At 39.7% G+C, this 72,089-nt stretch overlaps 3 protein-coding genes and 1 pseudogene across 6 annotated transcripts in view; 2 read left to right on the top strand and 2 right to left on the bottom strand.

Moving 5' to 3' along the window:
* Positions 1-25,288: 25,288 nt before the first annotated feature.
* Positions 25,289-25,661, bottom strand: LOC308641899 (protein kish-A-like; annotated as a pseudogene). The gene has a single exon. The product of its transcript is annotated as a protein kish-A-like (transcript).
* Positions 25,662-26,490: 829 nt separating this feature from the next.
* Positions 26,491-48,894, top strand: LOC308642616 (membrane-spanning 4-domains subfamily A member 4A-like). The gene is made up of 7 exons (XM_081281744.1): positions 26,491-26,647; positions 33,026-33,185; positions 40,286-40,405; positions 42,791-42,847; positions 45,080-45,235; positions 45,892-45,993; positions 48,605-48,894. The coding sequence occupies exons 1-7, from the start codon at positions 26,628-26,630 to the stop codon at positions 48,674-48,676; spliced, it is 687 nt and encodes a 228-aa protein (XP_081137870.1). The 5' UTR covers positions 26,491-26,627; the 3' UTR covers positions 48,677-48,894.
* A 5,678-nt stretch (positions 48,895-54,572) lies between these two features.
* Positions 54,573-55,598, bottom strand: LOC308641898 (C-terminal-binding protein 2-like; the record flags this gene model as incomplete). Its single annotated transcript, XM_081280476.1, has 1 exon — positions 54,573-55,598. The coding sequence occupies one exon, from the start codon at positions 55,596-55,598 to the stop codon at positions 54,573-54,575; it is 1,026 nt and encodes a 341-aa protein (XP_081136602.1).
* Positions 55,599-61,613: 6,015 nt separating this feature from the next.
* LOC308638451 (membrane-spanning 4-domains subfamily A member 6B-like) overlaps positions 61,614-72,089 on the top strand; it is a 12,346-nt gene continuing 1,870 nt past the window's right edge. Inside the window, exons 1-5 of one of the 3 annotated variants that reach the window (XM_081275899.1) lie at positions 61,614-61,786; positions 62,414-62,561; positions 64,273-64,407; positions 66,340-66,396; positions 69,293-69,502. In XM_081275899.1, coding sequence (XP_081132025.1) covers positions 62,430-62,561; positions 64,273-64,407; positions 66,340-66,396; positions 69,293-69,502 — 534 coding nt within the window. In that variant the 5' untranslated portion in view covers positions 61,614-61,786; positions 62,414-62,429. Of the gene's footprint in view, positions 61,787-62,413; positions 62,577-64,272; positions 64,408-66,339; positions 66,397-69,292; positions 69,503-72,089 lie in introns of all 3 variants that reach the window. The other 2 variants (XM_081275900.1, XM_081275898.1) reach the window with 2 other exon arrangements.

Raw genomic sequence — 72,089 nt, 5'->3', positions numbered from 1 at the left:
AAAGGACAAAGAAGGTTTATTGCTTTGCTAACAAAAGAGAAACACAGGGGACTCCTGTCCCAAAGGCGGTGATTCTTGCCATCAGGAGGGGCAGGAATTGGGGTTTAAAGGAACTCTTCAAGGGTTATATTCCAGGTGTGCTCTGGTAGGGGGTCCCAGGGCGCCCAGATGGCCTGTTAGGTTCACTTGTTAATTTGGGAGATGCTCACTTCCCAGATCCTTAGCAGGCCTCTCCTTCCTATAGAGGGTGTGTTCAAGGGCAATTAACTAGGGGAAGAAAAAAATAACACTGTCTCCCTAATCTTGCTCGGGAGGGGGATGGGGAGAAGAGAGAGAAAGAAAAAAAAACTTTAAAAAAATAAGCCTTAGAGCAAGGAAGGCTATATTCAGAAGGTGAAGGGATTATAGATAGATGGATGGATAGATAGATAGATAGATAGATAGATAGATAGATAGATAGTGAAAGACTCCAGCCCCATAACCTGAGGCCTTGTTGCGAAAGTAAAAGTATGCAATAAATAGGCACAAGTACCGGATGAGCTTACCATATAACCGGTTGAGAAAGAGCACTGCACCCATATCTCAGGACATGCTTGAGAATGGAATGTAACCCTGTAGGTTTTCCAAGAACGTATAGTGAAAAGCAAGTTTACCCTAATGCTGGATTCAAAAGAACCAATGAGATACCTGTTAGTGTGCTAGGCGGGAAACAGCTCCCCTCTCCCTATAAAAGAACTGTACCCCAAAGCCCGGTGTGCCAGTACACCAAAGCTTCGGCTGAGGTTTGGCTGTGCACCCTCAGGCGCCTGTGTATTAATAAACTTGCCTCTTGCTTTTGCAGCCAGTGTGACACGTAGTTCTCCTTTGGATGGGGGATTTGAGGGTCTGAGGGTCTTTCAATAGACAGATAAAGTACATAATCTATAAAGTACTATTATAGATAGATAGAGTACATGATCAGACATTTTCAACAAAAGAAATAGAAATGTGTATGTATTTATAAATAAAATGCTTCTAAAACCAAATTATTTATAAGAGAAAATAAATGAAAAAAAATGATGCACCTTAAAATGCAAAAGTGGGTTGCTGGTAGAGTAAAGCCCCAGGAAGAGTCTAGATGTAGAAGTTCTAGAACAGAGGAAGCTGAGACAGGAGACACAACATTGGAACTTTTGCAAAATGAGCACAAAGAAGTTGGAGTCCACATTCCCAGGAAGACTCAGTGAGAATCAATATACAGAGAGAAATATGGCAGTTTTTTGATTTGTTTTCTTGGCAGCCTGGGAAGTAATAAATTTGAGTCAAATTCTGAAAGCCTGGGTTGGGGGTGGGGGAATGAGGCCCATCCAGTTTGCTTTCCCTGGTGGACTCTCAGGAGAACCATGGAATGTTCTGTCTGTCCATTGGCTCTCACCTGGGGTTCTCCTTTTAGAAGGAAACCCCATGAACTGGAGGTACTTGGCCCAGATGGCACAAAGGTACTTTGGAGGCACAAAGGTACTTCAGTCTCACATATCCAGATGTGGCCCAACCTCCTGCCATGAAACACCAGAGCCAAGCTTCTCAACCTGCTAGGGAGAGATGATCTAGCTAATGTCCCTTCCATTAGACTCTGAAACCTATCTCTATGCTGAAGATTGTTCAAGAATCTGGGAATAAAAAGTGAGTCAACCTTATCTCCCTGACTCTCTGAGTAGCTAAGTGTCTCCTGCAGTTTTCTGAGCAGGGAGCAAAGAGTCTACTACCACAGGTTCATCTGGCCTTGCTCTTGACCTGAACATACCTATCTCCTGACATGAACGTATCTTTTCCAAAAATAGTTTTACGGGCATAGAGTATGCCCTGTTAATATTTAAGAAACTTGATATAGTTCCTGGTATAGATGTTCCAGCTGGATTATGGTAGTGCAGGAATGACCCAGACTAGCTATATCTTCTTGAATAGGAGCCAGACAGACATTCTTAGAAGGATCTATAAAATAGGTTAGGTTGCCAGTTTAATTGTCTAAAATCTACTCTTGGACTCCATAGAATCGTTTTCAGGCATATTTACCCTGATTTAGATTTTTGTTCAGTTATTTTTCAAGTTCAGATACTCTCTCCTTATCTTTAGCTCCTGAAAATATTTTAATCCTTTATTAATAACTACTTTCTTTTTTTCTGGTGAGTCAGTCGCCTGCCTGGCACAGGCTGTGGGCTAGTCTTATGTATTTATTTAGTTAATAACTATTCATTACCAATAAGTAGCAATAAGTCATAGCTCTGTGCTCATTTCTAGGGAATCATTGATGTACTAGTTGGTTCTCATGGTCCTTATCCCTCACAGGATTTGTGTCTGGGGAGATAGAGAAGAGAAAAAAGAAACAATGTAATGTGCCCCGTGTAATGTAGTTATGAGAACTATGAAAAAAATATAAGAGAAAGGTGCTATGAAATCACAAAAGAGGAATATCAACCCCAATTATGATAGCTGGGAACAGTGTCTCTAAGGAACAGCTCTTTGCTGAGATCCAGGAAAAGTAGGTCACTCAGGTGGTGGTTTTCACACGAGTATGTGGAATTTAAGTCAATGGCCAGAATTTCCAAAATGGATCATTCATTTTGCTTGCTATAACATTTGAAAGTGATTTTAAAGGAAAGAGAGAAGAAATTCAGGGAATCATTGTTTCGATTGCAAACATCCGTGTCATTTCATCCAAAAGGGAGGGATGAATCAGAAATGAGAAGGTATCGGGTAGCTACAAAGAAAGAGGTGGGGGATGGGAGGAGAGTTAAGGTGAACTAAGGAGAGAGGGGAGCCAAGTGAAAACTCCATTTCTTCTTCTTCCCAGAAGGACGAGGGCAGAAGAGTTTCTTCAAGTAGAAGAACGACTGAGGCCCTTTGATCCCAAATCTATAGGGCTATCTTAGGAGATAGTGCAAACTGCGTGTGTTTTGTTCAGGTTTCTATACATCAATGGTGACAAAAAAAAAATGGTGGTAGGTAACAGAAATGGCCATGTCTTCCATTCTCTCCCGCATGCTTGTGGTTCCATTGGATGCAGCGTTTCCATCAATAGGTGGGCATCTTTTTCCCCTCCCCTTGAATGTGCCTAGCCCTGTCACCTGCTCTAGACCACAGAATGCAGCAGAGATGGCAGTATGTGTCAGGTTTGATAAGAGGTGTCTCCAAGAGCTCCGTGTTACTGCAGGAATATTCAGAGGCAAAACGATTAGGTTATGAGATCTATAACCCAATCAGTCCGTCCCATCTTGAATGAATTGATGGGATAGTGACTGTAGCAGGCAGGGCATGGCTGGAGGAGGTGGGTCACTGAGGATGTGCCCTGGAAGGGTTCATCTTCCCTCTGGCCCCTTTCTTTCTCTGGTCCCTTCCCCTTCCTCTGATTCTGGGCAGCCGTGAAGGCAGCAGCTGCCTTCCCCCATGCCCTTCTGCCATGAAGTTCTGCTTTATCTTGGGCCCACAGCAATAGATTCAGTTGACCATGTACTAAACCTCTGGAACCATGAGCCAAGGTAAACTTTTTTCCTCTAAGTCTTTCTTATTGGGTATTTTGGTCATAGCAAAATAGTGTAGTGTGCTAAATATGCTAAGTTCAAGTCTAAGCCTCTCAGAAACTGCTCAGCTACCTTGTGAAGAATCCTGAGTTCATGTGATAGAGGACCTTATTCAAGTTGGCCAGTTTCCACATCTATCTCTCAGATAGACGAGAGAGCCAGGCCAAACTCAGAAAAGCTGCCTACCTTATCCACGCTTCGCCCCCAATGTTTCCTTCTCTCCTGAGTACACAGCAACATCACAAGGACCAGTTTACTCTAAAGACCACCGAGAGAGTGCAGAAATTCACTCCATTCCTCTAAGTCATATGAATGAGAAGTGGAAACCGTTTTAGGAGGACAAGGTTGAGCTTCCTGACAAAACCTACTGATAGAACATTGGTAGAGTTGCCGAATCATTTACCAAGTGGTTTCCCACTCCTACATCCTGTGAGCCTCACGGGAACCTAGAAGGAATGGCTATCAAGTGTTTTGGATCCCATTTTCTATATGGTTAGACATATAGTGGGATTAGTTGACATACCTTGGGTAGTATAAGTGGTCAATGGTGGAGCCATACTCAGAATTCCTGTTTCAAACCTCCCCTACTATTTTCTTTCTCTTTCTTGCCTTTTATTACTCTTCAACCAAGTATGATTTCTTTGCAAAATTTCAAAGAGATTAATAATTAGCACATTCTATCCCAGTTATCAAAAGAGTAAAAAATATTGACATTGAGGATATCCTTTACAACATATTTAGCAAGTAATTTGTGGACACTTGAAAATAAATGAATGGCATGAGACAAATATAAGGTGTTCTTTAACATTAGTCACTTAAAAATAAAAGGAATAATTGTATGTACACAGAGACGTTCTTGAGACGATGAATTAATCTTCTGCAATGGTGGAAATAGTAAGTGGACAGGAAGATTTCCTACACAGAGCCTGCCTTGATTTCAGCAAAAGAATTTTAGTTACAGCTAGAGTAAGATGTTTGAGAGTAAGATGGAGAAGTGAGGGTTCAAATATAACTCAGCCGTGTGGATTGTATCTGGCAAAAATTCCACACAGGAAGTATTTATATTAAACTATATGGAGTTATGGGTTTGAAGCTTCAGCTTCTAAGTTAAGTTCTTTTCATCAAAAACTTAACTGCTGATCTAATTTGCAAAGGATCCAAAAGTGGGAAGTGTAATGGTAGAATCAGATTGGAAAGAGAGAAAGAGAGAAAGAGAGAAAGAGAGAAAGAAAGAAAGAAAGAAAGAAAGAAAGAAAGAAAGAAAGAAAGAAAGAAAGAAAGAAAGAGAGAAAGAAAGAAAGAAAGAAAGAAAGAAAGAGAGAAAGAAAGACTCTAAAGACTTGGTACAATGAGAATTGACCTGCAGATCCAATTCAATCTGATAAAACTAAAGTTCCAAACTTAGGTTTAAAAGCCAGCTTACCTGCACAAACATGGGGTGGGACTATAATTTAACTTAACAGAGGTGAACGTGAAAAAAGTCCTGGGGTTCTTTCCTTGTTAATTGAAATGGCGGAGAAAGAAGAAAAGGGCACTCCAAGAAATGTACCTTCACCTCCGCAGCAATGTTTCTTGTTCTTGTCTAAATAGTGGAACCGTTTGAGAAAACTAAAATGTCCTAATGCATGGGACCCATCATCAGATATTCTGATTTAATTAATCCAGATTGTGACTGGGGAGACAAAATACATTCAATTAATTTGTTAATTAATTAAATTTTATTGGTTCTTTTTAGCTTTTTCTACATGACAGTAGAGTCCATCTGAGTAAAATTAGACATGCATGGAACATATGTGATTCTCATTAGGGCCCCATTCTTGCGGATGTTACATAGGTCCCTAGCTGATTCTACCCTGTATTCAGACTTGCTAGATAGATATTAAACTTCACTGTTCCTCAGACTCACTTGCAAGGGCTTATTAAAGCATGGATTGTAGCCCCAGAGTTTCTGACACAATAGATATAGGGTAGGTCCCAGTATTTCATCCATTCTGGGTGATACCAATGCTACTAGTGTGGGGACCACACTTTGAGAACCACTGTTCTAGGTGAACCTGGATCCTCCCAATACAACGAAAGACTTTGGATTCTACTATCAGTAATGAATCATGAGGCACAGGGCCTGCCCCTGCACCTGCCTTCTCTCCTGAGCAGGATTTGTGCCAAAAGCTTTGGCATTCTCTTTATAACTTCATATTTGTTGCCAATGGGTGGGGCCAGGTTGCACAATAGGCTACTGAAGTTACACCCTTTACCGTTAGGACAGGGAAGAGGTTGTGATGTCATGAGGCAGCTTCACGTTGCTAGAGGAGGCAACAATCTCAGTTCAGAACCTAGCTTGAAGTCATAAATCCTCAGGAACAAGTTGTCCCAGGAATGCAAGTCAGATGTTTTCCCAGCAAGAATAAAAAGGGTGCCATGTCTATGGGAATAAATTAGGATAGAGGAACAATGGACACAGGAATCCATCCATGAGCCACCATCATCGAACTGAGCAATGTTGGAGCCATAAGTGGTCTCAGGCACTCCCAGTGGGAACCAACTGGTTGGAGAACACCTGATTCACGTGGCGCCCTGCCCTAGCTACTTGCCCTAGCTCCCTGCTCAAGGTCTAGCATAGCACAGGAGATGGGAGTGACCTTTTAAGAGCCAAACAGCCTGCTTACACCCACTCCTACCTCTCCCTTTGGATCTGTACCACTGTAAAATAAACGTGGGCTTTTTCTCTTGTTAGACAACTACACCTCTGGTTGGCTTAACCCATCACTGCCCCTGTTCTGAAAAATATATTTCTAGGCTTTCGTGTTTATTTGGTGGCTCGACTTTCATAGTTTTTTTTTTGCAGCCCGCCCATCCCTCCGATTGAAACACCTTCCCTTGCCCCCACAGGAAGTGAGCAAGAAATGGAAATCTCAAACCCTGGCTTCAGGGGGTTTCTCCTGGCGCTTATACCATGACCTGTGCAATATCAGGGGCAAACATACGAAAAGAATGCATGGCCTTCACGTGCCCAGAAAGACGAGCACATCTTTAGCAGATATTATTAGGTAGATTGAGAGGTGTTTGTAAAGAGACCTGAGATCGACAAGCACTTGGAGACAGAACCTACTGTTTGCTCAGCACTCCTAACTGTTGTCATCTACTAGGGTTTTAAGATATTCTTGACCTACCTGCAAACTGCTGGCACAGTTTCTCTGAACTCTCTCTGGCACATCCCCTGAACTACCCCTTATGTCCCATCCTTTCGTGCCCTTTTAGTGTCTTTGGTGATGCTCATTATGTTAAGTTTATTCAATCTGGTAGAGACACGAGTGGAAGAATGCATCTGGGCTTGGAACCAGAAAATCTAAACCCAAATCCTGGTTCCTGCACTTGTTGGAATTTTTAACCAGGTTCCTGAGATTGGGCAATGCCTCAGATGGCCCTGGTTCGCCTTCTGTGAATGCATGATAAACCAGATGCACTCAACCATGACACATCAGCTTCTTTTCCATGCTAGAGGCAAGGGTAAAGTCATAGAGATGCTCCTCTGAGAAGTTGGTTAAGTAAATACACACACACACACACACACACACACACACACACACGAATCATAGTTCTAATGGAAAAGTACTGGGACTGGATTGTACCAGAGAGATGTGATATATAAGGTATAAATATAGGGGATTAGAGAAACAGGGGAACTTGGAGATTGTTGTACATAGTTTCCTATTCTTGAAATAGAAGAAAATTTTGTTCCAGAGAAATAAAATGGCTTGTGTGTTATATAGGTAATGGATTTATATTGGATATAGTTTGCTTGATATTGTTTCCCTGTTATCTGCTTCCTTTCCTCAATATTAAAGGTAAATATTTATTTGTACCACAAGAGGGAGTCAGTGGGCAAAAAAAATTGGTTCTCAGAATTCTTGCCTAAACCCAGTGCCTTCAGGGAGCTTATCAAGAGAAGCTGTCCAAATGTACCTCTAGCATTGGGTACGAGATCTGGGCTGCATGTCATTTCTACTCCATATCATTTGGGGGTATAGAAGATAAATTAACTCATCCCTTTGAGCCTTGGGTTTTTTTTCAGCTAAGATATTATTAGGTAATTTGAAAGGTGTTTGTAAAGACAATTGAGATTGATAAGCGCATGAAGATAGAACCTACAGAATGGGAGAAAGTCTTTGCCATCTGCACCTCAGATAGAGTGTTAATTTCCAGGATATACAAAAAACTCTAAAATCTTAACACCCAAAACAAAACAAAATAATCTGATTAATAATGGGCAAAGGAACTGAACAGAACCTTCTCAAAAAAAGAGACATGAATGATCAATAAATATATGAAAAAAATGTTCCACATCTCTAGCAATTAGAGAAATGAAAATCAAAACTACTCTAAGATTTCATCTCACTCCAGTCAGAATGGAAGCTAAGAAGCATACAAACAACCAACAAGTGTTGGCAAGGATGTGGGGAAAAAGGTGCGCTCATACATTGCTGATAGGACTGCAAATTGGTGCAGCCAATATGGAAAGTAGTATGGAGTTTCTTTGGAAAACTTGGAATGGAACCACCATTTGATCCAGCCTTCCCAGTTCTTGGTTTATACCCAAAGGACTTAAAAACAGCATACTACAGGGACACAGCCACATCAATGTTTATAGCAGCCCAATTCACAATAGCTAAATTGTAGAACCAACCCAGATGCCCTTCAGTAGATGAATGGATAGGGAAACTTTGGTATATATACACAATGGAACATTACTCAGCATTAAAAGAGAATAAAATCATGGCATTTGCAGGTAAATAGATGGAGCAGGAGAATATAATGCTAAGTGAAGAAAACCAATCCCAAAAAACCAAAGGCTGAATGTTTTCTTTGATATGAGGATGCTGATTCATAATTGGGAAGGGGGGGAGCATGGGAAGAATGGAGGAAGGGTAAAGGGAAAGGAGGGGAAGGGAGGGGGTAGGAATGATGGTGGAATGAGTTAGACATCATTACCCTAAGTACACGTATAAAGATACAAATGATGTCAAAATACTTTGTGTACAATCAGTGACTTGAAAAATTGTGCTCTATATGTGTAATACGAAGTGAATTGCATTCTGCCATCATGTATAACAAATTAGAACAAATAATTTAATTTTTAAAAAACTACACTGAGATTTCATCTCAGTCCAATCAGAATGGCAATTATAAGAATACAAGTAACAACAAATGTTGGTGAGGGTCTGGGGGAAATGGGATTCTCATACACTGTTGGTGGGACTGCAAACTGGTACAACCCTTCTGGAGTGCAGTATGGATATCCTCAAAAAAACTAGGAATGGAACCATCATTTGACCTAGTTATCCTACTCCTTGGTACATATCCAAAGCATTTAAAATCAGCATACTATCATGACACAGCCACGTCAATGTTTATAGCAGCTCAATTCACAATGAATAGATAAAGAAATTATGGTATATACACACGCTGGAATATTACTCAGCTATAAAGAAGAATGAATTTATGACATTTGCCAGTAAATGGATGGATCTGGAGACTATCATGCTAAGTGAAATAAGCCAATCCCCAAAACCAAAGGTTGAATGTTTTCACTGATGTGTGGAAGTTAAACCACAATAAAGGGGAAAGGGAAGAAAAGAAGTTGAGTAGACAAAACAAAGGGGAACAAAAGGAAGGGAGGGGGTAGAAATAGGAAAGATAGTAGAATAATTCAAACATAATTTTCCTATGAAAACATATAAAAATACGTAAGTGAATCCTACCATCATGCCCACTCACAAGAATGGAGTCCTAATTAGAATAACATATATGTCATGGCTCTATAATCTTTTTTTTTAAGAGAGAGGAGAGGGGGAGAGAGAGAGAGAGAGAGAGAGAGAGAGAGAGAGAGAGAGAATTTATTTATTTATTTATTTATTTATTTTAGTTCTCGGCGGACACAACATCTTTGTTTGTATGCTGAGGATCGAACCCGGGCCACACGCATGCCAGGTGAGCGTGCTACCGCTTGAGCCACATCCCCAGCCCCATGGCTCTATAATCTTATCAAAATGAATTCTACTGTCATGTATAACTAAGAAGAACCAAAAATAAAAGTAGAAGAGATAACTGAGATTGAATATTAAAAGCTTGACATAAAGTTGATTCTTAAGCTAATATATATTTATGATGATAGAATTATAATACTTTAAGAGTGTTGTGTGTGTGTGTGTGTCTGTGCCTTGCACTACCACCCCACTCTGTATTCTAGAAATTGAAGAAGAGTCTATTGGACTTTATCTGTCATGTACTCTTGTCTTTTTTCCTTTCTCTAACTTTATTCCTATTCTGAAAGATCTGAGCACGTATAGGATGGAGGAGGATATGGAGAGAGGTGGAGAAAAAGGATTAATCTGCAACGTTCACCTGATCTCATATGTTCCTTATCCTGAAACATAAAGCTACAGAACAAGACTCAAATATGGGAGGGATTTTAGAGTTAACAGATCAAAAATAATCATAATGAATATTCTAGGGCCAGAAAAAATGGGTAATATAAACAGAGAGATGGTATCTCTAAAGCAGAATTGACGGAAGTTCTAGAATGCTTTTCAGTGTTGACTGACTGGACACAGCTGAGATCAGTGAGCTTAAGGACCTGTCAGAAACAACTTCTCAAACTGAAAAGCCAAGAGCAAAGATGAATGAAAAAAAAAAGGAAAACTTTTTCCTAAAAATGTGGTCCATTCAGGGAACATCTAAAGCTTGGAGGTAAGTGAAATTGCTCGCCCCTGAAGAAGGCTAGAGAATGGGTGACCATTTCAAAAAACAATGTGTTCTTGTTTTGATTTATTTTGTTTTTATTTCAAGTTGCCTGTTCCTAGAACTTTCTCAGGCAAACTGGGGAAAATGGTTGACTCAAGGTTTGAAGTTGTTCGCCCCCAAGGAAGAGAAATTATTAGAGGAAGGAGGCACCCCAGTAAGACCAAGAACAGTTAGGACATATGTTGATACAATACAAAAATGCAGCCCATGGCTTTTTAAAGACGAGGTATTAAGTATATCAATGGGACCATCATGGTATCTTGTAGAAGGATTTTTCTTTAACAAGAAAGAGATGGCTAGTTCTGTTTATTACACTTGTCTAAGATCTTGGTTTTTACAGATATCTGATTAATTTACAAAGCTAAAGTGCTGAAACATCAACCACTAAATATAAAATCAAGTACTCTTTACTTATTAAGTTCCATAAGGTAATATATTTAAACATTATGTGTATTTTCATAAATTGGTAAATGGAAAAAAGTTTAATATTGCTTTGTGTCTGTGTCTTTGCTGAAACAAGGTTACTAAGAGTTAAGATTCTATCATGTGTAATTTATATACAAAGAGTATAAGAAGTTTCAGTTGGGTTTCAATTACAGTATTATACTACCATAAAAAACAAGAAAGTATTTCATCTTATTATGTGGAGTAATTTGTCTAAATAAAAAATTTTATAAGAGTTGTTTCAGAATGTGAATTTATAAAAAGGGTTAATGGCTAGAAATGAGATATTAAAAGATTGAAGATGTGAAAATACATTTTAATATGGAAGGTTAAAAGAAAAAGAAATGTTTCTAGATGAGATAATCTATGTGTGGTAAAGTAAAAAGTTGTAAAATGCCATTTAAAAAGATTTTGAGGAAACTAGACTTACTTTAAAAGCTTGATAAAGGAAGAAAGAAGAAAAAGGTATTTGTACATGGCAGATTGAGACAAAGCTTCTTAATGGAGTTAAAAAAAAAAGCCTTTAGTTAAAGAGCAGCCATGTAAACTAACATTAAGCGATTTAAACAGAATCTAAGCCTCGTTTAAAAGAGTGAAGCTGTAGGTGGTGAAAAAGTACATTTAAAAGTACAGTATAGATGATAATTATAAGAAAAAGAAATGTTTTTAGATGAGATAATCTTTGTGTGATAAAGTAAAAAGTTGTAAAATGTCTAAGTACGTTGCAAAAGGCTTTAAAAGGTTAAATTGAAGGTGCTTAAGATGCCTTCATGATGGAGGAAAGTTTGCGTTATTCGAAGCCTAGGTAATCTTAAAAGCATTACTTTAAAAAAAACCCCATGAAAATGGGAAGATAATAGGATAAAAGCAATTTGGAGAAAGAATATTAGAAATTTGAAGTGAAAAACTTTAAAGACAGAAGTACAAAAAGGTAAAAAAAGATAAAGAAGATTTAGAAAGATAGAAAAGATGTAAGAAGACAAAAATTTTAAACCCACAAAATAGGAAACAAAAGAAAACTAGGAGGAAAAAAGGCAACTAAGGGTGAATGTACAAACCTTAGGAAGAAAAAAACTAGAAGATAGAAATAAGATAGAAAATGGTTAAAAATGTCAAGTAAAGGTATTTCAGATAGAAAATGCAAAAAGCTAAGACAACTATTAGTTACAGACATTCAAGATAAAAAAAAGGTAAAAGAGAGAAGTTTAAAGTCAAATATTGGATAAAATAGAAGAACAAGGAGATTATTAGTAATTTTTTTCAAAAAGCCCATCAACTTTAGTTTCTGGTGGTGCAGAAATTAGAAGTCTCAGATGAGGGTGTTAAAATTTATAGACAAGAGCCAATTTAGAAAACATTAAACTAGAAGGAAATTGGTTTAAAACCACATCAAAAAATTAAAAGGACTACAGTAATTCTAAAAACTAAGACAAAATGCTTTTGGAAGACTTTAATTTAAAAGGATCTTTAAATTTCCAAAGGATGCATATAGGATATTTTGGAACATCATCCCTGAAGAAAAATCAGTTAATGTTTTACTTACATAGTTAAAAGAGCTCATCAAACTATTAAAACGTACTTAAAGCAAAAAGAGGGAATTGGATAGGGGTATATATCCCCCAAAGATAAACTTAAAATAACGCTTTTTACTCTAAACTTTTAAAATTTGGATTCATCAGGACTTAGTGCTGTGGAAAGACATATGTATCCAAAAAATGTACATAAGCCTAAGGTACTTTAGAAAGATATTCTAACAGAACAATGGAAAGGTTCTGACCCAGTGATTGTCTGGAGTTGGGGTTCTGTTTGTGTGTTTCCACAGGGAGAACAGTAACCAATTTGGATTCCAGAGAGACTAACCAAAGTGATTTCTACAGACCAAAAAGAAGATGATTTGACTCAAATCCATAACAGCTGATATCCAGAGCTCCAGCTTGGCTATTCTTACAACTGCGACAGTGATTAACCAGGATGCTTTTTTCAATATCTATTTTATTATTGCCTTTTCCCACATCATAAAGTTCTATTTTATTTTTGAGCTCATACAAACCTAGGTTAATGTTTTTCTGATCAGTTTTATTTTTTGACTGTGGAGTTTTTAAACATTGCAATGGAGATTTCACCTAGGTAAAGCTACAAGGCCTTTATTATTGTCTTATGTGTTGTACGTTTGTGTGTACTCTTGTGTTTTGTGTTGTATGTCTGTATGTGCGTATGTCCATATTTCATATATGAGGAGCGCTCATGAAAAAAATGGATCCAAATTATTATTTTTTTATTCACGTGATTTAAATGGTTTAATTTAAATTAGGTAAACAGCTGTTAAGGATTGTTTTTAAAGGAGGTTAATAGATCTGTTTGTTTACTTTCACCTTTCCTTTTCATTATATTTAATAATTCTGTTCAGGATAATGTCTCTTTAGCATCATTTCCAGAATTCCTATCTCCATCCCAGTGCCAGTGAAGACTAAGATAAAACCAAACTACAGCTTCTATGATAGCTATCACAGTAAAGTGTATAAACTGATGCATCGATGAATATAACTCAACAAGTAATGCTCAATCAAGGACTCGATTTACTTTGGGAGGAAATGGACATATTGATAGACTCCTCCACTTTGAACTGCTTGCAGAACTTGCCTGGACTATGTATCACTTGTATACATTGTGAACTATCGTTTGGTGCAGCGAATTGTGGTAGTGCTGGCATATCTTTGCTGATGGTGTCACCAGTGATGCAATTTTTCCAAAGGAGCCGTCAATTGGCTTGGTGTCGTGGCATTTCTGTATCCTCCTCCCTTCTGCTAGTGATGGTCTAAAATTTGGGGGCCAACAGAAGTGAGGCAAAGAACCTCACCCCCCACTGGCATGGCCAAATTTGGGGGCCAACAGAGGTGAGGCAAGAACCTCACCCCCCCACTGGTGCATAGGCCTATCCACAAGTATGGCTGTATGCTGGACTGGTAGTCAGTGACGGGTATGATCCAATTGCAGTGGTATCAACCTAAGACAGGAGGCTGACGCCTAGAGGTCAGTTTTTCCCATGACGGGTAAGAACCATATGTTGAATTGGAAAACCTACCAAGCACGGTCCTTAAGCCACATTGCTTGTTGTTTAATTAATCAGAAGGGGGAGATGCTGAGAGCCATTGCCAAGTAGGAATGATGCATGGCAATTTCTTTGTCAGCCTACCCCATGTTGCTTAGTGGAAGGACTCTCCATTGTGGACCTAGGTCATTTGCAGTGACTTTGCATGAAAGGTGACCTTGCTCAAGGACCAGGGCGGATCCAGGTTTAGGGTGTATCCTGCTGGGAATAGGGAGTATCCCACTCCTTGGGTTTAAGGCGGTTCCAGGTTTAAGGTGTACCCTGCTGGGAATAGGTCGTATCCTGCTGTCTCAGGCACACCTGCTCCTTGAGTTCCCGTTGAGTTCTCACAGGATTCAGAGAGTATTTTTGGGATACAGATCCCAGTGGAGGTGTGGATTTCCCCAGAATGTGCTTGTAGAGTGCCGGTGACAGTTCGAGAATAAAGAGTTGCTGTTTGAATCTACAAGGTGTGAGTGGCTCGTGATTTTGTTCCCAGCTAGACTGCAGCAAACTGCCAAAGCTGTAACACACATTTTTGTCATTTTTCCATCACTGTGACCAAAATACATGATAAGAACAACTTAGAGGAGGAAAAGCTTATTTGGGCTTATGGTTTCAGAGGTTCAGTCCATGGTCAGCTGACTCTGTGTCTCTGGGCCTGAGGTGCAGTAGAACATCATGGTGGCAGGGGATGGTGGAAGTCAGAGGATCAACTCATGACGGCCAGGAAGCAGCCAAACAGAGCAAAGAAAGAGACAGGGAAAAATACAAGCCCTAAGGGAATGTCCCCAATGACATACTTCTTCCAGCCACACCCACCAGTCTACAGTTACCACTCAGTAATTGATTCAAATTATTGATGTAGCAAATGGATTAATCCACTGATTAGATCACAGTTCCTCTAATCTAATCCTTTCACTCTGAACATCCTGTATTGCAGCATGACCATTTGGGGGACATCACATATCCAAGCCATAGCATACATATAATGGAAATACCATGAAAGACTCTAAGATATAAAGGAATGCAAGACATATTTGAAGTTTAAATAACGATGGCGATCTTTCCAAAGTCTGTAATAGATACCAAACCACAGATGTAGGAAACTTAAAGACTTTTATGCATAATAAATATCAAAATATTCACACCTAGGTTTATCAGGTTCAAACTGCAAAAAACCAAAGACCAAGAGAAAAATCTTAAAAACAAATAAACCAGCCACACAGAAGTGGGGAAAAAGCTGAGCTTATTTATAGAGAAAAAGGAAGAATATTACATTGGGCTTTTCTTCATAAATTATCAAGCAAGAAGAAAGTTGAATTAAATATTCAAAATGTGGAAGGATAAAGGCTCAGCACTGTCCCGTCCGGCAGGACACATCAACATGGGCAGCGAACCTAGATGGGGAGGAATGAAGGGACAAGAGACATGAAAGGTGACAGCAAGACAGGGGTCTGATCAAGCTGCAAACTTTTATTGTTCACACAGGGGCATTTATATGCTGGGGATGGGGAAGCTCTCTAATCAGCAATTGCTGGATGTGGGTGGTAAAACTGCCAGCTGCAAGATGTCTGATGATCCTGATAACCGCAGGATGTTCCAGGGAGATGGTAGCTGCAGGATGCCTCCCAGGCAGGATGTCTCCCAGGGGGCTGTCAGGCTAATCTTTGAAGGAGAATTTCCTTCTAGTCCCCGATACAGCACTATCCACTCGTCTCTTGTTACAGGAGACACTGCTGAGCCTTGGGATTCTTCTGCATGTGCTGCTGTACTACAGACAGTTGAACTCAAACTCTCCCAGGGTAACAGTGTCAGCATGTTCCATGGAGCCCAGTGTATCTCTAGGGTTGGGCTTTGTGGACTGATCTCCTTGTGTTGGCAAAAACAGTCATGATATGTAACAATCATGGGATGCCCATGGCAGGTGGTATTGATAGGAAGGGAGGTGGTTCTCAACTGAGCTGCTTCATGTTTACAGTGAGAACATCACATGGGAGAGTCCACCAGGTGTGGAATCACTGGATATCAGACTGGTTGGTCATTAGAACTTACCTATTCCAATTTGTCACTTAGAGGATGAAGAAAACCCCACGAAGTCCCACTCTAATCATATTGAGTGTAGAGGCTGAGCTGAAGTTTAAACTTGGGTCGTCTCATTCTCAGTAAATGTACCTGATTGTCTTCAGGCTCCTTGCTCCCCAGAGAGTGTTCATGGCAAAGAGTTCTTACTAAAGTGATGAGGGTTCTGGCTCTGTTTGTCCTGATATCCCTGGCTGCCATTGACCATTGTGCTCCTTCTTAGAGCTTAATCTTACTACCCTTTTCTTAGGAAGCAGAGCGAGAACTATGATATTGTTGAATCAAGGTCCATTGGCCTTTCAAAATGTTTAGGCAAAATTTTATTTCATCTATTAATATGCTAAGGCAAATGATACTGAATGACTACTGAAAAATAGTATTCGTTCCTCACTATTGAACATGCTATAGGAATCTTGGAATGGCTTATGATTCTTTATTCAGAGTTTGGAGAAAATGATACTGTGAAAAATTTTATATCAAGTAAACTGAAGTTAGACTTGAAGAACTGCTATTTGATTTTATTTATCCTTTTATGGAAACTATTTTCCTGCCCCAAAGTCACAAGATCAAATTCAGTGTACCATAAACATGACTTTATACCTTGATAAAATGGAAATGTTCAGAGAATATTTGCCAGAAACTGTGGGTGATGGTTATTGTCTGTGAAATTCAATGTTCAAAATAAGTGAAATCGGCAACATGAAGTCATAGGGCTTTGAAATGCCTGTGATCCAGAAGGAAAGCATTTCTTCTATTTTAACATGTATAAGAACCAGTGTCTGGGGTTAGGGGTTTAGAACTGTAAGAGTACTTTCTTAAGAATCATGTTTTTCTTAGCTATGTTTTTGCAGGACCATCTTGTTTTGTGTTAGTAGGAGATAGCGATGGGGAACGGACCACCCTTTAAGGTTCTCAGTTCCACCCAAAACCCTTATAACACTCAACCTGAAACCCCTTCCTGTGGGAGGAAACTGGGCCATCTTGTAACCACAAGTGAGAAAGCTAGAACACCACCTGGGAAATTCAAGTGTGTGAAAGGACAACCTCCAGTCTTGGGGGTGCGCAATAGCCCAAGGGACTGACATAAAGTTAACTTGTTGCTATTTAACATATCATTGGCATTGCAATTTGCTCCCCTTCCATGCATTATGGAAAAAGAAACTTACGCATGAGCAGTAGGAAAGAAATTGTATAAAATTCAATTGTCAATCAAGGTGCCAACCAACCCAGATCCACCCCAGGCAGAAGGGAGAGAACTAGCGTCATGCTAGGTGAAATAAGTCAATTCCCCAAAACCAAAGCCCAGATGTTTCCTCTGTTAAGAGACTGCTAATTCATACTGGGGGGTGGGAGGTAGGAAAGAATGAAGGAACTTTGGATTGTGCATAGGGCCATAAGAGGAGGGGTGTGGCTGTGGGGGTGGGAAGGATGGTGGAATGAGACAGACATTATTACCCTATATACATGTATGAGTACACTACTGGTGTGACTCTATACCGCGTACAGCCAGAGAAATGAGAAGTTGTGCTCCATGGGTGTACAATGTGTCAAAATGCATTCTACTGTCAAAAAAATAAATAAATAAAATTAAACTCCCCCCCACAAGTACAACAGATTTCAACAGCAGACTGGATCAAGCAAAATTTTAAACTTTATAAACTTGAGAACATCTTGGAAAATTAGTCATAAGGGGGAAAAGAGTGGAGAAAAACATAAAAAATGTGAAGAAAATCTAAGGTACTGGTGGGATACCATTAACAAATTTTCACATTATGGGAGTTCCAGTAGGAGAAGAGACAGAAAGGGATAGGAAGTTCTTAGTCCTCCTTCGATATCAAAGCTTAAAGGTACTTATGCCATTAATGTAGATAGTAGATATGAGATCTGTATAAACAGATCTGTATAAACTTATAAAGCTATGAGAGATTCTAATTCAAGTTGGCAGAATGTAAACTGGATTTAAAGTGCTGTATTAAAAAAAATTAAACAAAATTCAGTTCATCTGGGGGCAACTAAAATAAATGAACATTTTTGAGGAGTCAACATTAAAAAGAATATAAAACAGCCCCGCGGAGCACCATAGAGCAGACTCTTCACCGCGCGAGTGAGCTGCCGAGTAAAATGGAACAGCTGATAAGATGAGTGACAATTTAAAATCTAAGTGATCCAACATGGCGGCGGACACGGAGAGATCAAGTCTCTAACCCCTTCAGCTGTGCGAGCATAGGGAGAAGTAAACTGTCAAAATACTGTTCGCTCAGGACCACTAGGCACTGTTGAGCTGAAGGGAATCCCGGGCGAACAGTCTGCCTTTCTCAGAACACACCGAGCCCGGATTGGGCAGCATTCTAGTTCTGGTTCACCTGCTTCTCGTGACTCAGCACTAATGATCCCACTGAAATAACTAGTTGGTCCACCTGAACTCACAGAGGTAAAAGCCAACTGAGCACGATAGTCAGACCCAGGGTATCGCTCCCACCAGTGCTGACAACAGAGGTCCCTTGCACCACCTACCAGGGGAGTTGCTACCTGAGGGCAAACAAATTCGCTGGGGGTCCTCAGCCCCAAGCCCTACAAACTTAGGATCTGAGGGAGGCAAACAGAAAGGGTGTGCCCAGGCATCCATGGAAACAGGGCTCCCAGGAGCAGCAGACCCGGCGTGTAGCCAGTATTGTGGTGAGCATCACAGGAGAGCGGGGCCTGGCTTGAGGAACCACAAGAGAAGGCCCTAGGCACTCAGGATTGGAGACCCGCACAGTCTGGGAAGAAGAGCTGAGGCACAGTGATTGGTTCCCACCCATCAAGAAGAGAAGCCTGGCCCAGTGGGCATAGCTCCACCTACTAGAAGAGAAGTTAATTGACCTCTATGACTGCATTTATTATTATTATTATTATTATTATTATTATTATTATTATTTATTTTTAATGATTATTATTGGTATTTTTTTAAATTTTATTTTCACTTTTTGTTGTTGATGATGTTGTTGTTCTTTAACTTTCTTATTAATGGTTTCAATTTTTTAAATTCTTTTTATTCTATTATGATTACTATTATTTTTTAAACTTTAATTTCCATTTGTTTATTATCATTATAATTTTTTTTTGGTTTTAAATTTTTATTTTTTCGTTTTTTCTTTCTTTCTTTTCACTTTTTTTCTTTTGTATTTTCATTTCTTTTCAATTTTCTTATTCCCCCTTTCTTGAATTCTACCTGCCTACACTCACTCTCTTTAGTGACTTCTTCCCTTCCCTTCTAATATCTCTCCTCCCAAGCATCAAATAAATTTATAAGAGTAAACAGTAACTCAGCAGTCAAACAGAACAAGAAGTATCATGAGCATAAAAAAGCAAGGAAGAAAAGGAGTACAAACAATGAAGGACAGCCTAAATATTCAGGAGGACCTAGAGTCATCAGAAAAATGGCCATATAAATAACTCAACGAACACCTTAGACAAATGGAAAGGAACCTTAAAGATCACATTGAAAATGAATTACATAAACAGATAAAAGAAGCAGTTAAGCCTCTTTATCAGGAGATAGAGATTATAAAAAAAATCAAACAATAATTCTAGAAATGAAGGAAACGATAAACCAAATGAAAAACTCAATCGAGAGTATCACTAACAGAGTGGAACAAGTAGAAGCCAGAACGTCAGATAATGAGGACAAAATATATCATCTTGAAAAGAGTCTAGCCAACTCAGATAGGCTGGTAAAAAATCACGAGAAAAACATCCAAGAGATTTGGGATAACTTAAAAAAACCAAACTTATGAGTCATCGGGATAGACGAAGGCACAGAGATTCATACCAAGAGAATGAGTAACCTACTGAATGAAATAATTACAGAAAACTTTCCAGAAATAAAAAAGGAAACAGATATACAAATTGTAGATGCATACAGGACACCGAGCACAAAAATCACAGTAGACCAACGCCAAGACACATTGTTATGAAGATATCCAATATACAGAACAAAGAGAAAATATTAAAAGCTACAAGAGAAAGGAGACAGATTACATTTAGGGGTAAACCAATAAGGTTAACAACAGATTTTTCATCACAGACACTGAAAGCGAGAAGATCCTGGAACAATGTATTTCAAACAAGAAAGACAATGGATGTCAACCAAGAATTCTGTATCCAGCAAAATTAAGCTTCAGATACGAAAACGAAATAAAAATCTTTCATGATAAACAAAAGCTAAAAGAATTTGTAGTCAGAAAACGAGCATTGCAAAGCATCTTGAGCAAAACTCTACACGAGGAAGAAATGAAAAACTATAACCAAAACCATCAGCGGGAAGTGCCTGGGTAAAGACAGAGGACGGGGGGAAAGCTAATCATGGAGAAACAAACTAAATTAGGAAAAAAAAAGAGATAAATAATCAAACATGGCAGGACGTACAAACCATATATCAATAGTAACTCTAAACGTTAATGGCTTAAACTCTCCAATAAAGCGACATAGGCTGGTAACATGGATTAAAAAAACAAATCCAACAATATGCTGCCTCCAGGAGACACATCTGATTGGAAAAGACATACACAGGCTCAAGGTGAAAGGATGGGAAAAAATATACCATGCACACGGTGCTCGTAAGCAAGCAGGGGTGGCCATTCTCATATCGAATAAAATCGACTTCAAGACTAAGTTAATCAAAAGGGATAAGGAAGGACATTATATACTGTTAAAAGGAACCATTCACCAACAAGACATAACAATTATCAATATTTATGCACCAAATAATGGCGCAGCAACGTTCATAAAACAAACTCTCCTCAAGTTCAAGAATCAAATAGACCACAACACAATAATCATGGGTGACTTCAACACACCTCTCTCACCATTGGACAGATCCTCCAAACAAAAGTTGAATAAAGAAACTATTGACCTCAATATCACAATCAATAACCTAGACTTAACTGACATATATAGAATATATCAACCATCATCAAGTGGATATACTTTTTTCTCAGCAGCACATGGATCCTTCTCAAAAATAGACCATATATTATGCCATAGGGCAACCCTCGGTAAATATAAAGGGGTTGAGATAATACCATGCACTTTATCAGATCATAATGGAATGAAACTGGAAATCAATGATAAAAGAAGGAAGGAAAAATCCTACATCACATGGACAATGAACAATACGTTACTGAATGATCAATGGGTTACAGAAGACATAAAGGAGGAAATCAAAAAATTCTTAGAGATAAATGAAAATACAGACACAACATATCGGAATCTATGGGACACAATGAAAGCAGTTTTAAGAGGGAAATTCATCGCCTGGTGGTCGTTCCTCAAAAAAAGGAAAAACCAACAAATAAATGAGCTCACACTTCATCTCAAAGCCCTAGAAAAGGAAGAGCAAAACAACAGCAAATGTAGCAGAAGGCAAGAATTAATTAAAATCAGAGCAGAAATCAATCAAATTGAAACAAAAGAAACTATTGAAAAAATTAACAAAACAAAAAGTTGGTTCTTTGAAAAAATAAAAAAGATCGACAGACCCTTAGCCATGCTAATGAAGAGAAGAAGAGAGAGAACTCAAATTACTAACATACGGGATGAAAAAGGCAATATCACAACAGATGCTACAGAAATACAGAAGACAATTAGAAATTACTTTGAAAACCTATATTCCAATAGAATAGAAGATAGTGAAGACATTGATAAATTTCTTAAGTCATATGATTTGCCCAGACTGAGTCAGGAGGATACACACAATTTAAACAGACCAATATCAATGGATGAAATAGAAGAAGCAATCAAAAGACTACCAACCAAGAAAAGCCCAGGACCGGATGGGTATACAGCGGAGTTTTACAAAACCTTTAAAGAAGAATTAATACCAATACTTTTCAAGTTATTTCAGGAAATAAAAACAGAGGGAGCTCTTCCAAATTCATTCTATGAGGCCAACATCACCCTGATTCCAAAACCAGACAAAGACACCTCAAAGAAAGAAAACTACAGACCAATATCTCTGATGAACCTAGATGCAAAAATCCTCAATAAAATTCTGGCGAATTGGATACAAAGGCACATCAAAAGAATTGTGCACCATGATCAAGTAGGATTCATCCCTGGGATGCAAGGATGGTTCAATATATGGAAATCAATAAATGTTATTCACCACATCAATAGACTTAAACATAAGAACCATATGATCATCTCGATAGACAGAGAAAAAGCATTTGACAAAGTACAGCATCCCTTTATGTTCAAAACATTAGAAAAACTAGGGATAACAGGAACTTACCTTGACATTGTAAAAGCTATCTATGCTAAGCCTCAGGCTAGCATCATTCTGAATGGAGAAAAATTGAAGGCATTCCCTCTAAAATCTGGAGCAAGACAGGGATGCCCCCTATCACCACTTCTATTCAACATAGTTCTCGAAACACTGGCCAGAGCAATTAGACAGACGAAAGAAATTAAAGGCATAAAAATAGGAAAAGAAGAACTTAAATTATCACTATTTGTGGATGACATGATTCTATACCTAGAAGACCCAAAAGGGTCTACAAAAAAACTACTAGAACTAATAAATGAGTTCAGCAAAGTGGCAAGATATAAAATCAACACACATAAATCAAAGGCATTTCTGTATATCAGCGACAAAACTTCTGAAACGGAAATGAGGAAAAACACTCCATTCACAATATCCTCAAAAAAAAAAATACTTGGGAATCAACCTAACAAAAGAGGTGAAAGACCTATACAATGAAAACTACAGAACCCTAAAGAGAGAAATAGAAGAGGATCTTAGAAGATGGAAAAATATACCTTGTTCATGGATAGGCAGAACTAACATCATCAAAATGGCGATATTACCAAAAGTTCTCTATAGGTTTAATGCAATGCCAATCAAAATCCCAATGGCATTTCTTGTAGAAATAGAGAAAACAATCGTGAAGTTCATATGGAAAAATAAAAGACCCAGAATAGCAAAAACAATTCTAAGCAGGAAGTGTGAATCAGGTGGTATAGCGATACCAGATTTCAAACTATATTACAGAGCAATAGTAATAAAAACAGCATGGTACTGGTACTAGAACAGGCGGGTGGACCAATGGTACAGAATAGAGGACACAGAGACTAATCCACAAAGCTACAACTATCTTATATTTGATAAAGGAGCTAAAAACATGCAATGGAGAAAGGATAGCATCTTCAACAAATGGTGTTGGGAAAACTGGAAATCCATATGCAACAAAATGAAACTGAATCCCCTCCTCTCGCCATGCACAAAAGTCAACTCAAAGTGGATCAAGGAGCTAGATCAAATCAGAGACTCTCTGTCTGATAGAAGAAAAAGTTGGCTCCAATCTACATATTGTGGGGTCGGGCTCCAAATTCCTTAATAGGACACCCATAGCACAAGAGTTAATAACAAGAATCAACAAATGGGACTTTCTTAAACTGAAAAGTTTTTTTTCTCAGCAAGAGAAACAATAAGAGAGGTAAATAGGGAGCCTACATCCTGGGAACAAATTTTTACTCCTCACACTTCAGATAGAGCCCTAATATCCAGAGTATACAAAGAACTCAAAAAATTAGACAATAAGAAAACAAATAACCCAATCAACAAATGGGCCAAGGACATGAACAAACACTTCACAGAGAAGGACACACAATCAATCAACAAATACATGAAAAAATGCTCACCATCTCTAGCAGTCAAGGAAATGCAAATCAAGACCACCCTAAGATACCACCTCACCCCAGTAAGATTGGCAGCCATGATGAAGTCAAACAACAATGAGTGCTGGTGAGGATGTGGGGAAAAGGGTACTCTTGTACATTGCTGGTGGGACTGCAAACGGGTGCGGCCAATTTGGAAAGCAGTATGGAGATTCCTGGGAAAGCTGGGAATGGAACCACCATTTGACCCAGCTATTGCCCTTCTCGGACTATTTCCTGAAGACCTTAAAAGAGCACACTACAGGGATACTGCCACATCGATGTTCATAGCAGCACAATTCACAATTGCTAGACTGTGGAATCAACCCAGATGCCCTTCAATAGATGAATGGATAAAAAAAATGTGGCATTTATACACCATGGAGTATTACGCAGCACTGAAAAATGACAAAATCACAGAATTTGCAGGGAAATGGATGGCAATAGAGCAGATTATGCTTAGTGAAGCTAGCCAATCCCTAGAAAACAAATACCAAATGTCTTCTTTGATATAATGAGAGCAACTAAAAACAGAACAGGGAGGAAGAGCAGGAAGAAAAGATTAACATTAAACAGAGACATGAGGTGGGAGGGAAAGGGAGAAAAAAGGGAAATTGCATGGAAATGGAGGGAGACCCTCATTGTTATACAAAATTACATATAAGAGGTTATGAGGGGAATGGGATAACAAACACTAGGGAAATGAATTACAGTAGATGGGGTAGAGAGAGAAGATGGGAGGGGAGGGGAGGGGGGATAGTAGAGGATAGGAAAGGTAGCAGAATACAACAGTCACTAATATGGCAGTATGTAAAAATGTGATGTGTAACCGATGTGATTCTGCAATCTGTATTTGGGGTAAAAATGGGAGTTCATAACCCACTTGATTCTAATGTATGAAATATGATATGTCAAGAGCTTTGTAATGTTGTGAACAACCAATAAAAAATAAGTAAAAAAAGAGAATATAAAACACAGAATTATCATTCTACAATTTTTTTTATTTTGTTCTTTTCATACTGAGAATGTTATCTTTTTCAGAGAACAACAGCTAGATGGTCAAACTCATGCTTAAGTCATGTGCATACCTGATCAGAGATATCATAGGCTACTATGGCAGCAGGCTAGTCTAAACCCTCTTATATTAAATATGAACATTTTCCTAATAATAATTTTAAGTCACATCCCATTAATCTTCCTCATTAAGAACTGCATGGGTTTGTTTTAAATATTCTAAACACCTGTAATAAACTATAAAATTTTTAAGAGTAGAGACACTCTGGTTAATGATCAAACTGGTGTGCCCAGAGGAAAAGCAAGTGTTAACAAATATGAATGCAATCCTTACTAACACAAAATTGAACTATTTTCTCAATTAAAAAGCTAGTCATTGTATAAAGACTCATTTTTTTCCACACCACAGTGAAAGAACTTGAGTAATTCACCAATTTTTTTCTACTATGTGCCTTAAAAGATACCCTACTAAAAACTGATATCAGACACAACAGAATAATATTTGCACAGAATGTAATATTGTAGACACAGTACTGATGTTGGTTGTAACAGGTTATGAAACTCTGTGTATCAAGTGTTTGTATCTTAGTTATTTATACAGAACATAAAAATAGAGAAAACCATTTGTAAATTTCTCTCATTCAATGTTCAGAGTTAAAAGGGTTCACCATTCCTGCCATTATTTTCTGCAGATAAGTCCTTGTTCATACTGAAGTCTGATGGCAATTGAATTCTGGCATTTTTCCAAGCTACTGCATGATAAGGATGCTGAAGGCCATCGCTACACAGAATACTGAAACATATGGACTCTTTCATTCACCAATTCTGGCACACTTCCAAAATATTCCCAATAGTCCAGTTTTATTTCTGTCCAGGAGGCTGGATGCCAAGGACCGGATATAAGCACAGGTGCATATAAGCAGCAAGATGACAGTCAACAGACTCTGAAAATTGAAAATGGCAGGACATAGTGAGGCCATCAATGCCTCAGCCACGTCACCCTTCCAGGCCCAGGGCGGAAGAGCAAGACCAGGTTCTTTCTTTTACTCCAGTTTCTTCTTTGACTTTGAAAGGTGTTGTATTAATTATTGCTATGCCGCCAACTTGTTCTAATTAGGGGGTGGGCACTGGAAATCGAACTCAGGGCACTCTACCACTGAGCTACATCCCACACTTCTTTTTTTTTTTCCTTTTGGAGACAGTATTGCTAAATAGCTGAGGCTGTCCTCAAACTTGTTATCTTCCTGCCTCAACCTTTCAAGTAGCTGAGTGTACCACCAAGTTCAGGGAAACTCTATCACAGAACTTTTTTTTGTTTGTTTTTTACTCTTTATTTCAAGACAAGCTTTGGCTAAATTGCCCAGGCTGACCTTTAACTTTCCATCCTCTTGCCTCTGCCTCCTACATAGCTGGGGTTATAGGTATGCGTCATAGTGCCCTGATACCATGTTGCCATTTTGTGGACTTTCACAATGAATCTCCAACAGTGTAATTTCATGCAAATAACATATTTAAATTGTATAGTTTGAAAATAACATGGAGCTCTATGAAATTGTGAAAATGGGCCTTCAGAAGGCTTCTAAATGCCATTAGATTCGTTTGTGTGCATTAAGACCTTTCAACAGAGTTGGGCACACAACACATCCTCACGCTGACCCCCACAAATAGTCACCACTATTATTTTCATATGAAAGACTGTAAGCCGTGATCACTGCTTTTCAGCAAATTGCACAATAGATAGACACTCCCATATTAGGGACAATAAAAAAGGAACTAGTTGTCATTCTCAGAAATTCTCAGCACGGCCTTTCGGATTCAGAGAAGCCACTAGGAAAAAAAAAAGTGCAGATTTAATCTGAGTCAGGTGTGAAGTGGGAGGAGGTGATTCTAGCTTCACAGAGAACCGAGGCGCTTCTCTGGAGCCTGGACCCCATCAGACACAGCACATGCTGCAGGCTGGAAGAAGGTAGGTCCAGGGACATGCTTCCTGGGCTTTTGGACGGATGGATTTTCAGTTACTGGTTCTTAGACTCCTGGGAATAGGAGAAAGAATGAGACAGCTCACATCGCACACACCGGTACTGTGGATCGGGGAGGGTTGAGTGCACCTTGAAGTGTACATCTGGTGCATTGGAGGAGTAGGTTTGCAGCACAAGATGAAGATGGTCATCCACCTCCTAAAGTCTAAAGCTGGGTGTGTGCCAGTAGTTTTAGTTATTTTTGTTCTCTAACTTTCTGGGCTTTCAAAAAACTGTCAGCACATATTTTCAATGTTTGATTAATCAATCTATGTACCTCTAAAACACTCCTTCTTCTGTAGTTTTCATTCTCTGTCTCCAAACTTGTCATTTTTATAATGTGACATTTAGAGAAAAGATCTGCCACATGCAGATCTGGTGGAGAGAGGGCTTGGGGTCAAGGCAGAGTCCTCAGCCAAATGCACTTACAGTGAATGGTCCTGCCATAGTCTGTGGCCTGGCTTAGTTCTCCAGTGGTCTTTGTCACCATGCATGGCACACCCAGGCCACAAACTGAAGTTGCTCATGAAGAACTATGCGGATGCAAAATACTTTGAAGATTCTTAGCTTTGTGGAAATCACAAAGAAGATTGGGGGGAAACTACCCAATGCACTCTCTTTTTAGAGAGATGAAAGAAACCTAGAGAGGGGAAATGACCTGCCCAGAATCAGACTCGTTAATGAAAGGGCTAGGACTGTACTGGATTCTAGTCCAGTCTGTCTCCCTGCCCAGGTTACCATTTCTATATCACCACCATTTTCTTCTTCTTAAAAAAAAAAAAAAAAACCCATCCAGATGCAGGCCTCCTTTGGGGTCTGTATTTTATAAGTTTGTCAAAGGTGAGTCTAGACCTTTAGACTACTCTTTTCATGCCTCCTTGGAGATGGTGACCCATGAGGGGTGTTAATATAAAAATAAGGACACAAACGATTGGTGGTCATGCATATCCACAAGGATTTGATAGCCAATAGGAGATGAAAGAGTTGCCCATGTGTCTCTATCTCTGTACCAGGAGCCCAAGTAAGTACACTGTAACCGCCAATGGTCTCCCAGAGGTCACAGGCAATGCGGCAAAGTGTGTGTCAGATCTTCCCCAACCTGGAAGAAATGTTGTTCATACTATCCAAGGGTCTGCATTTTGGATTCTCTTGATATTTGAAAATGAAGACATTGATCATTGGAGTGTAGACATACATTTTTGTCCTTTGGGAGTTGACTTGTCCTGGGTCAGAGACATGTGGATTTCTGTGATATGAAGGTAGGAGCTCCTCCCATGGCCAGAGTCTCTTAGAAAGACATAGAGAGTATCAGCCTTCAGTGTCCAGAGCCTGACCTGTCTTGGCAGAGAATCAAAGTCACTTGAAAGCAGGTTTTGATATAATGTCTTTGTCCTGGGGAAGCCTGCCATCTTATTAGAGAAGCTTCAAATATACAAGAGCCACCAGAGGTGTTTATAAATTTCCTAAATCCTCTATCTGAAGATAGACCCCACAGGCAGAGACTCCGCTGCATAAAAGAGAATAAAATAAAGTACACGTTCACTTAGACTGAAAAGAATCCTCTTTAGTTACTTCATAGCCCTTTTGCTTCTGTGGTGTAACAGGGAGGTAAGTTGAGTGATTCATGTGCGGGGGGAGCTGTGTCTGAATGGAGGCAGAGACTGCGTGATACTGTCAGTGTACTTACGAGAAGGGTCAATGTTGGGGTGGGATGTTCTGCTTATTGTTATGAAGCAGACAGAGATGCAATTCATAGGGAAATTCCTATGGATGGGACCGACATGCGGAAATGCCCCAATATAAGAATGAAATTGTTGCTTTGGAAAAAAAACTAAAATAAGGCCAATGCATTAGAGATATCAAAAATAAAAAGGAGAGATAGCAGAGGGACACGTGACTGTAATGTCAGATACTTAGATAGGCTGAGGCAGCAGGATCGCAAGTTCAAGGCCAGTCACAGCAACTTACTGAAACCATGCCTCAAGATAAAGTTTAAAAAGCCCGTGTGTTCGGGCAGGGGTATGTTAGGAAAAAGAAGGAATGGGCTAGCTCAGTGGTAGAACAGTACTGGTTTCATTTCCCAGGACCACAGAATAAATAAGTACATAAATGAGAAGAGAAGTTCAAAATAAGGCTAGGGTAACAAAGGTGGACAGAATCAGCTGAATTTCTCTTATCAACAACTTTAAAAATGCTTAACTATTTATTAATAGTGTAACACAAAGGAAGTGTTTTAAAGAGGGTGACCAATAGAACCTTACCCTCCTCCCCATGATGTATATTTTTATATCACAATTGACGTTTTCCTACATTGTGTGTTCCCTTACAACTTTCGTCACCATAGTTGTTTTGGACCATTTTAATTTTTACCCAGCATATCGGTGATATGAATGATGTATACACCACCATGATAGTTTATTCTGAATGTGACTATATGTCTAGCTCTGCCAGTGGTTTTTTTTTATACCTTCATATATTTTCATGATAGTATTTATCCTTTAGTTTCTGCTTGAATAGCTCCATTAACTACTTCCTGTGTGATCAGTTGGGGGTAATAAGTTCCTTATTTTTGCTTACCTGAGGAAATCTTTATTTTCCTTGATGGAGAGTTTTTTTCTGGTTACACTATTTTGGGGTTGCGGTTATTGTCTTTATTTTAGCGCTTTGACTTTTTCATCCCCTTCTCTTCTGGCCCTCAGGATATTTTTGGTCAAGAAATCCACTGATGTGTAATCAAGACTGTCTTAGATTTGACTTGCTTTTTCTTTTGCTGTTGTAAGAGTCTATCTTTGTCTCTGACTTTGATGTATTGTTTATAATATGCCCTGGAAAGGAGGTCTTTGGTTTGAATCTCTTTGGGGAACTTTGAGCTTCATGGATCTGGAATGTCCATTTCTCTCCCTGGACTAGGGAACTGTTCATCAATTATTTTATTAAGTGAACATTCTATCCCTTTCTGTCTCTTCTCCTACTGGAACTCCCATAATGTGAAAATTTGTTAGTGGTATCCTACCAGTACCTTAGATTCTTCACATTTTTTTATGCTTCCCCACACTCTTTTCCCCCTTATGACTAATTTTCAAAGATGTTTTCAAGTTTACAAAGTTTAAAATTTTGCTTGATCCAGTCTGGTGTTGAAATTTGTTGTACTTGGGCGGGGGTGGGGGGAGTTTAATTTTATTTATTTATTTATTTTTTGACAGTAGAATGCATTTTGACACATTGTACACCCATGGAGGACAACTTCTCATTCTCTGGCTGTACGTGGTATAGAGTCACACCAGTAGTGTACTCATACATGTATATAGAGTACTAATGTCTGTCTTATTCCACCATCCTTCCCACCCCCACAGCCCCACCCCTCTCCTCATGGCCCTATGCACAATCCAAAGCTCCTTCATTCTTTCCTAGCTCCCACCCCCCAGTATGAATTAGCATTCTCTTAACAGAGAAAACATCTGGGCTTTAGTTTTGGGGGATTGACTTATTTCACTTAGCATGACATTATCTAGTTTCCTCCATTTACCTGCAAATGCCATAATCTCATTCTTTTTTAAGGCTGAATAATATTTCATTGTGTATATATACCATATTTTTTTATCCATTTATCTGTTGAAGGACATTTAGATTGGTTCCATAGTTTAGCTATTGTGAATTGAGTTTCTGTGAACATTGATGTGGCTGAGTCATTGTAGTAAGGTGATTTTCAATCCTTTGGATATAAAGCGAGGAGTGGGATAACTGGGTCAAATGGTGGTTCCATTCTTAGTTTTCTGAGGAATTTCTATACTGCTTTCCTGAGTGGTTGTACCAATTTGCAGTCCCACCATCAATGTATCAATGAATCTTTTCCCCCACATCCTCGTCAAGACTTATTATTGCTTGTATTTTTTAGAATTGCCATTCTGACTGGAGTGAATGAAATCTTAGAGTAGCTTTGATTTGCATTTCTTTAATTGCCAGAGATAATGAACATTTTTTTCATATGTTTGTTGATTGATTGTATTTCTTCTTCTGTGAAGTGTCTGTTCAGTTCCTTAGCCCATTTATTGATTGGGTTATTATTATTATTTTTTTTGGTGTTAAGTTTTTTGAGTTCTCTATATATTCTGGTGATTAGTGCTCTATCTAAGGAGCATGTGGTGAAGATGTTTTTCCTTTTCTGAGAGAAGCTTTTTAGTTTGAATCCATCCCATTTATTGATTCTTGATTTTATTTTTTGCACTTAAGAGTCTTGTTAAGGAAGTCACATCCTAAACTGACATCAGGAACATTTGGGCCTACTTTTTATTCTACTAGGTGCAGGATCTCTGTTCTAGTGCAAAAGTCTTTGATCCACTTTGAGTTGATTTTTGTGAGAAATAGAAGTTTAATTTCATTTTGCTACATTTGGATTTCCACTTTTCCCAGCACCATTTATTGAGTAGACTATCTTTTCTCCAATGTATGTTTTTGGTGCCTTTTTCTAGTATGAGACAATCACATTTATGTGGTTTTGTCTCTGTGTCTTCTGCTTTGTACCATTGGTATACATGTCTGTATGGGTACCAATACCATGCAGTTTTTGTTACTATTGTTCTGTAGGATAATTTAAGGTTTGGTATTGTGATGCCTCCTGCTTTACTCTTCTTGATAAAGATTGCTTTGGCTATTCTGGGTCTCTTGTTTTTACAAATGAATTTCATGGAAATCTCTTGTATTTTTAAATTTGATTTATTGAAGATTTCAGTTTTGAGTTTCTGTTTGGTTCTTTGTTTTATATATATATATATATGTTGTTTTATATAAGATAATATATATTATAACATATATTATATAACATAAATATAAAATAACATTATGTTATATAATATTAATATATGATTAATATATAATTAATATATGCTAGATTATATAATCTATACAATAGATTATATAATATATATTATATATATATATATATATATATATCTTTAGTTTTTTGTTCAGATCATGAGTTGTTTTTCTGATTTCATTGAATTGTCTAAATTGACTACCTATATAATTTTGTACCTCTGAATTTCCTTAAGTCTATTTAATTCCTTTTCAGGAAACTCATGTATTTCTATTTCTTTGGAGTCAGTTATTGAGGAATTATTGCGTTCATTGGAAAGTGCCGTATTTCCTTGCATTTTCACATTTCTTGCGTATCTGTGTGGCTGTCTGCACAACTTTTGGAGCATCCACATCCTCAACACTTTACAAAGTACTCTTAAAGGTAAAGATTTTCACCTGCACATGAGTCTGAGCTGGTGAGATGGGCAAGAAGCTCTGGTTGGGGGTAGTGTTGCAGGCTTCATGCAGTTGCTTCAGCTGTGTGGAGCTGAACGGGATCTTACAAAACTACTGTGTCCCTTGAAACTTTAGGAACATGTTCTCTCACTGAGGCACAAGTAGATGCAGATTGCCCATGAATCTGGGGTCTTTGACCCTGAGGGACAAACTAGCAGCTTGGACCTACAGGTTGGGGATCTTCACTATGCATCGGCAAGGCAAGATTTTTTTTTAAAGAGAGAGAGAGAGAGAGAGAGAGAGGTTTTTTTAATATTTATTTTTTAGTTTTCAGTGGACACAACATCTTTGTTGGTATGTGGTGCTGAGGATCGAACTCTGGCCGCACTCATGCCAGGCGAGTGCGCTACTGCTTGAGCCATATCCCTGGCCCCAAGATTTAAGGCACTATGATAAGACAAGAGATTTAAAATGTGGTGTCAAGGGCATGACTCTGAGTCTTAAGTTCCATCCTCTAAGTCTGGAGTTTGTAGAACAAAATTCAAGGTTCCATAAAACACACTCACTAAATACAGACAGTGGAAAGGCTTCTAGTTCTGAGAGTGTACCTATGTTTCGATAAGAAAAAGGGGACTATAAGATACTGTACATAAATGGTAATGCTGATGATTCTGGGTAGCTAACTACTAATATTAAAGTGATCCTTCAATGGAGAGGTGGCTATAACCAATGGAATAGGAAAAATATGGATAGAGATCAATTTGATCACACTTGAAATATGAAATTGAAGAAAATTTCCTAATTTGGGGGTCCAACATATTTACCTTGGTTCTCTCCATATTTTCCTGTCTTCAACACTAAGATCTTGACATCACGTGGTCCTTAGATTCTCTCTCTCTCTCCTTTTCTCCTTCTCCCCTTCTCTCCTCTTAATGTGTTCCTTTTTATGCCTTCCTTTCTTAAATAGCTATCATAATACAGTTCAGAATTTCCCCCTAGGGAGAAAGCTGACTCACACTGCCATGTCCCTCTCTTGTCCCATCCGGTCCTTATCCTGAATCAATTTCTTATTCTAGCACTGTTTCTGCTGCCGTGATAACCATGCAAGGAGCCAAACAGACCACCGTGGAGGGTGGCCCTGCTCTGCAGTTCCTGGAGCAGGCAACCGCTCTACGCTTCCAAGTGTGGAAAAGGATGCAGAAGAAGTTCTTGAAGGGTGAACCCTTGGTTCTCGGGGTAAGTCAGTCGCCTGTGTGAGAGAAGACCAGGGGTGTAAACTCACACCCGATCAACCCAATGCCCAATACTGTCCCAGGAACCTGGTAGTTTAACCACCAGTCCTAGAGTCTTCGGTGTTTAATTTTCAGGTCTTATCATTTGAAAAAATTGTTATGGTACTCTGTCACATCATTTTTCTGATCCAGCTACATTTAAAGTATGGTGACTTTAGATCCATTCCAGGTGGTGGGTCATCCAGGAAAGTTCTATTTCAGCCCAGGGGAAGAACAGCTGCAGAAAGGGCTTAGTGGGCTAGCCAAGGTCCTCGCCACTGGCCTGTCTGGTAGTAGACAGACCATTTGTCCCTTTATCTGTCTCTCTGGTTCCTTTCCTTAGCCTGATTCTCAGATGGTAAAGAGTATTTTATCTTCCAAACACTTCTACCTGGAATCTCAGATGGATGTGGCTAAAGAAATGGAGAGTTTAAACATTGCCCTATAAACATATAGGGCAGATTAAGGGATGCTGAATAGAGAGGTTTATTTTTTCCCAACTTCAGCTAGGCTCAACTAATTGTACTTTATATTCTCCCCCCACCCCCTTATTCAAATTTTTTCAATTTTGGAAAATGCTTATTTATATTGACATATGCAATGTTTATTCTTAATATATTAAAAGGTGTTCTTTTTTGGGGGGGGGTACCAAGGATTGAACTCAGGGGCACTGAGCCACTCCCCAGCCTTGTTTTGTATTTTATTTAGAGACAGGGTCTCAAAAGTGAGGCTTAGTGTCTCACTTTTGCTGAGTCTGGCTTTGAACTTGTGATCCTTCTGCTTCAGTTTTGGGGTTATAGGAGTGTGCCACCATACCAGGCTTAGTAAGTATTCTTAAACAGACTTTTTAAAGAGGAATTTTAGTTTTACAGAACAATTGAGAGGAAAACACAGACATATCCCATAGTCACTCTGTGCCCATACATACATAGTTTCCCATTATCAATCTCCCCTGCCATTACATTTTTTACAATTGATTAACTTTCAGTGACAGATCATTATAATTCAAAGTCCGTAATACACATTAAGATTATCTCTTTGGACAAATGTATAATACACATATCCACCTTCATAGTGTCAAAGTAATTTCCCTTTTCTGAAAATCCCCCATGCTCTGTGTACTCATTCTTCCTTTCTCTCTAGCCCCTGGAAACTGCTATTGTTTTAATTCCTCTATAGTTTGCCTTGTTCTAAAACTCATACTACTGGAATTAAGTATCAATTTAAATTTAATGATTTAATTAAATGACAAATTAAATAATTTAGCCTTTTAATGTAGATTTCCTTCACTTAATATACATTGTTTCCTCCATGTTTTTTTATGACTTGATAGCTTGTTTCAATTTAGCACTGAAAATATTCCTTTTTCTGAATGTACCACAGTTCCTTTTTACACATTCTTCTATAAAATGATATTTTGGTTGCAAATGTCAATAAAGCTGCTATGAATATCTGTGTCTGGGTTTCCAGTGGCCATAAATGTTCAACTCATTGGAACGAACACAATTGCTGGAGTATATGGTGTTCAAGTCCATTTTGTGTTGTTAGAACAAAATACCTGAGGCTTGGTAACTTAAAAAAGAAATGAGTGTATAGGGTTTAACCCTTGTGGGGGCTGAAAAGTGAAAAATGTATTACATTCTAGTGAGAGTTCCTTGGCTACATCCAGACATTTTGGAGGAAGATAAAGAAAAATGGCCATATGTAGAGGAGGCCAAGCACATGCCGCACCTGAATTTATAACAGTTTGCTTTTGTGAGAGCTACCCCTCTCCTCAAGACCCGTAAAAACCCCTTACATGGATGGTTCCACATGAACTAATTACCTTTCACAAGGCCTCACCTCTTCAGGGTCCTGCCACCTCAACTCTACCACATTGGAAACCAAGCTTTCATCACCCAAACCTTTGGAAGACAAACTAAATCCGAATCATAGCATATTGTAAGAATTTGTTCAGTTTTGTAAGAAACTGCTGAACTCCTTTATCATGAATACAAATAATAATAAATGCTGGTGAGGATGTAGGGAAAAAGGGATTTACTTATAGACTATAGAACTGTAAATTAGTAAAACCATATAAAAATCAGCATGGAGATTTCTCAAAAGACTGGGAATGGAACCACCATATGACCCAGCTATTCTACTCCTTGGGATCTATGCAAAAGAATTAAAGTCAGCATACCATAATGATACATGCATACTCATGTTTAGAGCAATACAGTCAAGGGACTGAGGTATCCATAAATGGATGAGTGGATAAAGAATAGGTGTAAGTGTGTGTGTGTGTGTGTGTGTGTGTGTGTGTGTATGTGTGTACATACATATTGAATATTTTCAATGCTAATTGAAACAAGCTATCAAGCCAGGAAAAAAAAAGGAGGAAACTTAATGTGTATTAAGTGAAAGAAATCTGCATTATGCATACACACACACACACAGAGTGGAGTTTTATTTAGGCATAAAGAAGAGCCAAATTATGTCACTTGATGGAAGTAGAGAACATTATGCTCAATGAACTAAGCCAGACTTAGAAAACCAAAGGTCATATGTTTTCTCTCATATGTGGAAAATAGAGAGAGAGAAAAAAAGGAAGAAAATGAGGGGATCTCATGAAAATAAAAGGGAGGCTACAGCCAGTAGAGAAAGGGGTCCAGGGGAAGGGATGAGAAGAAAGGAATGTGAGGTTTGGGCAAAGAAGTTGACTAAATTAGGTTATATGCATGTGCAAATATGTAACAATGAACTCACTAGGATGCATAAGTATATTGCAAACGAAGACCTTAATTTAAAGAGGAACTGTCAAGCTGTATTCCAAGTGCCTGTGCCATTTTGAACATTTCCAACCAGCGGGGAGCGACAGTGGGTGAACAATGTGGATAATAGGTGAGCTCCCGGCTGTTTGGCCTCCCCTCCAGCATTCACTGTTGTCAGCGCTCTGGGCTGGTCCCAAGAACAGTGTTTAGTGGGATCTCGTTGTTGCTTTAATTTGCATCCCACCAATAACATGTGACATGGAGCACCTTCATGCATGACTCTTCCATCTTTATATCTTTCTTGGTGAGGTGTCTGTCTTTGCCCCTTATTTTTTTAACCAAGTTGTTTGTATTCTTATTGTTCTAAGAGTTCATATTTTTTATGACAATTCTTTGTCATCCATGTCTTTTGGGAATATCTTCTCCCAGTCTCCCTGGCTTGCATTTTCTTCTCTTGATAGTATATTGTTTTTTCTTCTTTCTTCTACTTCTCCTCCTCTTCCTCCTCCTCCTCTTTATCCTCCTCCTCCTTCTTCTTTTTTAATGTTTCTTCTAATGAGTTATCCATGATAGTAGAACACATTTTGACACATCATAGATAAATGGAGTATAACTTCTCATTCTTTTGGTTATCCAGGATGTAGAATCACACTGGCATGTAATCATAGACATACATAGGGTAATAATGCCTGATTCATTCTGCTATTTTTTCTTACCTCCAGTACCTTTTGCAGAGCAAAAAAAAATTATTTTTGATGAAATTCAGCTTCTCTGTTCTCTCTTTCATTGTAGAGAAAAAGTCTCCCAAACCCAAGATTTTTGTCTATGTTATTTTTTTAAGGAATTTTATAGATTTGAGTTTTACATTTAGGTATGTGTGTCATTTTGAGTTAATTACATTGAAGGATAAAGGTCAACCTACATTTAGATTTTGCTTTCTAATTTGCTAGTACTATCTTTTCTTCATTGTATCACCTTTTTTTTTCCTTTTTCAAAGGTCAGTTGATGCTGTTTATGTGCCAGTTTCTGAGATTTCTATTCTATTCCCTTGATCTGTTTTACTATTATTTTTCCAATACCACAGTGTCTTGATAAATGCAGCTTTCTAATATGTGCTGAAGTTGTATAGTGTTAGCCTTCTTACTCTATTCTTCATCAATACTGCATCTGCTATTCTGAGTCTTTCACCTTTCCATATAAACTTCAGACTCAGTTTGTTCATACCTACAAAATGACTTATTAGGATTTTTAGATTGCATTGAATCTGTACATGAAGTTGGGAAGAAATTAAATCTTGACAATATTAAGTCTTCCTGTCTATGAACAATGAATAGAATATCTTCTCAGGTTTATTTAATTCTTTGATCTATTCCATCAGAGTTTTATAGTTTTCCTTACAGGTTTTGTACAAGTTTTTCAGATTTACACATAACAATCCCAAATCAATACCTAAGTATGTAATTTTTAAGGCTACTAATTTAAATAGAGTAAGCCATGCTGAAGACAGAATCTCAGAACTGAAAGACAAAGTGGCCAGCCTTGAATATTCAGCTAGTATCAAAGGAAAAAAAAATAATTAACATGATAAGAATATGTAAGAACTCTGGGATAACATGAAAAGACCCAATTTAAGAAACACTGGAATTTTGAGGGCTCTGAGGTGCAAGCTAATAGAATGGATAAAGTCTTCAAGGAAATAATAATAGAAAAAATTTCCAAACCTTCAGAATGAGATGGACATTCAGATACAGGAAGAATTCAGAATCTCAAATAGAGCAGATCAAAAAAGAGGCTCTTCAAGACCCATTATAATTAAAATGCTTAACATACAAAACAAGGATAAAATAAAAGCTTTAAGAGAAAAATTTCAGGTCACATTTAGAGGCAAACATTCAGAATCATATATCCTCCAAACCCTGTTATAGTCAGTTATGAGTTTTATTAGTTCCAGGAGTATTTTGTTTTGTTTTACCTTCAGACTTTTCTACGTGACCATCATGTCATTTATGAACATATTTAGTTCTTCCATTTCCTTTACTTTTTAATGTTAGTTTAGGTAGGACTTTAGCACAGTGTTGAAAGAAGTACCTTGCCCTTCATCTTGGTGGGAAAGCTTTGAGTTTCTCACTGTTAACTATGTTAACTATGAAGGGAGCTGTGGGATTTTTGTAGGTATTCTTTAGCAAGTTGAGGAAGTTCCTCCCCATTTCTAATTTACTAGGAGTTTTTTTTAATACCTATTCTGCATCTATTGATATGATCACATGATTTTTCTTCAGTTTATTGATGTGATAGTTAAGATCAATTTACTTTTAAATGTTGAACTTACCTACCTGGGATAAATACCACTTGTTACAGAAGATAGTTCTTTTTATACCTTCTTAGATTCAATTCAATGATGTTTTGTTGAGGATTTTAGTATCCATATTCATATTTTAGTAAGAATTTCAAAAGTGTTGACTTTCCGTTTTCTTTCTTCTTATTTATTTTTTTGTTTATTATTTGGGGTAATTTCTCTCTGGGTTTGCTATTATGGTATTGCCCTCTCTCATAGAATGAGTTAGAATGCATGCCCACTATTTACACTTTCTGGAAGATATTATAGAGAACTGGTATCATTTCTTTTTTAAGAATTTGTTAGAATTTGCTATTGAAATCTTCTGTAATTGGTACTTTCTGTTTTGGAATATTTAAATCATCAAGTCATCTTATTTAATGACATAAGCCTATTCAGATCAGCTATTTCTTATTGTGAGTTTTGGTACATTATGCCTTGAGGACTTATCACTTCATCTAGGTTATCTCATTTGTGGGTACAGAGTTTCTTCTAGTATTCCTTTATTAACCTTTTTATTCCCTAGGTTCTGCAATAACATTCCTTATTTCATATCTAATATTTCTAATTGGTATTCTCCTATTTCTTTCATCGGCTGGCTAAAAGGAAATTGATTTAAAAACATTCCTTCTGGGTGCTTTATTTATCTTTAAAAACAGAATTTCTATTTTTGTTGCTTTTGGCTATTGGTTTCATATTTTCAGTTTCATTGATTTCTCTTATGCTTTTCATTTTTTCTTGTTTCCTTTGGACTTAATTTGTTCTTCTTTTTTTCTGGTTTCCTAAGATGAAAGCTCAGGGGATTGGTTTTAGGTCTTTCATCTTTTCTTATGCATGCACACATGCTATGCATTTCCCTTTACACACTCCCCAAGGTTGTGATACTATTTTCATTTTCTTCAACTCTTTCTTAATACCTTTTGCGCAACTGAACTCCAATTCCTCATTTTTATTTACTGTACTCAAATTTGTTGGGTTTCTGTTCTCTCGACTAAAAGGCTCAGGGGTTACTCCAGTTGAACTGGGCTGACTGGGCTTTGCAAAATAACCCACAAGAGACACAAATACCTTTTTCTTTGGGGTCGCTGTGACGGCTCCTCTGACCTCAAGGGTCCGCAGGAAGAGAGAGAGCGAGAGCATGCGCTGACCCCTTTTATTAAGGAGAAGCTGTTCAAATGAGGCAAGGGGTCAGGTTTCAGGGGGCTGAGTCTATCTTCATGATGTCCACTGTCAGCAGGTTGACTGACACCTGAGTAGGCCACACCCAAGGGCACAGTAAGAGGAGGGGACACACACAAGGCACTTCCATGGCACATTCTATCCTAAACAGGGCAAGGGGCTATATTACAAAGGAACAGGTGAGCGTAGCTTCACCCACGGGGCTGTAGCAAGACACACCTATGCACGAGACACGGACTCTCGCACCCAAGAAGGGTGGGGAAAGCTCTGCCACATTTCTGTGACTGAGCACCTCAGCACCCAGCCGGGGAGTGTGACTTAGTCACGTGCAAGGTTGGTCTCCCACACAAATTCTTTCCTCAGATCCCAAGAGAATGCCACATTTTTTCTCTGCCTCCATCTAAGTTTTTTTTTTTTTTTTTCCTTCAGGTTACCTCTTCTTGCTAGAATAATTGTTTCCTATGTCCTGTATGACTCCTGTTTGAGCATGTGACAAAGAGAACAGCCATTGTGGTAGAAGAAGCAATAAGAGTATCAGAAAAGTGCCCTGAGCAGGTTTTGACATGCTCCTTCTAACCTTGAAATTAATGGGTCAATGATAAATATTCTGAGGAATAATTTTGAAAAGTTAGAATATCCACAGTTCTTGATGAGAAAAAAAGTGATAAGAATATATGGAAATTCATCAGACTATATCAAAAGATGGAGAATGAGGGTCACTTAGTGTTTGGATATGAGATAGCATGGTCACAATTTTGGTGGTGGATGATCTTTTTTAACTTTCTTTGTCATTTCTAGGTTGTGCAGATTATAATTGCCCTGATTATCTTCATCTTCGGGATAATAATGATGGTTCTCAAGTGGTTCATTTATGGACCACTTATAATTTCGGGGTACACAGTTTGGGGGTCACTGATGGTGAGTAGCATATCTTCTGGAATAACTGGAGGTATCTTAACACTGTTGTTAATAAGGTCAGGCTTTTCATGGAATCCTACCCCAACTCTCTCTAGTAGTTCTAGAACTTTGATAAAGGTATATTCAACCTTGCGATGACTCAGATTTTTCATATTTAAAGTGTCAATGAAAATACAAAACTCTTGGAAAGTTGTATCTACCAAATATTTAGTATGTATCTATTAGGATAGAGCATAGCAGCCTGTAACCACAGGCTCAAATCAGAACGAATTAAAGATTGACAGCAAAAGACAGCAAAGACGGACCACAAAAAGTGCAAAGACTAGTCAATTCCAGAGCTGGTATCCTGTAGGGTAAGAATTTATCTGACTGGCTGACACATCTCATGTTCACAAATGTGTTATATGTGTATTCTTAAACCAGCTATGGGCAATAATAATGCACTTGCTAGTGTTTACTTGGACTAATTGAGAATCACTTCTGTGTCTATTCACCCAGCTCTGAAGCTCATGGGAGTCTAAACAAAATGAGGGTGTTGTTAGAAAGGAAGAAGAGAAGAAATAACTGATAGGCAATTTGTACTGTCGAACTCATCTTAGAAAACCGAGTTGCTGTTAGATAAGTTTTGTTTCACAAGTTTAATGAACGTAACTACAATTTATATTAGAATTTAAGAAAATTTAGAAATATTTCCCTAAAAAACCTACATATACAAGAAGAGTTTTTGTTTGTTTGTTTGGTTGATTGGTTTGGGGGGTATTTTTTTAGCAAATTGAAAGTGTAAACTGAGTATAAATTATCTTTTTGTCTACCGACAAGAGAAAGGTAAACTGTCTAAAATGCGTCTTTGTTAGAACCAGGGAATATATTCAAGTGTTAAAGGATATCCACGTATCTATAAAATGGAGAATAAGACAGTTTGGAGTTTTGTGAGAGACTTGCCTTTTTAATTTTTCTGTCCTGTTGACAGTTGAAGTGCCAGATTTGAAGAATAGCAAATGCAGATCTTTTGGAAGCTGAGCTACACTTTATTTAATAATACCAAGGCCAAAAGAGCTTTGATGAAACTCTTCCACAAATCTGGGATCCCTGCTGAGTGGCACAGTCCTGTCCCAAGTAATCACCACCAACTTCTGAGGGAGGATTTGTCTTCATAGCATGGATGAAGCAATCGTGACTTACAGGGTTTCAGGAAATTTCCCAAGATCTTTTTGGTATAGGAATCATGACTTGAAAAGCATCAGTCCAGTTCTAGAATCATATACCACTCTAACCACTCTAGTTTTCCACTTCCACTTTCATTTTTTTTTTTTTTGCAAGACTAGGGTGGAAACCACCTTACCCAGTTCATGACTTCTATGCACGTTCAGTGGTTCACTGGGAACTACAGGATCTGTCATCAGAGGACTGCAGGTGTTTTGCCACCTGACAAGCCTTTGCTTAGTCATGAGAAACATTTTTGCTGATACCTTCAATTATTTTCTCACCCTTACTTCCAAACTTCAGTTGAAAAGTTCCTCCCTTTTCTCCTTTATATGGTACAAGTTCAAAGACCAATCGTACAGTTTTCTTATTTGGAGCCTCTTTAGGTCTCCAGTACAGCTATGGATCTTGATGAGAATCTTGGAGCATTATCCCCACTTTGGTCTATTTATTCAAGCTTGCTTTTGTTTCCTTTGGAATATTGTCGTGTTTTACTCATGTGTATCTTTTGCATTCCTTGTTAAGTCTAGTCTTCTGAGATGCTACATGTAATTTTTGCTATGCTTCATGACATTTTCTCATTAAGTCTTATCTTTTAACGTACAGATAGACAAATATTTATAAATCATATATAATTTCTGGCACAGCATATCTGATATTGTGTACAACAAATATAATATATAATGTTTTCCATGTGCCTGACTGAACTTTCAATAGTTAGTATTAGTTTTTAGATGATATTCTTGGATGTTTCAAATATACATCATATTCATATGTGAATAAGAGTAAGTCTAACAAATTATTCAAATATTTTCTCACCTAAGTATTTTGGTTACTGTACTCAGAATACTATTATATAATAATCCATATCATTATCTTGATTTTAATTTTAAGGAGGACACCCTAGTATTTCCCCACTGAACATGATAAAAACTTTTAGGTGAAGACAGACATTCTATCATATTATAGAAAATACAGTTCTTCACATTCTATTAACCATGTTTAAGCCAATAGTAATTTTGAATTGTATTAAATGCCTTATCAACATTGTAAATAACAGTAGCAATTAATGTGATTTTTCCCTTAATACCACAAATTTAATAGATTAATAAGTTACAGTAAGTTATAATTTCTGATATATCTTTAAAGTTTTTTTAACCACATTTTCCCTCTTATTCCTAGTTTATTATTTCAGGCTCCTTTTCAATTGCAGCAGGAAAAAGAACTACAAAAGGAATGGTAATATTTCTTTTCATTTTACTTCAGCATGGAAAGGGGAAGGATTTAATCAAATGTGCATTCTTCCAGAACAGAAAGCAAAGTTTGTTTCTTTGATTTAAAAACATCAAGAGATATTATGAATTTTACCTAGAAAGATCTTTCTTTCAAAAATGGTGGACGAACAATTGGCTGATAATAGAGTTACTGACATTGACCAGATATTTTGGCAGAGTAGTTGCTGCACAGATTGTTATGCAGATATAGGATACAGAGAATTCTAGAAAAGAAATGTCAGGTGGATTCAGGCATCCAAGTCTTGAAGCTTGAGATCCAGCCCACAATGACAACATTAAGTATTGGAGTGGACTAATCTTTATTGACTTACTGATGAAAATGAGTATTCCAGCTGTATCCAGGAAGGATTTGAGTTTGCAATAAAGGAAGTTCCTCAAGCACTATTACATAAGAAGCAGTGAATTTAAAACATAACTCTTGGGTCAGCATGTAAAAGGCAAAAGTCTAGATCTCAGCAAACATTTTACTGGCTAAGGGCCATATTTGAGTTTTCTTTGCTCAAGGATAAATTTTAAATTCTGGAGCATAATAAATACAGTCTTTCCAAATTTGTCCTCCACCTACCTTCCTACCTTCTCCACCAGCTACCGCCATTAAAATGTACCTTGCATGACACACACACCAAACCTCACACTTGCCTGAGCAATTTCTATTTCTATAAAAAGCTTCCATACCTTCTCCATGAGAAGAGAATACGAACAAAAGCATACACAGAAGAGAGACATAATAAGAGAATAGAGGCATGAGAGTTGAGAAGCAGTTAGAAATGAGGAGAGGTCACTCATGATTGAGAGTTCATCTCTTGTGCCCATAGGAGTTATCTGAAGGATTTAATCTTTGTTTTTCCTTTTGATTGGCACATTATAGTTATACATAACAGTGGGACTTTTTATGATATATTCATACATGCACACCAATAAAACAGTATAATTTGATCAATTTCATTCCCCAATACCTCCCCCTTTCCTCCCCTCCCTTCCCCCGGTTTCCTGTTTCTATTCTACTGGTCTCCCTTCTATTTTTTTCAACATTAGTTCTAATTAGTTATAGATGACAGTAGAATGCAATTTGACACATTGTATACAAATGGAGCACAACTTCTCATCCTCTGTCTGTACATGATGCAGAGTCACTCCAGTCGTGTAGTCATATATATGGTAATAATGTCTGTCTCATTCTACCCTCCATCTCATCCCCACAGCCCCACCCCTCCCCTCACACCCCTCTGCACAATCCAAAGTTTCTTCATTCTTCCCCTGCAAGACCCCTCCCCCCAATATGGATCAGCATCCACTTAACAGAGAACACATTTGGCCTTTTGTTTTGGGGGATTGGTTTACTTCACTTAGTATGATGTTGTCTAGTTCCTTCCATTTACCTGCAGATGTTATAATTTCATTTTTATTTAAGGCTGAGTAATATTCCACTGTGCATTTGTACCACATTTTATTTATCCATTCTTCGGTTGAAGAGCACCTAGGTTGGTACCATAGTTTAGCTATTGTGAATTGAGCTGCTATGAACATTGATGTGGCTGCGTCACTGCGTCACTGTGTATGCTGAATTTAAGCCCTTTGATTATAAACCCATTTGACCCATATAACTGGGTCAAATGGTGGTTCCACTCCAAGTTTTCTGAAGAATCTCCAGACTGCTTTCCAAAATGGTTTCGTGAATTTGCAGTCCAACCAACAATGTATGAGTGTACCTTTTCCCCCACATCCTCGCCAACACTTATTGTTGCTAGTATTCTTGATAACTGCCGTTCTGACTGGAGTGAGAGAAAATCAGAGTAGTTTTGATTTGCATTTCTCTAATTAGTAGAGATGATGAAAGTTTTTTCCATATTTTTTTGGTTGATTGTATTTCTTCTTCTGTGTAGTGTCTGTTCAGTTCCTTAGTCCATTTATTGACTGGGTTATTTGGGTTTTTGGTTTTAAGTGTTTTGAGTTCTTTATCCATAAAGGATTTATTCTGGGGAAGAACAAGATCATATTTTTGTTTTGGCAAAAATTTAGGATTGAAAGTCCCGAGGGAAAAGAGTCGATTTAAGAGATTATTAATGAAGATTGAGAGGATGAAATGGGATGGGAAAGAGGTGGAGGTTGAAAGAGATCGATGGAGATCTATCTGGGGATGTTGTGGGTTGTTTAATTGATTTTCATTGCTTCCTAGGTCCGAAGCAGTCTAGGCCTGAACATTGTCAGCTCTGTGTTGGCTTCTGCAGGGATGATCATCACTATAATTAATGTGGCTATTTTTGCCAACTTTTACTATTACTGTAACTACAATGAGATTTCAGATCGTTGTGGGACCACGAAAATTTTAATGGTAAGTGCTTCCTCTTTTCCGGGGATACCAGGGTGGAAGAAGTTCGCAGGGCTCTGACCTTGGCAAAAGCAACCTCCATTAATTAGTGAGGCACTTTGGGAATTTGGATGTGACTGAGAAATAGAACGGTCTTTTATTTAGCCATCAGGTTCACCTCTCATTGCTGTTTGTTCTTCCTTTACATAGCATGAGGCCAACCGAGTAGAAAGCAATATCGACAGAGCACATACTCATCAAATAGCTACTGAGATGGGCATGTTCGCACCATTTTTCCTGTCTAATTTTAAAACACGGATCAGTGTGTACTATTATGTCCACTGGAAAAAAAAAAGAGGGCAGATGTCAGTTCCTATAGGTCCTCAAGACTTCCTGAGGGAGCCTGATGAGGTTCCATAATCCTCTGGTAATATTTGAAAATTGTCCTGAACGTTATCCTACCGGTGGCGATAAATCCAGCCACCTTCTTGACATGATTCCCAATGTTCAAATATCCTTCTGAAGGACATTTTAGCCTCCATATCCAGCTCCCGACAAATTCTCCATCTTGGTTGTGTATCTTAACTGCTTTTTTTGTATCACTCACAATGGATTTGGGGCAAATAAGCTTGGACCCTCTCATCTCCATTCCTGTGTTCCTTTGTTGTGCTTTGTTTTAGGGTCTGGAGTGTGTGGTGCTTATTCTGAGTGTGCTGGAATTCTGCATTGCTGTGTCCCTCTCTGCTTTTGGATGCAAAGTGATGTGCTGCAGCCCCTGTGAGGTGAGTATTGGCCTTCTTTTGAAGGCATCTCTACCAGTTTTCTACTGCTGTGTGATTGACTTCACAGACCTGCTAGGAAAACCCTAGCAGCTGGTGGGATTCTGTCTTCTGCTCTCCCAGGAGGCTTAAGACAGCACAGGTTGATTACCTCAGTTTCAAGGCTCAAGAGTCTGAACACAGCTTAGCTGGGTCCTCTCCTCAGGGTCTTACCAGGATGTACTCATGGAGCTGGTTGAGCCCATGGTCTCATATGAAGTTTCTAAGCATCTTCCATGCTCATGTGGCATATTTCACATGAAATATGAAATACTTCTCTGAGGACATACTTCTCTGAGGACAGCAGGACAGCCTATGTCTCAAGTTCTTTCAGTCTCTTCTAAAGGGCTCACAGGATTAGGTCAGATCCATTCAGAGCAATGTTCTTTTTGATATACTCAAAGTCAGCTGATTCCTAACCTCCTTACAGGAGTGTCACCTCCTCGAATTGACAGGTCCCACCTTTTACATTTTCTGTCATCTCCCAACAGTCTATTCAAATTAGGAATCCATCAGTGAATGAATATACCCATGAGGTTATAGCCCTGTGATCCAAACAGTTCTCCAAAGTCCCACACTCAAGGGGAGAGAATCACAAAAGTCTCAACTATTGGGTGTGACCTTAGGAGTCTGACTATCCCCCTTCAAGGGTATCCTGAGTCTAGATCAGAGACTTCTTCACAATGGAGAGGTCCTCCAAGAATGCCATATTTTGTTTCTTTACTCAATTACAGAAACCTTTCCTAGACTACTGAAGAAATTCCAGGGATTAAACTTCTTTATCCATTTTGAGACCTGCAGTAGATTCCGTCTTCTGCTCTCCCAGAAAATAATGACTCACACAGAGAGTAAGGCAAGAAATGGAGAGAAGAGACCAGGAAAGAGGTCCTAAAAAGAATAGGGTGGTGACAGGGGCTGGGGACAAGGTATAGTCTTCAAGGACACACCCTCAAAGACCTACTCCCTTCAACTAGATCTCACCTCCGGTAGTTTCCACCATTTCCCTATAGTCCACTCAAATGATGAATGTATCAGTAGACTAATCCACTGATAAGGTTGGAGCTCCCTGGATCCGATCACTTCCTAAAACATCTACCTGTGAATATTGCTGTACTGAGGACCAAGCTTTCAATATTTGAGCCTTTGGGGAGATGCTCCAGATCCAGCCATAACGTTGATCGGGGATTTCCTCTAAACATTGAGGGTTCCAGAAAGAAAGTGGCTAGTAAAACCCTAGCAGCTGGTGGGACTACAAATTGGTGCAACCACTCTGGAAAGCAGTATGGAGATTCCTCAGAAAACTAAGAATGGAACCATCATTTGACCCAGTTATTCCATTCCTCAGCATATACCCCAAAGACTTGAAATTAGCATACTGTAGTGGTACAGCCACATTATAGCAACTCAATTCACAAGAGCTAAGCTATGGAACCAACCTAGGTGCCCTTCAACAAATGAATGGATAAAGAAAATGTGGTACATACACACAACGTAATATTACTCAGCCATAAAGAAGAATGAAATTATGTCATTTGCTAGTAAATGGATGGAAGTGGAGAATATCATCTAAGTGAAATAAACCAATTCCTCAAAACCAAAGGTTGAATGTGCTCTCCCTGATATGGGGATGCTAACTCACAATAAGCAAAGGGGGGTGAGTAGGGAAGAATAGAAGTACTTTGGATTAGACAAAGAGGATTGGAGAGAAGAAGGGGGAATGGGAATAGAAAGCTAGTAGAATGGATCAAGCATAACTTTCCTATGTTCATACATGAACACACAACCAATGTAATTCCACATCATGTACAACCAGAAGAGGAAGTTGTACTCCATGTATGTATAATATGTCAAAATATGTTCTATTGTCATGTATAACTAAAAAGAACAAATAAAAAATAAATAAGTAACTAAATAAAACCCAGAAGCTGCTCATTAGCTTCATTACACAAAGGCCCTGGGGCAGCAAAACTCACAGACAAATATAGAACAACAATTTAATGAGACTGCTCTTGTGGTTCTCATTTCTGTTCTTTGTGCCTCTTTGCCTTCTTTTGAGGCTCCCAGGCAACACCACAAAAAGCACCCCCACAGAAGAGACAGGAGCTAAATCACCTGAAGTCTCATAGTGGGTTTTGCCTAATTAAGGTCTGAGAAGTGTGAGTTTCCTGATAATTCCTGCCACCCTGGGCCAGTGTGGGTTCAGTGGGGCTTTATTGTGGCAGCAGATCCTGATTTGGATGTGCACTGTCATCAGCACAAGTAACCTGGTTTGGAGGAGCAGCCCTGCATTTCCCATAGCACCTGGGTTAGGGGTAACTCCTCAGGGACCATCGTTCTCGAATAAGATGGATCCACTCTAAGACTCAGCCCCAGCCACCACATCGCAGGCCCAGAGCATCCCTGGGTGAGGCTCCTGGATCTAGCCTGGTCTGAGGAACGCCTGAGAGTCCACCAGGCTGCTCTGGATGGAATTCAGAGAGGGTGGTGTGGACACTGCAGATGACATAAGTGGGTGGGGAAGGGAGGCCTGACATAGTTTGGTCGCTCACCTGTGGCATTCTCATTTATTTCACAGGCTTTGATAATTCTGCCACCAAATCCTCCTGTGACCGAGACAGCAGCTTATGAACCTTTGAAGGAAGTGTAATGCCGCCATCAAGAGAAAAATGTTCCAGAAAATCTATTCTTACTTTAACTCAAGAACGCAATTTAGAATCCCACTCTGATTTGTGTGTGTGTGTGTGTGTGTGTGTGTGTGTGTGTTTATAAATTCAGAATCATGTTCTCATTTTTCTCCAGGAACTTGACAACTCAATCCTCTGTATCTTTATCAGAATATTTGAAATTAAATAAATAAAGCATGCATTTAAGGGTAAGAAGAACTTGGACTTTTTCATTTATTCTCAAGACTTGACATATAGGGATTAAACAGGCAAAGAAACTGTGATTGCTGCCGAAATGAGACAGCTGGGACACAAATTATTTTTCCTTCAAGAAATTTGAATACATGTGTCTCCCCACTTTTTCTTTCTTTTTTCCCATGAAAAGTGCCACGGGATAGCACATCCAGTCCTTGCATGTGCCTGAGTATTGAGTATAAGTACGTGTGGATCAGATACAACTCATATTTTCTCTCCCTCTCTCCTGCTATTTCCTACTAGGCAGGATTGAATTTTAATGAGATTTGTTTCCAGTTCCATATACAGGATTATACAGTATACCATTTTTAATAAATATTCATCAAATATACTTGATTTTGTTGTTACAGAGCAAAAATAAATAAAATTAAAAGCAGTTCATTCATGTGTTACCTGTTTCCCATTCAGATGCCCATATTTGTGACAAGAGACTTCAGTATTGAGGTCAGAAAAAAGAGTAATGTGCTGAAGAATGTGAGCTTTCTATACAATCAACCTAGGGTTTTTATCTTGAAAATCTCATCTCTTTTATTTGCTATGTGTCTAACCATGGACAATACTACAAGATTTCCCTATGCTTCATATTCATGGATAATAACATCACTTGGCTCACAGTCCTGTGATAATTGCTTGGTATAATGTAGATAAAGTCACGAGGACTCTGTCATATACTGAGTAAGCGTACCAGGGATTGAAGTTAGATTCACTCAACCACTGAGCCACATCCCCAGCCCTATTTTGTATTTTATTTAGAGATAGGGTCTCACTGAGTTGCTTAGCACCTCGCTTTTTCAGAGTCTGGCTTTGAACTCACAATCCTCCAGCCTCGGCCTCCTGAGCCGCTGGGATTAAAGGTGTGAGCCACAGAACCTGGCTTCAAAAATTTTAAACTATACATGTACATGAATATATGTGTACATATATTACACAAGTATAAATTCATCATTTAATTCAACACAGATTCACAAAGTGTCAATGATGAGGCAGACATTATTTTAAGCATATGAGAACATAGTTGTAAATAAGATAGATAATACCCTTCCCTGTTGGAAGTCATATATTTGTGGGGAAGGATACATATTATACATAAGCAATTCAACTGTTTTCCTAGATTGTTATAAGCTAGGTGGAATATTTTTGTGTCTCTTTAAAATACATTAGCACTTAGTCTCTGATGCAGTAGTAGTATGAGTTCGAAAACTTGTGCACTGTTGGTGGAGATATAGATTGGTGTAACCAGTATAAAAAAAAATACAGAAGTTCCTCAAAAAAGAAACTCTCATGACCACAGCAGTTCTTGTTCTTAGCATCCACCCAAAGGATATGAGATTCGCAAAACTTAAGGAAATCTGAACTCTTGTGTTCATTGCAGTATTATTCACAACAGCCAAGAGATGGAAACAATTAAGTATGCACATCAACATGAGTGGATGAAAGGACCTCCTGCCATGTGCTGTAGTATCCCAAACCTGGAAGGCATCGTGCCAATCGAAACTAGCCAGGCAGAGAAAGGGAAAAAGAATATTATCTCAGGAGAAAAATGTCGAAGGCAGAAAACCAAACAGTAGTTATTTGGGGTGGAGGGAGGGGAGAAGGAAGGAGATGGGGAGATGTAGATCAAAGGACACAACATAGTAGATATGTAGAGATGTACAATATGAAGACTTCGTATTTGGGTAGATTTCATCTGCTCTACAGACACACACACAGGTAATTATGTAAGATGATAGTCATATCAATTTGTTTCACTGTAGTAATCATTTTTGTTTTATGTATCTCATAATATCACATTGTATAACAAATATACAGTGAAATTTATAAAAAAAGAAAAGTATTTGACTTCATGATAATTGATCCCTAAATCCCTTAGTATATGTTTCCTAGGAATAACACAGTCTCCTATACAACCTGAATACTATATTGTGTCCTAAAAATGTAATTACATATATACACAATGGAATATTACTCAGCAATTAAAGAAAATAAAATCATGGTATTTGCAGGTAAATGGATGCAGTTGGAGAAGATAATGGTAAGTAAAGTTATCCAATCCCCAAAAACAAATGGTGAATGTTCTCTCTGATATAAGCTAACTGACTCATAGTGGGGTAGGGAGAGAGAGCATGGAAGGAATAAATGAACTCTATATAGGGCAGAGGGGTGGGAGGGGAAGGAGGGGGCAGAGGGTTAGCAATGATGGTGGAATGTGATGGACATAATTATCCAAAGTTCACGTATGAAGACATGAATTGGTGTGAACATACTTTATATAAAACAGAGATATGAAAAATTGTGCTGTATATGTGTAATAAGAATTGTAATGCATTCTGCTGTCATGTATTTAAAAAATAAAAGCAATTAAAAAGTTAAATGGGAAAAAAGACTATAAAATGAAAAATGAACATAAAAAATGTAGTTACATACTAATATACTACATAGTTTCTATTAAAATGCCCTCCATTGTTCCCAAATATATATATGTATATATTAGCAAAAAAATACAATTAATATGTAATTATATAACACACACATATACATATGTGTGTGTATATATGTTTTTTTGTGTGTGTATGTATATATATATATATATATATATATATATATATATATGTTTTTGTATATATATATTTCACTTGTATATTTGGCTACTTTGTCTCTTTTTCCCAAAAAGTAATTATTTTTTTCCTCAAGCAATTCAAGTTTATTTGTAGATTTTAGTAATAATGTTGGTAAATTAAGAAATTATAAGCACAATTTGCTCAAATGAAAGCATTTTGAATAAACTTCTCAACGATTTTTTTAGAATTAATTATATATTTTTTCATTGGTGATGATTCTATTATCTAATTTGAATTTATAAAGGAAGTTTTAAAGAGTAATTATAATTAACCCTTTCTAAAAGAAAAGTATTTATAACAGTACATAATAGAGTAACAATCAAACTCAACTATTTTTCTTTTTAATTGGAGCATAAAGCTGAGACAATTCTTTGTACCAGGTGACTTTTTGGTTTTAAAGGTGAATGTACATATCAAACATAGAAATTCACCACTAAAACTTTGTCATTGCCTCCCAGAATACCTTGACATTATTCCTCCATTTCATAATTGACAAATTCCCACTACTGGTCACCTGGCCAACACCTTTCATTTCTGGAACTTAACACTTAGTAAATTATGGACACAGAAACATTGTTATGACAATTACTTTGTTTCTTAAGATTCCTATAATCTAGACTCTTAGATCAGTTCCCACCCTGTTAGCTAGTTTGATTTTGTATTTGTTGGTCTTTTATCGCTTAATCTGTTTTTAAAGTCTGTATTAGTTACTTTATAAAATGTTTCATATCCTGGAAATTTTTTGTTGTTTTGGTTCCCCGCCCCCACAAGTTCATGTTAACATTTTTAGCAAGAGCCCAACATAGGTGAAGTAATTTACTTTTTAATTTTCTATTGTACCAGATAAGGAGGTTTATACTATCGGTTTATTCCATTTTTTGCTAATGCTAACACCACTTTAACCACTTTGATCACATGGTGAAAGTGGTGTTATGGACTGAGTTTTTGTATAGTCCCTCCCAGATTTGTAGGCTAAAATCCTAACTTCCAGTGGGCTGTCACTATGAGATGGGGCCTTGGGCAGGTGATCAGGTCATGAGGGTGGAGCTCTCATGAATGTATTAGTGCCCTTGGAGGAGACCATGGAGAACTTTCTTTCTCCTTTCCACCAGAGGAGGACACAGCAGGAGGACCCCCATCTGTGAGCCAGAGTATGCTCAAATAATATGTATGAGGCACAAATAGGAATCAATTGACATTAGGCTATTACTTCTATATAAAAAAATGGTTTTGTTTTTTTTTCCTCATTTGGGTTTATCCTGTGATGAGACAGAAGTCTTGACTATAGTGACTCCATGTTGTTTAGTAACTCCATTTTGTAAAACAGCCATGTCAACTAGAAAGGTCACGACTGGGACAAGTTGTTTTTCTTTTGGTTGTGAAAATCCTCAAGAACACAGAACTATCTAACTGGGCTCTGTTTCTGTAACTGGGATGACTGGGCTAATTGTGATTGGCTAAGCTTCCCGCCACCTGACTGCAATCTCCCGCTTCTGTAACCTGGCTTGCTTGTATTAGCTAAACCCCCAAACATTCCTTTTGTGGTTTTCAAGCTTAAAAGGAGCACCCTTACAATTGTTCGGGGCTGATCCAGAACAGACTTTATGTTCCCGGTCAGTCGCCGAGGGTGTGCTTCAATAAAGGCTTGATTCGATTACATGTGAGTGGTCTGGAAGTCAATTTATGAAACCCCAGGACGTTGCTTCAACTATAACGATCCACATACTCTCAGAGATCCAACAGCCAGAGACCTGCTCCTAGCTGTTAGTTTTTCCCTTGGAGAGAGAACCTACTGCTTACTTCGCTTTGCTTAAATCTCAGCTGTAGGACAATATTTACTCTTTGCTCTCTGTGACACTTCCCTTTTCTTCTCCACAATGGGAAGAAGTTTTTCACTTCTCTGAGAAGTTCCAGAAAGTTTTGTGAAATAGCTGGTGATGACCTTCCTGTCTTCTCTGAGGTTGTTGAATCCTGGAGAAGATGGCCAGGCTATGTTTACAGGCAGACCTCCCATTCTCCTAACCACAATTTATCCACAAGACATTATGAAAAACGCAACTTCTTGCAAAACGATGCATTTGTTTTCTTCTTTCTTTCAAGCATTTAGGACTTTTCAAATTCTCTCCTAAGAATGCATATAAAGTGGAAGGGAAGAGGAAAACAAATGGAGGAAGAAGAAGGAGACGTGGTCTAGTAGCTACTTTGGAGTTTTGCAAAACTCCAAAGAATAATAAGAATAATATTCCACTAAAAAGATTATGGCAAGTGCTTCAATGGAAATCAATAGAAATAGATATAGAAACAGAAATCAGTAGAAAAGAGTTCCTACTGTAGGCCTAGGAGAGTGACCTGGAATAGAGGAGCTGATGATGATAACTAGGAAAAGGGCAGATATCCTCAAAATGGAAACCAATCCCAGCAGCTTCGGCAGGTGACTGAGGCAGGAGGATGGCGAGCTCAAAGCCAGCTTTGGCAAAAACAAGGTGCTAAGCAACTCAGTGAAACCCTGTCTCTAAATAAAATACTAAATTGGGCTGGGGATGTGTAAAAAAACAAAAAAAAAAATTCAAAAAGATTCCTGTGGTTTTGAAGAAGCAAGTTTGAAAGGTAGATGATAAAAGCTGAGATGCAGAAGGGATCTGGGAAACAGGATCTAGGTAGAAAACCAGCAAACAAAATAGGCAAGTGGTCATTTGGGGTCCAAAAGTTAGGACCTTCTTATTTTCCAAGTAGAGATCCTTAGCCCAAGAAAGGCCAGGGTGGAAAAGAACAACCCATGGACCAACAGGAATAGGGCGTATTATTTTTGGAGCCTGTGTACAGAGTTGTATGAAGAGTCAAATGATCAGTAAAATTAGTCTTAACTCCCTCATTGCCACATATAAACATCTGCTCTTGGGCTTTGCCATATGAACATGGGTGGCTCCCAGCTAAGTCAAACGGGATCTAGTAGCAAGAAATTAACTTAAGTGCCATCTGCAGGACGTGGAATAGGAAGCGCCAGCCTTCATTCCTCCTGAAGTTTCTCACTTAACAACATATGGACCAAACTGCCTTTGCAAGAACTCAGGGAGGGGGTACAGATGAGATTTGGTGCATCTTTCAAAGGACCCTGAGCAAAGCTAAAGGGATCCGATTCATGCACATCAAGGGCTGCCCCTCGTATCCTGCCCTCCTTAAGGGCCTGCGCCAAGGCCTTCTCGTTCACCAGGCCACCGCGGGCTGCATTAACAAGGAATGCCCCTTGCCTCATCTGCTTTATAGTAAAGTCATTGATGAGGTGGTGGTTATGTTCATTGAGATTGCAGTGCAAGGAGACACAGTCGCTCTGATACAGCAAGTCCTGTAGGGTGTATACCCTCTGCACGCCCAGGGACCGCTCCATCCCATCCTGCAAGTAGGGGTCATAAAATATGACGCTGAATCCAAAGGCCTTGGCTCGAACAGCAACCGCCTGCCCCGTGCGACCGAAGCCGATGAGGCCCAGTGTCTCCCCACGGATTCGTGCCGCTCCTGAGGCCACCTCGCGGATCTGTTCCACACTCTGTACCCGTGTGCCTTCCCGCAGGGCCTGGTACAGCCACGTGTTGCGGCGGTACAGGTTGAGGATGTGGCAGATGGTGGAATCGGCCGTCTCTTCCACAGCTGCAGACGGGATGTTGCACATGGCGATTCCAAGCTCACCGGCAGCCTCGACGTCCACGTTGTCATAACCACTGCCGATCCGCACGATCTCCCGCAGGGCCTTGAACTTCTCCAGGTCTTCCCTGGTGAGGGTGATAGTGTGGTACATCATGGCGCCCACGGCCTCATTTAACACCTTCTCGTGGATCTCCTGAGTGGACTGTGCATTGCAGAAGGCCACAGTGGCCAGGTCCTTCAGGATGGGCATCTCCACGGTGCAGTCTCTGCCGTCCAGCAGTGCCACCAAGGGGCGGGGGTGCAGGGGGCCGTTCATGATCTGGGGGCGGATACCTTCACAAATCCTGTCCAATCGCTGCCGCTTCACTTTGTGCTTATCCACAAGGGCCATTCTTTGCAACTCTGAGTCAAAAGGCAAAGCGGTCCTCTAAGAACTTAGGGGAACTCGCAGGAGTCTGCGCGCATTACGCCACCATGCACCCAATATAAATCTGTCTGCAAATTCTACAGTTCACGCGATGGGCTGTCCGTCTTCTTAAAGGGATACAGCTTCACACGGCCTGGTATAGTGAACAAGCATCACTTGAGATGAGAGAGGCAGCTGCCACAGAGATCCGCCGAGCAATCACAGGTCGCATCCCAGAAAGCTTAAGAAACTGTGTCTTTTTTATTATTATTATTATTGGTTGTTCACAACATTACAAAGCTCTTGACATATCATATTTCATACATTAGATTGAAGTGGGTTATGAACCCCCAATTTTACCCCAAATGCAGATTGCAGAATCACGTCGGTTACACATCCACAATTTTACATAATGCCCTATTAGTAATTGTTGTATTCTGTCAACAAGGAATTCTTTGTCACATCAGCTCCTTGGTCAGTAATAGACCAGCAAGCAATTCATCCTGAGCTCAATGGTGCCACATACAGGTATCCGCCGGGCATAGTAGGCGTCACTCCGGGAGGACTTCCTGCAGCCATGGAAGGGATCATCCCTGGAGGCATCCCGGTGACTCACAACCTCCCCACGGTGGCACACCCTTCCCAAGCTCCCTCTCCCAACCAGCCTACAAAACATGGGGACAATCGAGAGCACCCCAACGAGCAATAGCAGAGAATGCTGAAAGGTAATCATTCAGATAAACTTGGGACCAAGAGACAGTGAAAATGGATGAACAAAAAGAGAAGGAATTTGACAGTCTTTTTAACTGACCCTGGACATATGCATCGTTGGTGTTGCAGTGTTAAAAGCTACAAGAGCTAGAAAACTGAAGATGTCGTCTGCTTCCAGAAGCGCTGAAAGAATAGGACGTGATTTATTAACGACCAACTTCTGTTATTGTGTGTTAAGTTTTCCATCTGTGCATCAAATCACAAAGAATAAATAGAGCTTTTTCCTTTATCAGTTCCTTGGGCACAGCAGGTCCTGAGCACCTTGCTCTAGAATGTTGCATCAAGAGTTCCAAACATCAAAATAAAAAAATATTAAGAGGAAATCCCCATCTTATGACTCTAGTCCCTTTGGTCTACAGGGGCTTGTTACCTCTTTTTGCTAATAGGAAGACAAAATTGCTACAAAATGGGGAAAAAACTGTTTGCCTGTGTTAGACACCTGCAAGCATAGGATTGAAGACAGTACAGGCTCCTGTACAGAAGTGTCTCCCTCACAGCTGAACTGCATACCGAGCAGGCAAGTTGGTTGTAAGTTCAGTTGTACCCTCTGATGATGCAAAAAAGAAAAAAAAAAGAAAAAAGTATTAAGTTTCACAAGCTGTTTGTACTCAAATATATTTTCTCAGTTTCAGATCCTCAGCTATTTTATTGAGTGGAAAGTCTTGAACTGCTAAGGGTTCAAGAATAATGTTGCATTTCCTTATGTCTCAGGAAACACTTTTTATGGTAACTTGTCAGATTGTCTATGAACAAACCCACTTTTTTAGACATTGATAAATTCTTTTCTTCAAGTGATATTTTATACAAGAACACTTCAGATGTGTTATTAGATGTGACTGATTTTAACAAATCCTATTAGATTTGTATCAACTAGTTACATGTTCTATTCATAGTCTTTTGTGAATCATTGCCTTTTTGTTTAAAAAGATGGCCTATTTTGAGCCTTTGTATAGGTACAGTCCTGTTTTTGTGACAAAAGGAAAAACTTTAACCTGTCCCAAAAGGAAAAAAAAAAAAAAAAAAAAAGAACTCAGGGAGGAGGCAAAGGAGCGAGCGCCCAGTTGGAGAGCGTAGCCAGGAAGAGACCCATCGAGGTGGGTGGTGAAGTTCATGGCACTTTTACCAATCCTCGCCTCTTTGTCACCCTGGCACCCAACTCCAAACATTTACATCAGAAGGGCAAGATGAGTGGACCACGAGTCCAGCATTCTGCATTCTGGGGGTGTTGTCTGGGGGTCTGGTTTCTGTCTCACCTGACTCCAAGTGCTGACATGAACTGGCACAATTTGGGTATCGTGGTAGGGTACCAAGAATACAGGTGAGCACCCTGGTTTCAGTTCTAGAGAGACTGTAGCACCTCAGCCAGACACCAGCAGGAGAAAGAGAAAACACACCTAGAGAATAAGCCGGCAAATCTCTTTAACTGGACAATTACATCTAATCCCAAGGTTGAACACCCCGGCCTCAAGGTTTTGAGGGTCTCTGGAATCTCTAGCTATGCTGATTGCTGAAGTCTTCCTCTTTTATGATTGGCCAATCTGTAATGACTGGAAAAGTTTTTTTGTTTTTTTAAAAATACGTAAATCTCAGCAAAAGAGCACCAAGCATACAGAGGAACAGAAAAACATCTATTTCAAAGGAATAAAATAAATCTTCAGAAATCAACCCTAAAAAACAGATATCTTGAGTGAAAGGAAGCCTGGTGGAGCAGAGGAAGGGAAGGGGAGCAGGGAGGGAGGCCAGGAGGGAAAAGGGGAGCATCATGAACCCAAATCGATTTTCATGCAAGTATGAGTTTGTCGGCATGAACCCAACTACTGTGTGTAACCATAAAGCTCTAATAAAAATACATTAATCAAAAAAATAAGAAAAAATACCCAAAGGTCTATAAATCATATGACTTTGTAAAGATGTTTGCATACTTGTAGGTTTTTTTTTTCAGCGTTCTTCACAAAAGCCAAGAGGTGGAATAACCCAAGCATCTGTTGAAGGGTAAAAAAAAGAAAATGTGGCATGTACGTGAAAGAAAGAAATGCTACAATATAGACGAAACTCAAGGGCATCGTGCTAAGTGAAGCAAGTCAGTTGCCAAAAACATTAAAATAAATGCCGTGATCACAAGAGGTGTCTCGAGTCATCCTAGAGGTCACAGGAAGCAGAAAGTAGTTGCCAGGGTCAGGAAGAAAGGGAAAAAGAGCCTGTGGTTTGCTCAATGGCTACAAAGGTTTTGTTTCAGTAGAGGAAAAAGCCCTAGAGATCTGCTGTGCCACAATTTGACTCTAATGAATACTACCAAACTCTACACTTGAAATGGTTAAGATGGTGAATTACGTGAGTTTTTAATTATAACTAAAAGTTTAAAAAGCCAAAATCAAGAAATTGTTTTAAAGAAAACAATATCCTGATTCTTACATACCCACCGATACACAGAAATCATAGAAAACCCTTTTGTTCCTAGATGAATGGTTATCAACATGGGGTGAAGGGATTTTGCTCCTCCTCTGTTGGAGGACCTTTGGCAATGTTTGGTGACATTCCTGGGTGGCATACCTGAGGTGGGATTGCTACTGGCATCTAGAGAGTAGCGGACAGGATATCTGCTAAACAATCTATTGGAGCACAGAACAGTCCCCTAAAATAAGGAATTATCTAGCCAATGCGTGATTATTAGGAGCCTCTTTTGAGAAACCCTGTCCTAGATTATTAATCAGCATGGGTTATCATTATATCAGTCTTTCCCCTCCTGATTAGGTTGGTGGGGTTCAGACTCTGTAAACAACTGATAATATAAATGCTGGATGGAACTCAGCTGAGACACTAGAGAGAGGAGCCTTGTTCAGAGGTTGATGAAGCCCCCCCAAAAAAAAAATAAACAGGAGAGGGTGAAGGAAGGGGAGGGGGAGGGATATTGGGAGGGGGAGGGGAAGGGGATGGGGAGGGGGAGGGAGATGGGGAGGGGGAGGGGGAGGGAGATGGGGAGGGGGAGGGAGATGGGGAGGGGGAGGGGGAGGGAGATGGGGAGGGGGAGGGAGATTCGGAAGGGTGGGGGAGGGGACAGAGGGGAAGGTGGGTGGGATGAAGAAAGGGGACAGATAAGAAGGGAAGGCAGTACATGGACCACTTTGGGCCACTCTGCAGGATTCTGTGCTGAGCACATTACATGTGTTTGAATCCTTCAAACTTCTCTAAGTTTTCTTTTAAATTTATGATAAAGAGGAAACAGTCACAAGAGGGAGGTTTTGCTAGGGTGGGCAGATTCAACGGGTTTATTGATGAATTTCCTGGAAGGGAAGTGGCTGTGGTTGTCCCTTAAGAGGCCCACCCCCTTATTGGTCAAGCTCAGGAGGAAAGCTGCACCCCACTAACCCACTGGATTGTTCCATAGCAATAAGGGGGCAGGATGTGACGGGGAAATGACAGCGGGCACCTGAGGAAGTGGAAGGGGTACCAGGAGACCAGGAGGGTGAGGGTGGACAGGAGGGTGAGGGTGCAGGCTGTCCTGCCCCCTGCCACAGACTTCTGGGAGAATCCCTCCTCTCTCTCAGCCCATCTCCAGATTAACAGTTATCAACATGGGGTGAAGGGATTTTGCTCCTCCTCTGTTGGAGGACCTTTGGCATACCTGAGGTGGGATTGCTGCTGGCATCTAGAGAGTAGTGGACAGGGAATCTGCTAACAATCTACTGGAGCACAGAGCAGTCCCCTACCACAAGGAATTATCTAGCCAGTAACCTCTTGTCCTTCTGGCCCTGAAGACAAAGACAACCTTCTAAATGGGGTTCCTTCATGCAGAGCCCTCTGCTCCCCGGGGACAGCGGTGGCTCATGTTGTATTCCTGAGTTCATTCTGGCAGCACCCCCCCACACCCCAAGGAAAGCAGGAAGGAAGCTGTGGCAGCTGTGTCTGCAGCTGGCTTGGGTTCCCCTGCCCAGTGCATCAAAGTCAGCTCCAGAGAAGAGCCGCCTCCAGGGCCGCAGGCTCTCAGGGACCTCTGTCCTCAGGAGACCACTCCACTCTAAGCATGTGTTTGCTGAGCGGGTTCAGGTCTTCCTGAATCTTCTCCATCGGTACCTCTTCCAGTTTCACTACTTCCATAGAAGTCCCCAACCTTTCCTGAAGTCTATTAGTAGAGAAAGTGGCCAGGGGAGGAAGGGGGCTTTAGAATAGGCAGCAAGTAGGCAACAAGACCTGAAAGTCTGCTTCCAGTTGTGGAAGTGGAAAAAGAAAAAAAAAAAATATATATATATATATAAACAAATATATAAATACAAATATGTATATATTTAGACAGCAAAATAACAAAAATATTTTTCTATGTCCTATTGTTACTATTTGTGGCCATATGTTTTTGAATGTGCCTTGAAAGCTACATAGGCATTATTACTATTATTATATGGTTAACTACATAATATAAAATACTTTATTATTTATCATCTTTCTATTACTAGTGATATTATTATTAGAACTGGCGACATATTATTGAACGCTGCTTAGAAGCAGTATAGGCCTTTCATAAATATTTTATGTCATCTCTATAACAATTTTCTAGTATTGTTTTCTAACAGTTTATGTAACGGGGTCCACTTCGTGCTTTGAATATAACCCTTGCTGCTCTGCCACTATGGCTTCTTTTAAAAGTGACATACTTCTTTTTTCTTTTCTCTTGTTCCTCTGCCCCTCCCTAACCATGGAGAGAACAAGGTGAAATTTATTCTTGTCTTAGCCCAAGTTATCTGAGCTTTGGTTCACAGACCACAGGAATGAAAGAATCCAAACTTTTGGGCTGGCACTTGCAGATGTATCTCTTAAGGCTACAAATGAATGATATTCCCTGACAGGGCACATCTGTAGCCTTTGAATCTCCTCTATAAAAGGTTACTGTTCCCCCAGGCAGTTAGAATCTCAGCCTCTTGGGTGGGATGTGCACTATGAAGTCTCCTTTGCTAGTAAAGCAATAAAACTTCTTTTTCCTTTTTCTCAAAATCTTGTCCTTCTTATTGGATCAGCATCAGGGACAAGGACCCAACTTTTGGTATCGATTAGAAAAATGCAACTTCAAGAATATAGACCTGTCTAACAGTGTGGAGCTAGTAAGTATTCAAGGGGCAATTCACACAGAAAGCTCTGTGACGCCTACAGACTCTCAACGTTGGTAATTCAATTAGTGATTTTTCTGAAGTTTCTAGAAGTTCACAAGTCAGAAAGCGCAGACACGTTTCACAAATCTCCGCGCTGCAAGCATCACATCCTGTGCAGCTGTAAACGCTGGGCTCAGGAAGGGCTGGTGAGTTTCAGAAGGCGACAAGTAGGAACTGTTGATCAGACTTGGAGAACCTGGAGTTACCACGTCCTAGGGGTTTCTGAGAGTCAGCTGGGACCACAGCACTGGTCCACGGGCACAGGTAGGCAATGCAGGAAGACTCTTCTCAACCCAGCGCTCTTGCTGTGACATTATGGGCACAGGGGATTTTAACTCTTTCTGCTATTTTCTGACTGCATGATCTTGGTGAGGCACTTAGCTGAGGTCACATGATAAATGGAAGCTGAACATTTTTCTCTTCAAATGCCATCAGGCCATTGGCAACTTGTGCAACCCATGGGCAAAGAATGGCATAAAGGTAGAAGGCTGAATCCTAATAAATCATGACCGGCAAGGTAGATGGGGGTTGAAATTCATCACATAGCGAGCGATGCAGTTGTGGTTGGTAGGACTAGGGGAAAGGGAGATGGCTACATATTGAATGCTTTCTGTGAACATTTGCTTCTGAACCTGGGGACCTCTCTCATGATTCATGCTCAGGCCTTCCTTGATGTGTTGATTCTGTACAATCAGTGTCAAACACGACAGGAAAACCCTTAGGAAACCAAGGCTTTGTGTTTTCACTGCTCAGTACTATCAGTTTCTTTCCCTAAAAAAAAAGGGGAGGGGGGTCCAAATCTGGACAAAGGGGCAAGTCCTCTCCTATAGTTTTGGGAGACAGAACCTGGGAGTCCAGTGCTTGCAAGAGCTGCCTTGTTTTCTCTTCCAGTGACAGCAGCACCATCATGATGTCACAACCTGTGCCCAGTGCAAATGTGGCTGTGCTCACATCAAATGGTATCAACTTTCCCCAAACAGAGAGTACCAGACCCACCCACAGTAACCTGGACAACCTGAAGAAACGTCTAAAGGCAGAGGTCAAAGTCATTGGGGTAAAGCCAAGGAAGGACACATGGGAGTTGGGTGGTGGGTGGTGGAAAGAGACTGAGGGTCTTGCTACTAGAGATCCATTGTGACAGCTGATCTGCAGACCAGTGCAAGTCACGTGGAGAGCTGTTTAAACCTTCCCCAGGACTTCCTCACAAGATTAAATCTGTGTTTTTCTTATTTGGAAAACCAGAAGTTGAAATTTGATTGCTTCACTTATTGTTTTTTTGTATTTCTGAAGTGCAGTGTTTTTTTAATATTTCTTTTATGAAACCTATTATAAAGAATTACCCATTTTATATTTTTTTCACCAATTACATGCTTAATAATCATACTGACTTTTTGATTTAATTTTTTTTAGTTGTTGATGGACCTTTATTTTATTTATTTCTATGTGGTCCTGAGAATCAAGCCCAGTGCCTCACACATGCTAGGCAAGCACTGTTCCATGATTTTTTTTTTTTTGCCTTTGTTTGTTTATTTATTTATTTATTTATTTATTTATTTTTGCATTACAATTATTAATATACCATTATACAATAATTTATCATATCTCTGATTATATATAAGGTATGTTGACACCAAATTCATATCTTCATACATGTATTTTATATAATGATGAGGGTCTTTTTCTCTCACTGCAAATTACAATAAAAACACACTTTCTTTCCTTCCTCTCTCTCTCTCTCTCTCTCTCTTTTTTTTTTGTACCGGGGATTGAACTCAGGGGCACTCAACCATTGAGCCACCTCCCCAGCCCTATTGTGTATTTTATTTAGATACAGGGTCTTACTGAGTTGCTTAGCACCTTGCTTTTGCTGAGGCTGGCTTTGAACTCAGGATCCTCCTGTCTCAGCCTCCCCAGCTGCTTGGATTACAGGTTTGCATGACTGTGCCTGGCTTCTCTGTTTCTTTTAAGAACAGGGATGATATTTACATTTGCTCCTCTCTCTCCTCTCCTCCATGATTTATTAAAGAAACAGTGGGATGAAGGGATGTTGGGGGAGGGAGCTATCCAGACCTGGGAGGAAACCAGGCAATCCATGTTTCTAGAGTTGTCTCTGCACTAGCATTATCTGAAGCAAGGTGCTGCTTCTGACCAGGTTTCAGACCCAGTGGGACCAATCGCCTAACCTCAGAGATACATCCCTGTGGGTTCCCGTGAGAATCCTGTGACAGAAGGTTTGGAAAGCTTCCTGGTAAATGTCAATAGAACTGTGAGTCTCTGAGGTGAAGATGGACCTCAGGGAGGCAAACAACCTCTTAAAACATAGGTTCCGGAACCCCAGGATAGGACCCAAGACACCACAGAGCTGTCCAGAGATCCAGGCTCCATGGTGTGGCCATCGGGGGTCTGGAGATGTGACACGGGGCTTCCACATTTTCAGTGCTCATGTGAGAGCAAGGATTTTTAGATGTCCCCTGTTCCCCCAAGAGGCAGAAGGAAAGGTACTAGCTATGGACTCCATCAGCTCAGCACCTGCCATGAGCTGCGAGTAAAGGCCCTAAACAGGAGGCAGGAGTGCCCTCTGGTAGAACGGCACCCCTTCCCCAAAGAATTTTCGGATTTCTCACTCCAGAGCTCTTGCCGCCCTCATTGGGATCTCGTAGAAGGTGCAGACGTGCGGGTAGCACAGGTGAAAGTGGATTTGTCTTCACCGAGGCTGGCTTAATCTTCAACCTCCTTTCCTTTTCCAACAGACGATCCAGATCATGTGTGGTGTGATGGTGTTGAGCCTGGGGATCATTTTGGCATCTGCTCCCTTCTCTCAGCATTTTACCTGGGTGTACTCCGCCCTGTTAAAATCTGGTTATCCATTCATAGGAGGCTTGCTTGTAAGTCGAGTTCCGCAGGAGGGCGGGTGGGGAGGAAGGGGCGAGGCCATACCCAGGGACCATACTCCTCTCCACTGGCCACCATTCTTGTGTCCATCAGGAGCAAGGAGCACTCAGTGGTTACAACCTATTCTCCTTTGTGTGTAGTCCAGGAGAGCATCAGTATGCAGGAGGGCAGTAGTGGCTTTATTGGGAGTCAATTTCTTATCTGGTTTAGACAAACATTTCTTTTAAAGGTCACCTTATTTTTCACCATACTATCCTAAGCTATGTTGAGATTGGTGACATCTTTCCAGGGTTAGAGGGGGAAAAAAAATCATGAAGTATGATAGAGGTGGGAAAGGGCTTTCCATATAGGACAGTGAACTCCCAGCTCATTGCTTCCACGGGGTGGGGGTGGGGGTGGGGGGCAGGGGAGGGAGAAGGAGTGTGTAATCTATGCAGATGTCTCTACTTTCCGGATGGGACTGGAAACTTCTCTGTAACAGCACCACATCTGCGGTGTTGGGAGGAATTAATGGTTCTTTTCTCAGAAGGTGACTTTCTTCCAGATTGATGTGGGTTTGCCCTTCTCACAGCGAAGGTTTTCTTTCCGATAGTTTCTTCCCACGGCCCGGGATCTATCATTCTCTCCTGCCTTCATTTCTTTTATGTATCCAAAACTCCACTGTTTTCTTTGTCGGGTCCTTCTTCTTCTTCTCCTTCTTCTTCTCCTTCTCCTTCTCCTTCTCCTTCTTCTTCCTGAAATCAACATTTTATTTGGATTTCACCAGTGTTTCCCAAGTGCCCTTCTTCCAAGGTCCATTCAAGGATATGGCATTGCATTTGGTGAGTCTGTCTCCTTGGGTTCTTCGAGGCTTCCTCAGACTTTCCTTGCCCTTGATGAGTTGATCTAGTTTTGAGAAGCTCCTCCCCACCCCAGACAGGAATTTCGCACAATGTTCCGAAATTTGAATTTATCTGATACTCTTCTCACATGTTTAGATTAGGGTAATGAACTTCTAGAAGATGAAAGAAGTGACATACCATTCCCATTAGGTCACATGAAGAATGCACACCACCAAGATTATGTGACCAGTGAAGTTAACCTTGATCATGGGGCGGAGGTAGTGTTTTCTGGATTCCTCCAATGCCTCATTCCTTCTTTCTCTTCTCTTCTCTTTAGAAGCCTGTCGCTAACCACAGTCCATATGTGAAGAAGCAGAGGCATCTAGTTCCTTTACGTTTTTTAAGTCTTGACATTTATCTACATAGGCAAACTACTTAATGCCGTGACCACTGGAACCCCAGAGGTTCTTTTATTTTGTTTCCCTCTCCCCCCACCACCACCATTTTAAAAACATCTTTCTGTTCGTTTCCTTAAATCTCTTACATCACAAAGACTCCAGAGTATGGAAATGATTTCTTCATTTTTTCTGAACAGTCTCCAAGGTTCCTGACATCTCGTCCCATCCTTCCTTTGGTAGTCATTTATCAAGGACATGTTAGAAAGGTGATTTGATGTGATCAAGTAGGATTTGTCCCAGGGATGGAAGCGTGGCTGAACACAGGTGAATCACTGGGATGGCATTATGAAAAGAAGGACAAAAACCATGTGATCATCCCCCATTCTTTTCTTTTTCCTTCTCTAAAGATCATCTATCTCCAAATTTGTCTTCTCTCATTAACACAAAAACAAAACAAAACAATAAATTTATTTACTGGCTTTCAAGGTCATCCTTTCATTTATGGGTATAGATTCCTGCGCACATCTGCCTTTTCCTGTGCTCTCTGGGCAAAAGGGACAAATCTGTTTTTAGTGTTTCTTTCACCATTGGTCATTTGTTCCCCAAGGTTTTACCCGTGGGAGTTGTTCATCAACACTGATGGTGATATTGTAGCTTTTTGGAACCTAGAAACTGAAATGACATATTTTTCTTTCTTTCTGAGTAGTTTATCGTCTGTGGATCTCTATCAATCGTCACAGAGAAGGTGTCAACAGAGGTTTTGGTGAGTGTGAAAACCATAATCCACCACTCAAGGCATGGAGGTGAAATTTAGACCTCTACAGAATCAGTCTCTTTTCAACTATGAAAAGTTGAAAGTTTCAGAGTCGTCGAGCTGGTTCGAGATTCTCCCGATTCCTGTCAAAGGCTCATTCACCCAACCATGGTGCTCTCAATCAGTCTGCCTTCAGAGGAGTGTATCTTATCCTACACTAGTACCCAGGAATCTCACATACACACAAAAAAACTTCTGCTGATTTATAATGCTGTTTTATAGGTAAAAGGTGTTCAAATTTAGTTTTTCAGTGGTGAGGAAGCTGATAGAATTATAAAAAGGTGTTTTTTTTTGTGTGTGTGTGGGGGGGTTCACCAATAATCCTATGTGTCAAAACCCTTGAGAAAACCCAGTCTTTAAAAGTCTGCTGTTTGTGTCAGGAATTATCTCTCTTTCATCTATCTCACCTCAAAGTTGATACTTTTGTTAGATTTGGGTATAAATTTGTGAGTCCAAGAAGCTGTCTTTTGTATTGGCTAAGAAATCAACTTTACCTACCATTAACTCTTTCTGGGGGAAATATGGACCGGAAGTTGCAGGAAGAAGAAAGCAGGATAATAGGGAGAAACATTCTGCAAAAGTTTCACCTAGTCCTGGATCAATCCCTCCAGGGGTTGGTGTGTGGCATCATGTGAATGCCATATAATGTAATTGTTTAGAAACTCAATTTGGAAGCTCCGACTCTACAAGTCTCCCCAAAGCAGCATGGAAATGAGAGAGAACATTCTCAGGGCAATGCCAGTATATCCCCGCCATCAGATATTAGAGATTAAGTCTGAAACTCCCACCTGGACCCCGAGCCAGGAGATCAGTGCTGTCTAACAGATCTTTCTGTGATCATGGGAATCCACTAGGTCTATGCTGTCAACCACGGTGACTGTTGATAAGTTGACATGTGGCTAATGCAACTGTGCAGCTTAGTTTGAAATTTCATTTACTCTTACTTTAAATATAAGTAGGTCATGTGGCTAGTGACAATCATATTGAATAATAGTATAGGAGTAATTTTTCCAGACTTTCAAGAGGAAATGCGTGGAACTCTTACTCTAAAGAACAAACCTGCAGTGAGGAGCAAGCAACTCAAGGACACAGGAGGTCTTGGGGTGGTGTAAGCCTAATGCTTATAAGAAGCACTTAGCCTGTAGTGAATTTTAATCTTGTCACACATTCTATTAGCCCCTTTGAGGTTTAAGAAGGATGTTAGCCCAGGACAAATCTAGGTTATTCTTAAACATATATATTCTAGAGGCTGAGGCAGGAGGATTGCAATTTCAGGATAGTCCTTGGTAATGGAGTGAAACCCTGTCTCAAAATTAAAAGGGTTGGGGTTCAACTCAGTGAGGGAACATCCCTGAGTTTGATCCTTAGTATTACAAAAAAAATGAAATTGAAAAGAAATGTACTCTAGACACCAGGACTCTTGACAGTCAATCAGGAAGTCCAGGAGTATGCACTGCAGTTGTTATATTGGGAAATTGGGGTTCCCCCCCACAAACATCAATTGTGCGTGGTCTGTGTGATCTACATGTAAGAAGAGTGGGCTACATGGAATTCAATAACACTTAGTGCAAGGCTGTTGGCATGCCCTGTCAGAACTTTCAGAACGGTATTAGCTCAGTTCTCTTCTTCTGTGAGTTGGAGAATAAAGGAAGCCACTTCTGAGATCAGCTTATTTATTCTTCTTACATCTTGAGTGTGAAGATGAGACCCAGTGTGGGGAGGGAAAAGGAGGACCTGAGGAGTCAAGGACATGGACAGGTTGAGGCAAGCCTCTACCGTGACCTCAGTGTCCAACGTCCAGTCCAGGCCTTCCTCTTCTACCTCACCTGGGGCCTGTGTCTAGACCTCTGCCTGCAGAAATCCATAGGTGGCTCCAGCCTTGACCAACCACATGCCTGTCCGGGCTTCAAGGCCTGCCTGCGACTGGGAACCACATCGCACGGCTCAGGGTTGGCTGGGTGTGCTGTTGCAGGTGGTGTGCAAGGAGGAGTGAACTGCTCACCACCTCTCGTGTGTGGCTGATGCTTCCATGGTGGGTGGGGCAGGTTCTGAGTGTTATCAGTCCACTTGCTGTTACTAAAGCACACACCTGAGATTAAATCATCATCAACAACAACAAAACAGAGGAATGGGATGTTTTGGTTCATGGTTTTGGAGGTTTCAGTGTATGGCTGTGTGAATCCATTGCTTTTGGGCGTTAGGTGAGACAGCACTTCATGGTGGTCAGCAAGTGGTAGAGGAAGCCATTCACCTCATGGCAGCTGAGAAGGAAAGAGAGAAAGAGGAAGCACCAGCATCCCAATATCCCCTTCAAGGGGCCCTCATCTGATGACCTAAGACCCAGCCCCCACTAGTACCACCTTTTAAAGTTCCCACCCCCTTGCAACAGTGCCAAGTTGGAGACTAAGCTTTGCACATGTTGGGCTTTGGGAGACACTGAACATGCAGACTGCACTTGAATCAGTTGAGGGATCTGGAAACAATATCTGGAGCCCTAATATCTCTGTTTTTGGCCCTATAGTCTTAAGGCTTTTGCAGACAGTCTCATGGGGCCCTGCTGTCGGTGCAGGGCAAATCTTTTAGAGGGGAATATTCCCTGCCCCACCACCGAGGTCGTCTCTGGGGTTGGGGGAGATTTCCTTTACTCATTTAGTGAGCTACGATTTACCTTCCAGGTTCAGAGATGTTTTTCCCAGGCACTAGCAGGGGCAAGCTGAAATAAGTGATTAATCCTAGACCTCCCAAGGGGGACAAATGAAGTAAATGATTGCAGTACTCTGGCAAAAATATGGAAGAAACATCTGTTTCTCGCAAGTGTGAACTTTACTCAGCCTTTCTCTTTCAGGTTAATAGCAGCCTGATCACAAACATTCTGAGTGCTCTGTGTGCCTTGGTGGGTTTCTTTATCATCACGGTTAATCTAGCTGCTTTGGGTCCTGCCGCAGAGGAGTGCGTGTTAAAGCAACAGGCTAAGCCAACCGCTTTTTTGGGGTATTACTATCCCCATAATGGAGAGAACTACAGGGGCTGCTACCCAGCCAAGGCCAGTCTAGCTGTAAGTATTTCTCAATGGGGTGCTCTGATTCTATGAGTTTTTAAAAAGCCCTTCTTTCCTCTTTTGAAAAACTCTGTATTCTCTCTGGTTTGGGGGAAATGAGGGATGGTCAAGACTAGATGAAGGAGATTAAAAGAATGAGATTAAAAGGTTACATGCTAATAGGGAGGAATTGAAGAATACGTGTCCCATAAGGTTGGTGATGAAAAACTAGACCTTGTCACTGGGAGAGATTCTTACTAATCAAACAAATCAACTTTTGAGGTGCAAAGTATGAATTTGTCTAGCCAAGAACTTGGTACCTGGGAGAGGTGACTTACAAAAGGCAAACAGAAGAGAGAACAGGTAACTAGGACATGCCAGAGAGGAGACCTGGCCTATGTGTACGGCAAGGGTTAAAATGGTCTGATCGATACCAGGCTCAGCCCGGAAAAATAGAATAAGAAGAAAGGGGTCTGAAGAGCAGGGCTTTTCCTCCTTTCCAAGATCGTAGTGATGAGAGACACTGATTCTGTAAGTTGGCAAATCATTGCCGTTCTTGTTATGACTTAGATTGAACTTATTAAATTTGGAGATAAGAAATCTTAGGAGATGAGGAAGGTTAACTGATAATAATTCTAAGGGAACTCTGTCTTATTGAGTGAACTAAAGCAATTAAGTTTGACTAACAAAAATATTATGTCCTAAGTGGGACAGCAACATCCTGAGAGAAAAGTAGGCAACATGACAAAAAAAAAAGAGAGGCTGCGGAATGCTCATTGTGCCGAGATGATAGTCGTCTAAGACACAGGTGGAGGAAGGACAGATAGGAAGACCTGGTGGAACTGTGTCTGCGCCTTGCTCCTTAAGGAGCGGACTGCAGGTGCTTCTCTCCTGGTTAGTGACATTACAGTGAGAAAAAAAGTACATGCAATTGAAATGGATAGAAATTGGCATAAATTAACATCAGCACAGCTAAGCTAATCTTGAGGAAAATTCTGGAGTGCTTAGGAAGAAACTGAGTAGTGGATAAAGTATAAATTCATGATGGGATAATTTTACATTGTAAGTAAGAGAGACTGAGTCGAGCTTGTTGTCTAGGACGGTGTCAAGTACGGCACGTCTCTCTCTCCTTATGTGTAATTGAGCTAGAAGACACCCCATCACATTCTCTCCCTTACTATCAAGTGACCTGCCTGAAGGATACCTTGCCCCTGGACAACCTTTTGGAGATGGCGTGTGTTACTTTGCTGCCTTGATGGTTATCTTCTAATTTTTCTAATCACCAAAAAAGACTAAGGGAAAACATCCACATTTTTCAGGTATTTAGAAGGGTTAGTCAGTACTACATTTTACAAAGAACTTGCACAGTCCAAAACCTCATTGATCCTAGCAAACCTCTGAGAAAGAAATTGTGCACACTTGATAAAGAAGGAAACAGAAGCTAGAGAAGCAAAGAGAATGGTCTAGGCTCATACCAAGCAGTACGGGTGAGGCTGGAGTGGGAGCTGTAGGTTCTCAGGCCCTGGAACAGTTTTGCCACTCTGCTCTCTCAATGAGTGAACAGTGCAATTAACCTGTGTCCCCGCAGGTAAGAATCCAGGTGTAAGGCGGGGGAAGCTGACTTAGCGACTCCACATCTCCCCTCTTCATCTAGAGGGAATTCTGAACAGAGAGGTTGAATCAGGCCATTGCTGGGCTTGGGAGGAGCCCGTGGTGTCCTTACTTCATCCCCTGATGGCGGAGGTGGTCCTCATCTCTACAATCACCTCCCACCCGGGCATGAAGGCTGCGGTGGACACAGGCACCATCTATCTCTCTCTCTCTTTTTTTTTTTTTTTTTTTTTTTTTTGGAAAGGTCTCATTCTCTTTTATTTTTTTCAATAAATTTATTTATTTTATTTTTTTATTTTTATTTTTTTTTAATTTTTTTTATTGACTATTTAAAGCATTACATAGCTCATGATATATCATCTTTCATACATTTGACTCAAATTGTGTTTTGAACTCCCATTTTCACCCCAAATACAGATTGCAGAATCACAACTGTTACATACTCACATTATTACATAATGCCATATTAGTGACTGTCGTATTCTGCTACCTTTCCTATCCCCTACTATCCCCCCTCCCCTACCCTCCCCTCCCATCTTCCCTCTCTACCTCCCCTGCTGTTGTTCAATTCTCTCCCTTTTTTTCCCTCCCCCTTGCCCCTCATGACCTCTTATAATTTTATGTGTCATTGAAGGTCTCCTACCATTTCCATATGCTTTCCCTTCTCTCTCCCTTTCTCTCCCCCCATTCGTCTTTGTTTACTATAGTCTTTTCCTCATGCTCTTCCTTCCTGTTCTGTTCTTAGTTTTTCTCTTTATATCAAAGCAGACATTTGGCATTTGTTTTTTAGGGATTGGCTAGCTTCACTTAGCATAATCTGCTCTAATGCCATCCATTTCCCTGCAAATTCTATGATTTTGTCATTTCTTAGTGCTGCATAATACTCCATTGTGTATAGATGCCACATTTTTTTTATCCATTCATCTATTGAGGGGCATCTAGGTTGGTTCCACAGTCTAGCTATTGTGAATTGTGCCGCTATAATCATTGATGC

This window comes from Spermophilus citellus (assembly GCF_964194105.1).
Source record: "Spermophilus citellus genome assembly, chromosome: 2".
NCBI classification, from domain to species: Eukaryota; Metazoa; Chordata; class Mammalia; order Rodentia; family Sciuridae; genus Spermophilus; species Spermophilus citellus.
Note: the sequence above shows the minus strand (reverse complement) of the source record. Positions and strands in the feature narration are given on the sequence as shown.

Coding starts and splice junctions, on each gene's coding strand:
- LOC308642616 (XM_081281744.1), top strand. CDS start 26,628: ATGCTGCAGGCTGGAAGAAG. Junction 26,648..33,025: donor ATGCTGCAGGCTGGAAGAAG/GTAGGTCCAGGG, acceptor TTCTTATTCTAG/CACTGTTTCTGCTGCCGTGA. Junction 45,236..45,891: donor GGACCACGAAAATTTTAATG/GTAAGTGCTTCC, acceptor GCTTTGTTTTAG/GGTCTGGAGTGTGTGGTGCT.